Source organism: Cibotium barometz, chromosome 9, assembly GCF_041138505.1.
Source record: "Cibotium barometz isolate CiBa-2024 chromosome 9, ASM4113850v1, whole genome shotgun sequence".
NCBI classification, from domain to species: domain Eukaryota; kingdom Viridiplantae; phylum Streptophyta; class Polypodiopsida; order Cyatheales; family Cibotiaceae; genus Cibotium; species Cibotium barometz.
Genome location: NC_141054.1, coordinates 51,859,242 through 51,931,330, shown reverse-complemented (window position 1 = coordinate 51,931,330; position 72,089 = coordinate 51,859,242). Strand labels below are relative to the sequence as shown.

Below are 72,089 nucleotides of genomic sequence, written 5' to 3'. Positions count from 1 at the left end.
AGGAGCAAGGCTCCGCAATATTATAGTTGATTTTCAAGCTATTACGCTATTACCTAATGTATATGGAGCGATTGATGGTACTCTTATAAAATTTTCTAGGAGACCAAGGTAAGAAGATACTTCAGCGGAGTTTTGGTGCTACCATCGTTTCTACTCTATATTGTTATAAGCTATTTGTGACGCCCAAAAAGCGGCTATGGGACATTTGTGTGATTGTCCCTAGTGGTACCAAAATGATGCTGCTCATTGGAAAGCATCTAGTATATACCACAAGATGCGAAGACGCCAAGTGCTCACATCCCCTATTATAAGGTTAGAAGGAACACGCATATCCCCATATCTTCTTGTTGATAAAGGATATGGATCATTAACACTCCTTTGTCACTCCATATAAGGAGGTTTATTGTCCAAATGGAGGAGACTGGCACACCTTTGATCGTCACTTGTCTCGAGGAAGAGACAATTGAAAATACATTTGGCATGATGGAAAATAGGTCGCGCATTTTGCAAGACATGTCGGTCGACCTGTATCACGCACCTACTTACGTCATTGCATGTTGTGTCCTGCATAATTTCCTACTTGAACATGTGGGTGACGATAAAGGGGAGGAACATATTTATCCCCATCCCAACAACTTACAGCTCCGTCGTACAAGAAGACAAGAGCATATACGCGGGCAGCGGATGTGCAACATTTTGTTCTGAGAGTAGCGCACAAGATATGGAGTGCTTCAAAGGGAGAGGTGAAGAAGAGGAGTTCAAGTGTATAAATTGTGAAAGACATAGAAGAAATGTGCTGTTTATCTCTTCCAAAGGCCTAAGCATGTATTTCAAAATTCTCACACCAATTTTTTGAGATAAAAGCATTTTAAAAAACCTTGAGAAAGAATGTAAATAGAAATCCGTACACTTAATTAGCTTAACACTCTAGTTGCCTCCATTCCTAGCCAAAAGTTGGCCAATTTGCAATTACGTTTCCATAGCCTTTTTAGCTCGCATTGTTTCAACAGCAATTCATTGAAGCGAACCATGCCTTCCTTGAGTTCCGCCAGCAAGAGATGAGCAAGCCGAAATCCTTCTCTTCTTCTTGTTCTGTTGGCCTCGTACTTGCTCTCCATCTATACCTATGTTAGGACTAGGACCATTCATGGGAGATGGTCCAGTCTTGTCTTGGCTTTGAGTTTGTGTTATTTGAGCTTGGGGGCTTGGGCTTTTTTCTTGGTCCTTTGCATCTTGTTCTTGGTTGTCTTTGTCATCCGCTATTGGCACCTCGACCACACCAATGAAGTCATCACCTGTAAAGTCACCAATAAGCCCTCACACCTTCGATGTTGTAGCCAAGATAGTGGCACACCGATCAAAGAAATCCCAGTTGGATTTAAAAGCTTGAGACTCCAGACTCATGAAAACTCTAAAGGATGCTATGTCCTATAAAAAACTCTCCAGCTCAGACCAAGCGTGTTAATTTTGATCCAAAAACTTGAAATCTTCCTTATCTTCTGGAACTTGCTATCCACACATGGGTGTTCTACACATGTAAAGTATAATCCTCATGTTGCCAAAATGGTTAAAACTCGTGCTCCTCCTCTTCTAGAACTTTTCTTGAGTTGTTCCTCCTCAAAAGACTCCCAAAAAAGGGGCAAGAAAGAAGAGCCTCCTAATATTTATCCTTCTTGCTAAAACCTCCTCCATAAAGGGAAAAAAAGAAGCACCTCCTAATATTTCTCGTTCTTGCTAAAACCACCTCCATGATTCTAGAAACATGTCTACATAGCACTTGACTTGGCATCTGATGTGGATTCTTACTTGTACAGCTCATATCCTATGTGTACAACATATGCCAACTCAAGCCAACATTTCAGGCTCACTTGCAAGTAAGTAAAACATATGATTTTCTGAAATACATGGAAACATTTTTCCTTCATTTTCACTAAACCAAAGCTTAGGTTGATAATGCTGATGAAGATCCACACCCTAAATTTAGTTGAAACCTTTGAGTGAGTTTAATTTTAAAACTGTCGACTACCATGTCTTGAAACCCTGATTTGGGCTTTTGATAACCAAGACGAAATCCAATGCATTGTTGGAAATAGGGTTGTAAGAATGCATAAACACACACACACACACACACACACACACACACACACACACACACATAATGGAGAAGCTCAAGAGAGCACACAATGAGACGATAGATAGATAATGAATGTGTGCTGTACAAAGAAGATAAGTATACCCCAAGATGGGTGTATACTAGCACGGGGAAGCTCAAGAGAGCACACAATGAGACGATAGATAGATAATGAATGTGTGATGTACAAAGAAGATAAGTATACCCCAAGATGGGTGTATACTAGCATGGGGGAAAAAATCTCCTAAAGAGGGAATAAGTGTCCTCGACTGGGTCCTAGTGTGTTCACACACATCACTACCAAATATGGCTACAAATCCCCCCTGGGAGTGATGATGTGAACAAGAGGTGAAGTACAAAGATGTGCCAAGCTCTTTGGATTGTGATAGGAAGCCCAGACTAGTCCCCAAAGGGAAGTATGTTTAAAGCTTTGCAAACTATTCTCGTGGGGGAGAGCCTTTATGAACAAATCTACCAATTTGTCATGTGTTGGCACATAAGCCAAGTTAATTTCCCTTGCAGAGAGCATCTCTACCTGACATAATGATAGTGCACCTCAATGTACTCTGTGTGAGCATGAAAAACTAGATTCCTTGCAACTACCATAGTGCTTTGACTGTTAGTGAAGATGAGAGTGGTTGAGGACTTGCCAATACCCAAATCAACAAATAAGGTGCTTGAGCCAAACACACTTAATTGTAGCTTTAAATGATGCCCTGTACTCAGCTTCACAGCTAAGAGTGGTTGAGGACTTGCCAATACCCAAATCAACAAATAAGGTGCTTGAGCCAAACACACTTAATTGTAGCTTTAAATGATGCCCTGTACTCAGCTTCACAGCTAGGAGTGGCCACCCACTGTGTCAAAGAATTGCTAAGTATCTCCACAGGCGATGGTTTTTTTTAAAGGCCCTTTATTGATAGATTTTTAGCCACAAGGTTCCATCCCCATGGAAATCAAGGCTACGATCTCAAGGCTCCATCACTAAGAGCCAAAAGTCCTATACCAAGATCGCACATGGTAAGGGTTATCTTCTTGTGGGTTTTTTTGTTTGTTGTTGTTGTTGTTTTTTGGATAGCCATCAATGGTTTTGTAACCTTTATGTGATGTAGATGCTTCACCATCAATCACCATGTCTTGTGTGATAGGGTTTCTCTTTGGGATCCAGACCTCTTTGGGTGTTGGTGGTGGTGAAGGTCCTATTAAAATAGCTTTTCCTTTGTTGGTATTTAAGATATTGAAGCCTTTATTCATCATTGATGATGAGGTCCTATTACAATAGCTTTTCCTTTGTTGGTATTTACGCTATTGAAGCCTTTATTCATCATTGATGATGAGGTTTGGGAATTGGTAAGTGGCGGTAGTGAGACTAGGGGTATACTTTTATGTTTTGGTATCCAAATACAATTGTTACCCTCATATTAGCCTTGAGCTTTTAATAAATGGTTTGGGGATCCATTTGGGTGTAACTTGTAATTTGGACTTCTTGTGTTGAGGTCCTCCTTTCTTAGTGGGTTGAGGTGGTATCGATTGAGAATCCTTGGGAACCCATTTCCAGGTAGATTTGGGTTGCCACTTTGTAGCTTGTCAAATCTATTCGTTCTTTTCATATGCAGGTGTCTGCTATGTGGAGGTAGAAGGATTGAGAGTTTTTTGAATATTGGACACTGAACTAGAGGGGGTTAAAGCTTCCATAGATTTTGTGGATGTTGAATCTTCCTCCTCTTTGCAACCCTCGATAATAGTGAGAGGTGACAAGGGTTTATGAGTAGATTGTTCAGTTGTGGTGTCACCCATAGAGGTCCTCCCTGTTGACCAGTCAATCATACATCCTGAAGCCTTCATCCATGTACGACCAAGTATTATTGGTTTAGGTAATATTTTGGGTAGGCATAGCCAGGAAGTTTGCCACTAGTTTCTTGTTGCCATCACAGTATATCTCTGTTTGTAATATCCCAAGACACTTGGAATTTCTACCATGTGGATACCTTTCACCTTTAAGGAGGTATCTATACGAGTTGGGGATACCTTTCAACTTTAAGGAGGTATCTACGAGTTGGGGTTTTCCCAAATGGTTCCATGCATAAGGAAATTAGATTGTGACTAGCCCTCGTATCAAGTAATACATTATAATGGCTTTTACCATAAGGTCTAGGCAATTGAATGGATGTTTGTAGAGGCGCTATGTGCTCCTCTGTGTCCCCTTCAACTTCTCCCACAAATGCTTGTGCAGCAAGTCTAAGGTTCCCTTTTTGTCATTATTGCAGTTTGGCTCGTCTTTGCCTCCTCTAAGGCTTAGATCTTCTTTTGAGCAGTCCTTTCCTTGGCTCCTTTCTTGTCACGTGAAGCACATAAGGATTCTTCGGTAAGAGGTTCATAGTATTTTTTAAACTTACTTCCATTAAGGAAACCAACAGTTTCAACTCCGTCAAGAGTCTCAATATGTATAGTACATTGTGGACTAACTTCACAAACCCTGAATGGTCTCTTTTTGGTATATTTAAGCTTTTTCTTTTCACTGTGCGAACCCCATAGATAAGTACAAGATCTCCTACCTCAATCTCCTTGTCCTTTTGAGATTTCTGTCAAACCACTTCTTTATTCGGTCCTTTTCTATGAGCATGTTTTGCACTGCAATTTGTCTCTTCAGTGAGTTGTTCTAGAACAAATATCCAGTTAGTCAATTAATTACCATCAAGCTTTTTTACTTACGACTACCTTTAAGGTAGGAATCATGAACTCTCACGATATTACTGCCTCAAGTCCATACACCATCTTAAAAGGCGTGCAATTAATTACAACTTTGTATGATGTGTGATAGGCCCATAAAGCTGTTGTAAGCTTAGACTCCCAGTCAGTGCATCGCGCTTCAAAAGTCTTTGTCATTATTAAAATAAGAGCCAAAAATAAGAGCCTTGTTGGTGCTCTCTGCTTAGCCATCTACCTCTGGGTAATATGGTGTGGACTTACGCGATGAGTGATCATGAGAATGTGCTAGTGAGATTTTTGATTACATCATTGATAAAATTCTTACCTTGATCTCTCACTAGCTCAAATGGACATTTAAAGCATGTAATGATGTTCTCATAGAGAAACTTAGCAGTCACCATGGCATCTACTTTTCGTGAAGCTCTTACATCAGCCCATTTGGTTACATAATCTGTGGCAACAATGTGAAGTGTGCTTGTGTGCCACGTGCAACAGGACTAATAGGACCAATGAAATCTAAGCCCCATTTTTCGAAAGGTTGGTTGACTCTAACAAGATGCAGTGGCATCATGTCCTTCTTCTATGGCTTTGCACATCGTTGGCACACTGGTCACATCCCTTGACAAATAGTGCATAATCTTTGAAGACCGTAGGTTACCAATACCCCGATTGGAGTATTTTTCTCAATGTAACGTCGCCTGTGCGAAGTGTCCACCCCTTGGTGTGCTTGTTCGATGATGTATAAGTATTAATCCTCCCTGGGTAGCATCTTAGTATGTCATCCTTACCTCTTCTATAAAGAGTTACGGCAATAAGTTGGTAATGTGCACTCTCTTTTAGCAACTTTCTTGCTAAATTTTTCCTTAGTTCCTTTCTTTCTGGAAAACCATTAGCCAAAAAGTTAACGATTTTCTCACTCCATTCTCGAATAGCCTCAACCTTGAATAGTGTAGGATCTAGTAACTCATCATCAACCCCCCCTCCCCGATTGGTGCTTCACCATTAGGTATACGAGATCGATGATCCACCATGACATGTTTCTTGCCAGTCCTCACAACTACTATGAAATCAAGCTCGAGAAGAATCAACAACCACCTTGTGATCCTTCTTGTGGAGCATGGTTTGTTTACTAGATACAACAAGGCTTGATGGTCACATAGAAAACAAATTTGTTAAGCAAGAAGGTAATGCCAAAATTTCTTTATAGCATAAACCATTGCTAACCCTTCATGCTTAGTGGTTGTGTAGTTGATTTTAGCCTCATCTAGTTGCCGACTTACAAAACTAATAGGATAGTCCAATTTGTGTAGGGGGTTGTGCTGGGACATATCCAATTACGAAGTTAGAGGCATCAATGTGCACATGAAAGATGAGATCCTAGTTAGGTGTTTACAAGATTGAAGCATTGTCCAAAGCTTGCTTCAGCACATCATAAGCTTGTTGAAACTCCTCGGTCCATATAAATACAATCAATAGCTTGTATAAAGGATGAGCTATTTCGACATAAAAAAGAATAAACCGATGGTAGTAGCCGACATGGCCCATGAATCTTTGGACTCCCTTGTAGTTTGTGGGAGGGGGTAATTCCAAGATGACCTTGATTTTTATCTCATCAGTGTAAATCCCATTTTTGGACACTATATGCCCAAGAATAACTGTGTGTTTCACCCAAAACTGACGTTTGTAAGGGTTTAAGGATATGCGATAAAATCAACACCTTTCAAACACCTTTTTCAGGCACTCTAGGTGCTCTTTCCAAGACAAATGAATGCACAAATCATCCAAGAAAGCTTCAAGAAACTTTCTTAAAAAGTACTTAAAAGCGGCATTCATAAGTCTTTGGAACGTGGCTGGTGCATTGGTTAGACTAAATGACATAACTCTATAAGCATATACACCATGCTCAGTGACAAAGGCTATTTTGGTTTGGTCCTCAAGGGCAATCAAAATATGATTATAGCCTGAGTATCCATCCAAAAAGCTATAGGTCTCCTTGCCTGTAACTTGTTTGAGCACATGTTCTACATATGGCAAGAGGTAGTAATCCCTGCACGTGGCAGCATTTGTTTTCTTGAGATCAACACACACTCTAAGTTTTCCATTCTTCTTGGGCACAACTACAATGGGTGAGACCCATTCTAAGTGTTCAATCACATAGACGAATCCACACTTAATGAGTTTATCGATATCTTCCTTGATGATGCTTGCATATGTGGGATTCATTGGATAGGGCCGTTGGACTGTTTTAACCTCGGGTACCATGGGTTTGGTGTGTTGAACCACTTTTGCAGGAATTCCCTTCATATCATGGTATGTCCACGCAAAGAAATCCCTATTCTCCTTGAGGAGAGCTGTAAGTTCAGCCTCCTCGGCCTTATTTAAGTCTTTGGCTATGTAGATAGGCTTAGGATCTTCCCCTAGTTCAGCCAAGTCTACTTCCTTGACCTCTGTAGACCCATCATAGACTCCTCTACCTTCACTTCTAGGGTTACGTTTGGCATTATCAAACACTAACTTACGTTCCCATGTGGTGTATGACTTGTAATGCTCAAGTGCTGGGTGCAAATTAGGCTCTCCTTCCTTTCCTTTAGCTGATTTAGTTGTAGCTTTAGCCTCTCGTTCCTTTTGTGTGAGTTCATAATTTTGTTTCCTTCTAGCAGAACGGCTTGGTTTTAGCTACAGCTTTAGCCTCTCATTCCTTTTGTGTGAGTTCACGATTTTGTTTCCTTCTAGCGGGGCGGCTTGGTTTTGGTTCATCGGAGACTTCCACCTTAGCTATATCAATTGGGGGTGGTCTACAATACTGGACCTTTTGTAACTCTTCTCCCCAAATGTCTATAAACTTTTGATGTAAGTCAACTGCACCCATGTACTAGAGCCATTGGGTGGTAGCGGTTCTTTCTTGCACCCTTTTATGATGATTTGCCACATAGCGTTTATGTCTTTGCCATCTCCGAAGATGCGCCTTAGCATCTTGATGAAATTCATCCCTTTCTTCAGATTGGGAATCTGTATCAGATTTAGAGCTACTCCCTCTAGTTTCTTTGGATGTTGTGGGCTCTATTTTTCTTCTGGTGTCTAAGGAGGTGGTGTCGCTTTCAAAACCCCTCAATCACTATTTGTGCTTAAGCTTGTGGACTCAAGTTCACTATAACCTATCCACTTGGTATCGGAAGGTAGAGCACAAATAATTCATAGGGGAATGACCTTCGGGAGCTCCTCACCACCATCAGGTGTAACCCATGTAGATCCTCTAGCTCCCCAACTATCATTTGTAGCCATCATATGTATCCAGTTTAGATCATCTTCAGGCTCAATAGCTTGTTTTTCAACATCCTTGTGGGTTGGATCCTTTCCTCCCTCAGTCTCCTCTCTACCTGTATAGCAATATTGTAATGGGCCACATCTGAACGGTTTTTAAAAAGTCTTCCACTACCCATGGGATGTACGCAGCCAATCACAAGATTAACCATGATGATGGAATCATCGAATTGGAGGTAAACATGGTTTTTAGACCAGTTATCTTTGCTTCTCTCATGATGATGGAATCATCGAATTGGAGGTAAACATGGTTTTTAGACCAGTTATGTATTATCTTTGCTTCTCTCATGAATGGGCATCTTAAGATCATTTCATATGATTCTTGTTGTTTGGAAAAGTCCATAACAATGAAGGTATGTTTGACCTGATGTTTAAGAACCTTGATCTTCAAATCTCATAGCACCCCAATAGGTTTGGCAATAGTCCCGTCAACCACCTTGACAATGATGTCCGAGACTTCTAGACATTGCTTGGCCATCTTCTCCCAACATTTCTTGGTGATTATGCTCACTCCTGCACCACCATCTAGGACTTCGATTACTATGATGCCCTTGGCCGTAATTGGTAGTAGTGTGTTAGTTTCATCACCTTTGAAATATTGTTATTAAGTGGAATTTTAACCATGGATTTGGTATTTTCTTCTTCCACTGGGACTATCAATTCAGGTACAACCCAGGCTTCTCCATTGTATATTGGGGACGTGCCTTATGCATGTCAGCAAACAGTGGTAATCTGACATTGAGTTCTCCATTAAGGAGAGCTTTCATTGCTTCAAACAATTCAAGATCTCCACTCAATCGGGTTGTTATAGTTGTACTGGTTTGTGAGGCCATAAAGTCTAACAATTTGGGGATATTGAGAGGTGCGTTCATGACCTCCTTTCCATAACTAAGTGTCATTGAGACTGGACAATCCATTTTCGAGATGGGCTCAGGGCTTCTATATGGTAGTTGTCCCTTGAGAAGGAATGAGGAAGAGCTTCATGAGGGATCATGTGTTTATCTAGAGGAATTATGGTAGATCTAATGAGAGAGAGGGGGGCCTTCATATAGTTTTACAACTATCTAATTATAGCCTAACAAATATCACTTTCAATATGGACCTTTCCTTTCTGTTGCATGCAAAAAGTACTTATTAAAGAAACACCACTCCTTTTTTTTGTTTGGCCATGCAAGGATTACCTCTCATTGACTGGGTGCATATAGAAAGGAACACCATTCCTTTGAATGGTTTGGCCATGTAAGGATTGCCTCTCATTTTTTAGGTGCATGCAAAAATAAACACCACTCCTTTCTTGGGTGCGCATAAAGTGTCTCTTGTTATTTGCAAAAGAAAAAGTGATTTCCCTTTTTAATATTAAATTAATTAAAGCTCATTACTGCCACAGTCCACTCATTAGTTGAAAACGAATAATGGAATTCCCTTTATTTTTTATTTTATTAGTAGTTCTTTGTTGCCACTCTATTCACTCGTTTTCGACAAAGTAAATTGAATTCTATTCTATTCAATAATTCAATAAAAGTTAACTATCACCAAACAGTTCATAATGTTGTTTGAAAGAAACAAAATCGCCAATCATAATCTTCATTAACATCATAAAAAACTTTTATTTTCCTCCTTGAAAAAGATGGTTGCAAGACATGGATTTCACGAAATGAACAACTTTTATGAAACTATTCATCATAAATAGGATTACAAAAAAACCATCTGAAGGCATGTGATTAGGCCATTTTCAAGGAGAGATACATGTAATTGATCCCTCGGTACAGTATGCTTACAATGGCATTGACCTTCTTGCACTCAAAATCCAAGCAAGGTCTTCCTTCTTCAGATGTGGCTACTGTATGAACATATTATTGTTTGCATAATCGAGCCCAAATACACGCAGGTAGACAAAATACATGTGCTTACATGCAACAAATGGACAAATACACGCAGGTAGACAAATACACGCAGGTAGACAAAATACATGTGCTTACATGCAACAAATGGACATCCACCACCTGCTCTCATCTGAAAATTTGGACATGTATAGTACGGTAGCTTTGCAATTGTCACATCATACCTCTCACCTTATATCCTTGAAGAGTTAGTCTCTATTACAAACACCTCATGTTCCATTTTCTTCACAACCCTTTCTGTAATTACTGAAGTGACAAAGTGAGGGCACTTTGAAGGTATTTGCAACACTCATGTTCTGTATCTCAGGGTTCTGCTTGGTGTTGTGTTCTCTTCTGGAAAAATCTCCTTTTACAGAACAAATACCGCTCCTTCTAGAGCTTGCACCTCATTTGTCGAAAGGTTTGTGCCATTTTGAACTGGCCAGACGTTGGGAGGCTTCACGGGTGCATTTGTGCCCTTTTGAACTGGCCAGACGAAGGGAGGCTTCACGGGTCCATTTGTGATTGCGGAGCATATGGAGCATGTGTGTTCCACACTTGTATTACAGAACCACATGAACTGTCTCCACTCTCGACCTATCCACTCATGCATAACATTAAATCTTGGCGTCAGGACCCCTCTTCCTAACTGCTTGATTTGTTTTCTACATTTCCCTGCTTGGCCACCTAGCCGTGTGCTTGACAAGTGACTTTGCTATTAATTTTTGGTATGAAAAATTACCCACATTGTATCATGAATACTTGATTCCCATACTCTTTGCACTCCCTCCTCTCCTCTATTTGCACACCTCCATTTGTTTGCTCTTGTGCAAATTCAAAATTTTTCCCTTTACCCTTTCGAGGTTGATTCTCAATAACATATTTAGGCCTATGGGAGCTATTTCCATCTTGATCCTATAATGATAGTTTGTGGACGCCGCTTATGGTGCACTGTCTTGTTGTTGCTCACCATGACATTGGGAACGTGAAACATGGGAGTTTCTTTAATTGTTTCTCCCACCACCAACCTACTTGTTATGGTTGGGCTTGGTGATAATCCATTCCTATTAGCACACCTCTCTAATAAATTTATGATGCTTGGACCAAACCCTAAGTGCTTCCCTTGTTTGGAATGCTTGCCTTGTTGCACTTTGAAGCAGTGTGTTTACTAGGTCTATCACACTATTGTATTGTAAAGAGAGATGGTCCCCTTGAACCCCTTCGCTAGAAATCTAACTTACGTGCTTGGATTCCACCAATTTCATCCACGGAATGTACATTGATGTTGAGTCATCTACAACCTGTTAACGAGGAAGGAAATCAAATACAAATATAACTACCATCAACTAATAAACAATTATCCCACCCCGACAAGTTGTTTTCTCCAATGAGGGTATCGAACATTCCACCAACTCAGCTAACAATCCATAGCAGGAATGTTTCCATCTGTCACTATGCCATTACCCCACCATGCTCTTATATATCTAGATTTAGCTAAGGCATCCTCCTCGCTTTTAGCACACCTCCATTTCCTACACAAAATTTGATACTCGTCCTGGTACTTCTTCACCACGTACTATTGTGTGTGTATGTGGAGACTTTGTTCCCAATGGAACAAGCATGGTCTTTCTCTACCCTCCATTTTGTTGTTTGGCTCGCCATTGTAAATAGACCTCACAACACTTCGATTCACCCTAGCCTCATCTGCCATGAAGCTAGCAAAGTCCAATTTTGGTAGCCCCTTTTGCTCCACTACCTTGTTAAGCTTTTACTAAAACATGGCTTGTGCATCGGTGTCTTGTCATAAGCTCCTGTACACCAAAGCATGATCTTTTTTAATGTAAAGTCTTAACAGACATGGACTTTGCATAAGTACAATCGCAAAGTATACATGGGGTCATAAACATGTGCCGCCATTGTAGTCCACCCTACAACCCTACGCACATGGTCAAAGAAAAACCAAGCGTGTCTCAGATCTCCATCCCCAGAGCAATGCGTCTGACTCCCCAGGTTGACACCCGAAGATGGTCCAATAGTAGACCTCATAAAGACAGCAATGCTCATGGTCCTTTGTCCCATGAAAGAATTTATATGCATATTATTTCTTTAGCTCTAGTATGCTAGATCTGCTCCACTAGAGCGTCTAGCATGCTTTGAAGCCTTAACCATTCTCTTGAACCTAAGTAGTACAAATGAAATATGGCATTAATTAAAAAAAACTATTTAATTGAACTTTGATTGAAATATATACATTATAAAACCCTGCACTTGTGTGCTTAAATGAGAGGTTGCATTTCCTATAAAAGAATCCCAAGCTCCACTGGGCCTATTTGATTATCAATTGCACTTTTGGGCCTCACCACCACTGTATCCATGACAAGGTACTTCATGATTGTCATTTGAATCTTGTGTGGTCCCCAGAGGACAATAACTTAGATATTGCCTCCTTCACTAGCTCCTTAGTCCTATTGATGGTAGCATGACAAGTCCCTTTCTAGACTACATGTTCATTCACACCTTGGTGTCCTTGAATGAGCAAGGTCATGCATATAGTAATATATAGAGGCCCCACACTTTGCAATGCAAATAGGCATGCTTTTACAGTAAAAACAAGATAATAATCCAATACCATGGGTTGAAATCCCCACTTAGGGTACTTTCTCTGATAATTTACGTAAAATTCAAGATATTAGTTAGTTGCATCATATTGTGTGAGTATTGAATTAAATATATACAAACACCACACCATAACATCTGTTTACTTGGCCATTGATTATGAAGCTCCCACATAGACTATTGGTGCATTCAAAAGCCCCTCGACAATATCTCTTCCTCACAACGCTTGAGAAATTCATAGTAGTCTTCACTGTTTTGGTCCAGCAATGGCCATCATACATTTATTCCATTCCATGCATGGGAGAAAGAGAAGAATCACTTGTGCATGGGAGATTAAAAGCAATGTTGCCATTATATATTTCGGGAACTTCATAGACTTTAGATACACGAACATGCAAACAACATTTTCTTCAAAATACCACCATGAGAGTAGGAGCCTCCCCCTTTGTTGAAGATCAATAGTGTTTTGCACTGTTACCCTGCCTCTCCCAAGTGCCAAAAACAATGAATTTTACTCATAATTCATTAGTTTTTGACCTTCCCTCTTCCAAAAGATTGGTGGCCACTCTTGTTTCCAAACAAGAGTAGAACCCTCAAACCATCAAGCTAAAGGAAAGCTCTCAAATTATCAATGTAAGTTGGAGATTCTTCTCTTTTATATTCTTTTTATGGTTTTTTATGATTTTTATCTTCTCTACATTGCAAATGATGTTATGCCTCATTGTGCAAAAGGCATTCCCCTCTCTTCTCTAGTAAATCCAACCATTCTTTATCCTAGGTGAATAATTAATGAATAAAATCAAGTTTTTCATAATGTTTCTCTTAAATAAGTAAAAAAATGTTACTTTAGAATGATTTAAATACTCTTGATACATTTCTAAATAATTTTAGTAGAGACTTAAAATTAAAAAATGGTCAGCCATACAAAGGAGGTGTTTTTAAAAATTTAGAAATAAGTATTATCTTTCATTATTCTAAAAGAGTAATCCTTATGATTTCTATATTCTAAAGTGTCATTTTCATGCATAGAAGATGCATTTAGATTATTTGTATGAAAGAAATTTAGTTTTATTATAAAAGTATTACTTTCATTATTATTGATTTTTATGCATAAAAGTATGCATAAAAGATTGCTTTTTTATTATAAAAGTGTTACTTTTATCATAATTGATTTTCATGCATAAAAGTATGCATAAAAGATTATTTTTTTAATTACAAAAGAGTTACTTTTATCATATTGATTTTTATGCATAAAAGAATATTATTTTTATTATAAAAGTGTTAGTTTTATCATTATTGATTTCTATGCATAAAGGTATGCATAAAAGAATATTTTTTTTATTTTAAAAGATATTTTTTTATATTAAAAGTGTGATTTTTATCATAAATAATTTTATGCACATAAATTAGATGCATAAAATAAATTCTTTTATATTAAAAGTGTGATTTTCATCATAAATGATTTTTATGCATAAACATATGCATAGAAGATATTTTTTAATATTAAAAGTGTGATTTTCATCATAAAAGATTTTTATGCATAAACATATGCATAGAAGATATTTTTTTATATTAAAAGTGTGATTTTTATCATAAAAGATTTTTATGCATAAACATATGCATAGAAGATATTTTTTAATATTAAAAGTGTGATTTTCATCATAAAAGATTTTTATGCATAAACATATGCATAGAAGATATTTTTTATATTAAAAGTGTGATTTTCATCATAAAGGTTAAGTACACACCCCAAAATGAGTAGATAAGAGGGTGAACATACGCACAGGGGAAAAAACCTCCTAGCGAGGGAAAAAGTTCCCCCGAAGGTCCTAAGTGTGTTCACACACATCAATACCATATAATGATATAGAAAGCCACTGTATAGTGATAATAAAGTTGGTTTACTCGTTGGTCAATCTGGGCATCGATGTAAGGCAAATTCTAGTTGTTGGGGACTCATCTGGTTCACCCTTTGTTGGTGGGCCGAGAGTTAGGATCTCCTTCAAGTGGGTTGGAATACTTCTTTAACTTAATAAGTTCTCAACCTCAAACAACCTCTTAGGAAGATTACCAAATTAGGAGTGAAAAATTCAAGAGTACCTTGGCTAGCCAAAGATGTATGAGTAAAGACTTGGCAGTTAGGCACCATTTGATCAAAAGTATTTAACTAGTATGCCAAGAAGAAGCCATAAGAAACATAGTCTTGCTGGATCCCCACTAAGAAGTTAGAAGCTCAAGGCTTCAATGATGGGAATACTTCTATTTGGGTCCCAAAAACCAAGCTATCAGCTCCATAATCTCTCAGAAGAAAGTCAAGCAATGGCCCCTAACCTCAATTTCTTTCCAACAACCAACACCTGGTAAACATATGCATAGAAGATATTTTTTTATATTAAAAGTGTGATTTTCATCATAAAAGATTTTTATACATAGAAGATATTTTTTTATATTAAAAGTGTGATTTTCATCATAAATGATTTTTATGCATAAATGGGTGCATAGAAGATATATTTTTTTATATTAAAAGTGTGATTTTCATCATAAATGGATTTTATGCATAAATTAGATGCATAAGAGAAATTCTTTTATTCTAAAAGTGTAATTCCTACTAAATTGGATTTATGCATGGAAAGATGCATAAAGAATTTATTTTAATCCAAAAGTGTCATTCTCATTTAAAATGAATTTATCCATAGGAAGATGCATAAAAGATTGATTTTTATTTCGAAAGTGTTATTCTCCTTAAAATGGAATTTATGCATAAATAGATGCGTAAAGAAATCTTATATCAAAAATAAGAATTCTCTTGTATTCTATAAATAGATATGAGGATGTGAAACGAATCAGATAGATGAAAATGAACGAGGAATAGATGGAGATGTATGAATGTGGAATGTGGATATGGATGTATGGATGTGGATGTATGAATGTGAACGCGGATATGAATGTATGATATAGATGTATGGATGTGAATGTGGATGTGGATGTATGGATGTGGATGTATGAATGTGAACGCAGATGTGAATGTGAATGTGGATGTGGATGTGGATGTATGAATGTGAATGCGGATGTGAATGTATGATATAGATGTATGGATGTAAATGTGGATGTGGATGTGGATGTATGGATGTAGATGCGGATGTGGATGTATGAATGAAGATGTGAAAATGGATGTATGAATGTGAATGTGGATGTGGATGTATGAATGTGAAATGTGGATATAGATGTATGAATGTGAATGTGGATGTGGATGTGTGAATGTGGAATGTGGATATGGATGTATGAATGTGGAATGTGGATATGGATATATGGGTGTGTGTGAAAATGGATGTATGGATGTAGATGTGAATGTGGATGTGTGTGTGGAATAATGAATGCAAATATGAATGTGAATGGATATGAAGTCGATATGAGCGAATGGATGAGATGAGATGTCATGTGAATCAGAATGTGAATGAATAATATAAGATCTGAACGAATGAGATATAATGAGAAATGGATGTGATGAGACGTAATGTAAATTAAGAAAGATAGGAATGGATGTTATGTGAAGTGAATGAATCTGATGTGATGGGATGGAAAATGATGTATCTGGTCAAGAATGGATACACATGAATTGGAATTGGATTAAGTAATATGGATTGATGTGGAACAATCTGGAAAGATGTGAGTTCATTATAGAAACTGTATTTGTGAATTGTTTGTAAATGACTGTTTTATGTCAAGAATGCTGGGGAAGCATTTTGACTATCTTGAGAATGTGGTCGTGAAGACCTACCTAATAAAGTTGCAAACAACTGCTGACGGAGAGTCAATGGAGGATGTCTCGCGTAGCAAGGTCGGCCGAGGTCTTGACCAGCCTTAGTCCGATTTAAATGGTGAGCTTCCGGTACGGTGGATGAGGGACCAAGGAAGCAGCCTATGAGTGAAGCGCTAGGTGACCTGCGAAGGATCCTAAAGGGCGCTAACTATACAGTGCTTGGGCTCTGGGTCGTCGAAGATACCCACACGTGCATCGTGGAAGATATTGGAACAAGAAGTAAGAGTTGTTTTCTGAATCCGAGCATGGATCTAGTTGATTGATCTTGCTGGTCCTCAACGGATGAGTCCATGGCTCTTTTATATGGATTTGTTGGTTGGTCTTGCTGATCTTCAACGGAGATTCCATCTTGATTTTTATAAGTGATTATATTGCCGGGTACTATGAGCTAGGAACTATTGAAAAGGCCCCTGAGTGGACAGGTGGTGAGCGTTCTGGTTACCAATGATGCCATAGATACTCCAATGAAGGAATGATTGGAAATAAGGACTCAACCAAAGATTTTGAGGATTGTGATCAGTGACACAATGGTTTCATTAAAGGATTGTTTTAAAGATAGCTGATGCTGAGAAAAAGGCAATTTCATATTGGGTGTGTAAGTGGTGTGACTAGTTTATGTTTGCATGAACATCCGGCTATAAACATCCGGCTAGGGGGCCTGGGAACTCTTTTCCCTAGTACCCGGGACAAAACATAACCAAATTCCTAATTGGATCCCATCACTACAGTGGTTGAGCGGTTGGCTAACCCATGGGACTGGATGGGGTTAGGCTGGACTGATGGATCCGTAAATCGAGACTCAAATTCTGTTTAGTTCGATAGATGAAGTAAATCCCGGACAAAAATTGTTCTATGGAAAAGAATCAACGGCTGTGCCTCTCAATGAGGAAAAAAGCATTGGTCTCTATGATCCAAGTACAGTGTTTTTCCCTGATCTGTTGACTATGGGACTTACGGGTTTGGTCAGATGAGCTCAGTTAGTTAAGGCTTTTAACTACGTTAGGGAAAAGTTATCCTGGTGGAATCGCCTGTGCCTTCCGGGCGGCAAGAGAAGTTTTTCCGAGTTCGGTTTGGAAGAATCGAGGAATTAGTCACCTGTCCGAATATCCGTGGGCGAGGCCCCGAGTGTGGGACCCTGCCCGCGCAAGATGTGCTACTTCCATTGCTAGCACCCCGAATCCATTGCGCGGTGGGGACAGGGATGTTACAATCATTCTCTACCAATACATTGATAGACCCAAGGGATTCAACAAATCCCTTGATCTTTAAAGCATACTCATTGATAGACATGCTTTTCTTTTCCACTATATGCAACTCTTGTTTTATAGTTGCAGCTTCCTTGCTTGTGTATTAGTTTGGAACATCTGCACTAGGTTTTGCCATGAAACTAGTGGAGTGTTACCATCCTATATGTGTCCTATCATTATATCCGTGAACACTGATCGAAAGACACAATACATGACTTTCCTTGTATCCTGATTCCAATCCTTGAATGCCTTTATATATGCTAGAGTGGCATTCTCTTTAGAAAACTTTGGAGGCTCCTCATTGTCTCCTTTGACATAGTCCCAAAATCCTTTACCTATCAAGAAATTGGTCATTCTAAACTTCTAGGCATGGAAGTTATCCTTGTCTAGCTTCTCACTGACAATCTAATTGATTTTTTGTCAGACATGTTTTCCTACAACAATGAGAAACTTGAAAATAGACACCTCCAAGCCTACGAAGAAAACTCCTCGATCGGAGATGTGTAGCTCCTCCCAAAGCTACTCCGAGGGGTGTTGTACCTAAACCAAGAAGGGAAAGAGATGATGTGCTCTTACCCATGTGCCGCTTCCTTTCTTGCTTGTCCTTGCCTCTTACTTGCCTCCTTAGCTCTCACATGAACCGGAGCTCTGATACCATAAAGAAAATGTGGGGGAGAGGGAGAACACACATACACAAGAGAGTGCAAGACACAATAGAGAGATGGATGGCTGAATTTGTTTCTATCTTCTTCTCTTCTCTACAATCATATAACTAAAGAATAAGAGTACATACATAAATGGAAAGTACTCTCCTACAACAACATACAATATGGTCGGTCTATAGTGTAAACCCAACTATATGAGTTGGCACTACAACTATGCCATAACTCTAGTACTCAAAAGTGACTATCACATAGCCTGTCATCCACTGGTGGCATATGAGCCATAATCTCACTAACCATGCTAGTGGCATAAGTGCAAAAGCTATCACCTATGCGGGTCATTAATGTCTATTGTAGAACTAATTAAGCTTGATATCTTAACAATTCTTAGACTTCTATGGGAAGAAGCATTATAGGCAAACTCTAAATGAATAAAACTCATCCACCATTTATAAGATTCTTGGCTACAATAAGCTTTGGGAATATCTTCAATGACTTGATTCACTCTTTAGTTCATTCACATCAGTCTCAAGATGGTAAGTTGTACTCATATCTAAGTGAGTTCCTATGGAGTCAAATAAAGCAATCCAAATTCTAGAACTAAATTTAGAGACTTTGTCATTAACTATTCTATTATGAGGAAGTAGTCCACGTAGTCAGGCTATCTCTTAAAGAAAATTTCTTGCCATATTCGTAGCTATGAATATCTTTTTGATTGGAATTAGATGTGTTACTTTGGTAAATCAATGAACTACTGCCATTATGGCCACATAGCCACTTTGAACTTTGGGGATTCCTCTGACAAAATTCATAGTAATACATTCCCATTTCATTGCGGTAGATCTAACGGTTACAGAGGTCCTATAGTTTGATTCTTTTCTGCTTTAATTCTCTGGAAAACCAAAAAATTCTTAACATAATTCAAAACATCCTTAAAGTTTTTCATACCTGGCCAAAAAAGGCAAGGAAGATCTAGTTGAAATAAAAGATACATGGTAGGAGTGTGGATGATTATGTACAGTATAACACACAAAAAGTAGGAGTGTGCATGATTATGTGTAGGAGATCAAAGCATGTGCACATAAATTGGTATCTATCAATGCACCAATGGATGATGATGATTCGGTTGCTATTACATTGAAAGGTTTGGGTAAGGAGTACAACTCATTAACACTTCTATCATTGTGAAGTGGTGATCCCCCCAAATTTTGAAGAGTTTTTTTCACTGCTTATTGTGGAAGAGTTAAAGCTTGGATTAGTTACATAATGAGAATGCAAGTTACAAGCATTCTATACACAAAGGGGGAGATTCTAATTTAGAGGACGTACAGGTAGATGTGGTTGGCAAGAAAAACATAAATTTTCAGCCCTCGTATGGTGCATAAGGAGGTAGAGAGTCATAATCCTGAGGTAAGGTGAGATTGAATTCTAGAGGAAAAGGTAGATGGCAACCTCAACAGCAATATGGAGAGGATGCAACTTGGGAAGATGAAGCTACACCCTTAAAGGATTACCCACAATTCATGACGAGATGAGGACATCTCGATTTCTATAAAGGGAGGAAGGGTGTAACATGCCCATCTTCATTAATAAAAAAATTATCCTTATAATAGATGAATTTATGAGTTTTTATGGTGTAAAAATCAATGATTTTATTAAACTAGTCATTTTCACTTAGAATCTTCAAATTCTGAGTCCAAATTTGGAATCTGCACATGATTTTATCCTAATATAGTATTTTAAAGCATCCAAAACGGACACCGGATCAAGCTTATACGCGCATTTTAGTTAGTTTTAGTTTAAAAAATGATGACCTTTGGAGTCTATGCACAATTTTACCCTAATATAGGATTTTAAAGCATCCAAAACAGACACCAGATCAAGCTTATATGCAAATTTTAGTTATTTTTTAGTTTTAAAAATGACGACCTTTAAACATTAATAAATGCACGACCGGGCTTCCGATTGACGAGTGGTCTACACCCCAATGACCAGGGGAACATGCCTGTGAGACCCCCGCCCCCTCTGTGGTGCCCCCCCTCCGAGGGCGCTGGCGGCAGAAGCGCGCGCCAGTCTCTTGCGCGGGCAGGGATCCACACTCCGGGCCTCGCCCCATGGATGTCCAGACAAGAGACTAGTCCGGCGGTTGGACCCGAAAAAACTTCCCTCGCCCGGAAGGCACGGTGATTCCTCCAGGGAAAATCTTCGAACGGGAGAATTAATCTAACAGCTCAAAGTCTTAACTATTCAAACTGATTTGACCGAACCTGAAGTCACATGGTTAGATCAAAGAAGAGACTTGCACTTGCTCCATAGAATCACTGCTTTTTTCCTCCTTTAACGAGGCACAGCCAACCCGCTGATTCCCTCCCACAGAACAAGGGTCTTCTCAGGACTTAATCTAACTAATGTAATTAATCGTAACTGCCTGGGTACCAAGGAATAGAGTTCCTAGGCCCCCTAGCCAGCGTTTCATGCAAAAATTAAGGTAGGCATACTACATACACACCCAACATGAAATTGCCATTATAGTAGAATCGGCTGTCTTTAAAACAATCCTTCAATGAAAATCATAATGTTACTGATCATCATCCTCCAAAATTATGAGTCCATTGTACTACAAAATATGTCATCTGGACTCTCTGCAAACTGGCTAACCAAATGAGATCTAATATCAAAATTTGATTCACAAAAGTCATTCTTTTTAGTCCATCCAAATCTTCCTTGATGCACGCATGGGTGTCCTAGCAACTGCAAGCCCGTGCATAACCTGGTCAGAACCCTCTAGGATCCTACTTAGGTGTCCTAGCACTTCACTCAGGGACCGCTTCGTCGATCCTTGCCCATCGTACTATCGGAAGCGCACCATTTTAATCGTACCGAGGCTGGTCAAGACCTCCGCAGGCTTTGCCGCGAGTGACGTCCCTCTCGAGACGACTCCCCGCGCTAGCTGTTGCAATGAGCCTCTTCTTGGATTAAACACATACCTAATGCTTCCTCTAGCATTCTGGCGTAAAACAGTCCTTTAAAAGAAAACAGAGTTTATATGCAAGTAAAAATCCAAGTTTAAGATTAGTTCCACAAAACCCTCTTTACTTAATCCCCAATTTCATAATGAGAATCCTTGACTGACTGTCCAACTAGATTCTTGGTGATTTCGGTCAAGGAAAAACTAGTTAATTCAATGGTAGTCTACTCTTTGGATTAATAACTGGAATCCGTCCCATCACGAGAGAGATGGACAAGTAGTTTGCTGACTGTCCCTCTCATAGTCATGGTCTAACCAAAATCAGTCGGTTTAGTTCTAGCTTTGATTCTAAGGATTTTCTTCAGATAAGCATCTACCAAACTTCTAACTGTAAGGAAATTCCAACTTTGTGAATTTCTTCCTTCTTAACTATAATAGATTAAGAATTGGTTTTATATGAGAGTATCAAATTTTAATGAAAATACTCTTCTTCCATTTAATCTAATTTTGAGTGAATACCAATTTAGTGATTTAACCACATAAAATATCTAAAGATATTCTTTCTACCACTTAATTTATCAACCCTAATTCTCTAGGTGAAAATTCCTCTTTTGTCACCAAAAATTAATTCAATTCTTTCTCTACTTAAATAACATAAAAATTCTTCTTTTAACTAAATACCAATATCCATTTTTTTGAATAAGCTTAAAATTATCTTTTTCTCATTTAATGATTGGATTCGAATTGTCATGGGAATTCCTCTTTTATCATAAAATAAATTTATCTAAAATTTCTTTTTAAATTAAATAAAAATATCCATTTATTCAAATATGCCAAGAATTTCACTTTTACCATTTAAATGATTGAATTCCAAATGTCATGGGAATTCCTCTTTTATCATTTAAATTTTATCATGCATAAAAATAAATTTAACTAAAATTTCTCTTAAATTTTTAAAAAAAGTATCCATTAATTTAAATATGATAAGAATTTCACTTTTACCATTTAAATGATTGAATTCCAAATATGATGGGAATTCCTCTTTCATCATTTAAATTTATTCATGCATAATTTATCTAAAATTTCTCTTTAATTTTAAATTAAATTATTCATTATTTTAATATACCAAATTTTCTCTTTCTCCATTGAAATACATGGATCTCCATTATCATGGGAATTCCTCTTTTTGCATAAAAATGAAATTACTAAAAATTTATCTTTTTTTCTAATTAATTATTTAAATAAAAACACTAAAAATTAGTTTGAATTAGAAAAGAGAAGTATCTCTAACTTACAAGGAGAATTTGAGAGCTTTCCTTTGGCTTGATGGTTTGAGGGATCTACTCTTGTTTGAAACAAGAGTGGCCACCAATCTTTAGAAGAGGGAAGGTCAAAAACTAATGAATTATGAGTAAATTCACATTTTTTGGCTCTTGGGAGAAGTAGGGTAACATTGCAAAAACACTATTGAGCTTCAACAAAAGGGGAAGGCTTCTATTTATAGGAAAAAGTGAGCTTCTAACCAAGCCAACTGATTCTAGAATTTTCTAGATCAGTTTGGTCAATTTTTGACCATTTTTGGGTTAGTTTAGTCCACTTTTGCACTTCAAGACCCAAAGAAGAGTTGGTTGACCATCCTGGTATAATTGCCCGCTTGGTGTACTCTCACGACAAACAGTATTCCACGTGCCCGCTTGGTGTACTCTCACAAATAGTATTCCAGGTAACCACAATATAATTGCCCACTTGGTGTACTCCCACAAATAGGATTCCAAGTAACCACAATATAATCGTAAAACTCCACCACATTTTCAATGGTTTGATTTATATATATAAACTCATGCATGCATATAGCTTGTCATGTTCCAGGATGAGTACTTTTTGGCAGCAAACAATAAGAGAAGTTGAGATATTGAAAGATGAGCTCCCTCAAAACAAATTCGAGGAACAGTGGAGGGCTGCATATTATAAGCTTGATCCAAAGTTGAGGAAAGCTACCTAGAGATATGCGGTGATCGCTAGTCCTGATGAATAAGGAGAAGAGTTCTTCAAGTATAATGTATTATAAAGCTTTGTAGCTTTTAGTCCCATAAATACACCCTAAATTTTAATTTCTTTCTTTTTTTATGAAGATTATCTATCTCAAGTGAGCTAGGATGAGAAGCCTTCTTGCTTGAATGAGGAGAGGTTGTACAGCTTAGCTTCTTCGACCTTGCCACCTTTTGAGAAGACAAATGTGTTATGCGCAATGATTTCAGGAGACACAAACAAGCTTGTGTCTTTCAGAGTACTTAAGTGAAAGTTATTATTATTGAATGTGAGGTCAATATGAATAATTCATAATTGTTATTGAATTGCATTTAATGACTGACATCTAGAACAATGCAATTCCGTGTGGCTACGGAGGGAGGTGATGTGGCATCAAATAGTGAAGTACGGATGTCTTTTAGTCAGACATATAGAAGACACGTACATAGTAGTCATGCCAACCACCTTTTCTATGGAGACCTTCGAGTTGAAATGCCAATATAGAGAGAATTTTTTTAAGGAGTGCATAATGAAGATTAGACCAAACCAGAGCGGTGACTCACATCCGGATGTTAAGCTTGTAGAGCGACAAGATGTGTTTAGAGGTGCAATGCCTAGTAGCTTAACTCAGTTCGCATTAAATTGATTATGTTATGGTTAGATGAATAATGCTCTTAAACTATTCTTTCATAGATGGATACAAAGCTACATTGCAACAAGTACACTCGCCCCACCACTACCAATTTTAAAGGAACGGTATGACACTGAGCATGCAAACACCATGTACTCACAAGCACAAAGGTGATATGTGGGGTCGTCTATAATATATAAAAGTTGTCCACTCTTCGTTGACTTCTATAAAGATCAATTTTCGAAAGAGGAGGAGAAGTTATATGCTTATGCATTGAGGATAAGAAAAGGATGAAACTGGTAAAAAGTTTAATGTAGTTTGCTTATAGAAGTGTTCTTCATAAACAAGGCTTGTCGACCACTAATACAGCATGGCATTGATGTTTAGGGAGCAAGTCTTTGATAAGGGAAAAGATAAGGAAATACCTATATTCAAACTGAAGTGTAAGTCTTCTCTGAATTTTGTCTCAACAGGTCATCGTTGCCTGAGAGGTGCTGCACGAGAGGCTAGGTCTTCTTGAGGCTCCTTAAAAATAGGGTCTCGAGGTGGCATACCCTCCCCCATTCCATACTTAATCTCTCTAGTATTACCTCATGTAGCCAAATCCTCTTCATGTCTCAATTCATTGAAGAAGAACCTTCTTCATGCATTGTCGTATCGAAAGCATGTCTCTCAACTAGCTCCATGCAGATATCTAAGCTGATCTTCTCTTTTTCAAGCCTTCTAAGTTGGGCTTTTGCTTCTCTCATTCTTTCCTCGATCTATAGTTCTCTAGAAGTGGGGAAGTAAACGGCCCCCATTCTTTAGGATCCCTTCATATTTTCACAGTATGCTGTTAAGGAGGGTTGAGGATTGCTCACCCGTAATGGTTCCTCCCTTAGTTGTTGCCTTGTACTTCCAAGTCTTTCTGTGCTCTCGATGGTTATCCCTTAGTAGCCTATAGATCTTCCCTTTGAGGCATACATCATCTCATAATAAGATGCACATGGCTCACCCGTTCATGATATCAACTAAATCCTCCCATGCAACCTCAAGGGGGAAATGGAAAAACACCCCACCAATCCTCGCACCACCTAAGTATGTGCATGAAACACATGGCATGGGACTGTTCGCATAGTGGTGGCGGCCGGCAAGATGATGTTGAGAACATGTACTATAGGATGTGCCATGATCCAAAAAGATACACATGGAGTAAATCAAGGCACGAATATACATAAAAAGCTAGGGGAAAAAATAATCCTTGCTTTGCTTTGGTTTTTTTTTCCTACTTTTTTGCTTTCTCTTTTTCTTTTTCTTTTTTTCTTTTTTAGATATTTTTATGGAAAATAAATTAAAACAAAAGAGGGAGGGAGGATAGTGAGACGGAGGAGAATATAAACAATTTGTAAAAGTATTAGCAGGGAGAGAGAAAGAGGGAGATGGGGAAAAAAAGAGAAATATTAGTTTGAAAAAGTTGGGGAGGGGAAGGAAGGTTAGTTGGAAAATAGAAAGGGTCTAAATAAATGATGCCCATTTGATATCTCTATCTGAGATTAGGGGATGAGAGAGCAAGTGCTTAATACTCTTCTACCCTTATGTATGATTTGTCTTAATTATAAATCATGATCCCATCAAATAGTGCTTCCAAAACTTTAAAGCATACACTAGAACAATTAACTCTTTATCATTTATACTATGATTGTTCTCTATTGTCTATAGCTTGTGACTCTCATCATCTGAGGGTGCTTGTCCTAGATAAGAATTGTCCCAATGCCATGACCACTAGCATCGGTTATAACTAGAAAGAAGGGTCTATTAAAGTTAGGTAGTTATAACACAAGTGCATTTGTGGGAGCTTCTTTCAAAGCTTAAAAAGATTTCTCTTGTCACTCAGACCAATGAAAGGTTTTAGTTTTTGTCAGGATTTTGACAAGTGGATATCCAAAGGGCACAACCAAGAACTCACACAATGACTGGTCTGTGTCCTTTGAAAGCAATCTTGTACACATCTTCCTCAGCCATTCTTACTTGACGATACCCAGATTTAAGGGTCAATTTTACTAAATACCCTAGATCCCCTCAATTTGTCTAATAAATCATCGACTCTAGGGATAAGATATTTATTTTTCACCATAATTTTGTTTAATGCATGATAGTCAATGCACATACAATATGTACCATTCTTCTTTTTCACCAAAAGCACAGGTGGCCCGTATGGTGAACTACTAGGTTGTATATATCAAGAAGAAGTGGAGTTTGCAGAGTCTTCATCAGCTTTCAACGTTGCAAGCCTCTTTCGACACTCTTTGATGTAGTGCCCTGGCTTGTGACAATACTAACACTTTCCTTTCTTCTTCTTGGTGTCACCCTATGACAAGTCCACATTCCCTTTATCCCTAGAGAAGTAGGCTTGGTCTCCTTTGCTTGCACCACCCTTGGATCTGTTCTTCCTTGTTTGCTCCTCATGGAGAAGTAATCCAACTAGCTCCTCAAAGGATGTAGGATTACCTCCTGCTCTCATAGAGAGATTCAGAGAAGTATAGAAACTCTAATAGGACTCAAGTAAGCAGTTAAGAATGGTGGTTATCAACTACCTCATCTATATTGAGCAACTGTTTTTTAAGGTATGTTACATTGGTAAGATGATTTGAAATGGAATCACCTCGTTCATGGTCAAGTTATCCAGCTCCTGCATCAGGTACATGACTCGTGCTTCATTATGGGACTGGAACATGGTCTCGAGGACTACCCAAGCAGCCCTTGCATAGTTGTAGGATTAGATGTGAGGTACAATTAAGTGCTTGACCTGAAGAGCAATCACGGCCATTGGTTAAGCATCATGGGCATCCCACTGTCTTTGATTTTCAATGGGTCCAAGAGGTGGTGCTACAATGCCTGACTCAACTTGTGCCACATTTTTAGTCGTCCTTGATGCTGAGGAGGTGCCAAGAGTTGGTGCTGCAGGACAAGGCTCTTTCCCCACCATGACAATCTCTCATATCCCCTTGGAAATTAATACTCTTCACATGAAGATCCATAATGAGTAGTTGGGACCGTCACGTCGATCTTCAATTTTCATAATGGCACTAGACCCACAAAGTTTAGTGGAAGGAGCTCTTTGCGACATCCTCATAGTAGTACAAAATATCCTAAAGCTCGAGAGAAATTAAGAATAGGAAAGCTCCCCCTTGATGTGAGCTCTTGGAAAAATATGAAAAAAAGAGAGTTATGGGAATGTGCACACAAGGCCCTGGGATATGACGGGATTGAAGGTGCGATCACCGAAGTATACCAAAAATAGGGTGTATACTTAAATGAGCTAACACAAAACTCCAGGAGTATTGGACATGAACATGAGTGCCATGGATGCTTCCACTTTACAAAACTTCCCCTTATGAACAAGAATCCCCAAATATGTAGCACAAAGGCCTTGACTTTGACAAAAAGTGTGTGAAAAGAAAGCCCTAAAATGTGTGTACCTCTGTGGAAAGGATGCTAATGTGAGTTAGAGCTACTTCTTCCCGCTTTCACCCAAGGGACAACAAAGCTGAGAAATGAACTGACCTGGATGAGAAGTCGTGGGTGAGGTATCGCATATAGTGGGCTAAGCTAGTCTCAGAGCTAGTTGAGGCGGGGTGAAGCAACATGGGTTGGAGTGTCAAGAAGAGTGGCGGGATGCCGGTTGAGGTGGTGCGGGTGCTACAGTCATGCCGACTGGCTGGCTGGCGGGTGCGGGCTGACCACCAGTGCGACAGTTGCATGCACAGTAGCGCCGCTCGACTAACTAGCAACGACGGCGGGCATTGGTGGACCGCGGCAACGTCGGGCCCTCGGTGGCGGCGGGTGATGGGTACAGCTCTAAGATGGCAAGATGGTGGGCTACATATTCTAAAGCATATGCCAAATATGATGCCACCACATATGCCAAATATGATGCCACCATATATGCCTTTTAAGAGGCTATTCCCACACAAGAGACTTATACATATTAGCGGTTGTTCACACACATTGGAACCACTTTATTTAAGGCCTACATTTAGTGCTAGTTTACTCAAACCACCTAGCACTTTTGTTTATTCTTGCATTAATCACACTTCACCAAATGAGGTTTGTGAGGCTCATTGTAAGTCTTTGTAGATGTATCTACGTTATTCCCCTTTGTAGATGTATTTGACTTATTGATGTTTACCTAATGGCTCCTTGGTGCTACCATTACCAAATTTGGGTCTTTCAAATGGTTTAGGGAAGGGTCGGATTCTAGGGTTTCTTGATGTAGATGGAACTAATGCTTTAAACTCCTTGGCAATACAACTTTTCTTCTCCTAATTGATAGCTAAAGATATGGAAGAGCTAAGGGAATGAGAGCAAAACATATTCACTTCTGGCTTAATGTGGTTCAAGCTTGCTACAAACTTTCTTCTTTGCTCTTTTTCCCACACTTTCTCCGAATCTTGAAGCTACAACAAGGTTTGCTAAAATCTATCTACATAAGTATATATATATCTCCTTCACTTGCTGCTTAAAGATATCCCACTATTTCTTGGCTTTGCTTTTATAAGATGGTTGTAGAAAATCTATCTTGATTAATCTCTAAAAAGCTCTCTAAGACTTAAGTTTACGCCTACTCTGTCTAGTGACATTCCACCAAAGGGCTGCATTAACTTTATTCTTCTCCAAGAATTTCTCCCCATAAAATTAAAATTGTAACCTTGCTTATGATTGCCAAAAAGGACAAAAATACACAAAGACATAGAAAAACCTCACAAAATCATAAAATAACGCAATCATTCATAGAGTTTCCCCACCTTGTTTAGGTATTTTTGCTTATCACTAACTTTTTTACTCCCCACAACAAAGTCTTCCACATGATCACGAGGACATGATCAACATTAGGAAGGAGGGAATTTTTACCCATTTCCAAGGTTGGCATACAATGCATTATGCCACTAATATTCTAGACTAAAGAGAAAACATGAGCATGCCAAAAGGTTGTATGACCAAGAGATCGCGCTATGAAATAATGGTGTCTAGATCTACAACTTGAATGGGCATCCATAATAGTTTTATGCGATACTTATGGGTGATTCCCACTCCAAGAGCATGTGGCAACACTCTAGGATAAATTCCCAAATGATGTGTATGTCTATGTTATGAGATTAAGCATTATATAAGCAATTACAAGCCATGGTGTGCTTGGTTGGCCACACTTTCAGTGTGTGTGAATTTACAGAAGGACTTATATAAGTTAACTTTTCTAATAATGTAATTAAGCTCTCTCCCATTATTGTGTGATTGAGTCTTGCTCTTACTTCTCTACTCTATCATTATGCTTGTGTAACTACAATAGATCGAGAGTGGGGTGTATGTAGAGATTTGTAATCACGTCAAAGATTTTTCTGTCTTCCTGAAAAGTAGAATTAATTTAATATTTTTATAAAAAAATCACTTAAAAATATTACAGCTTATTTTCACATAAGGGAAAAGAGTACCAAATTAACATCAAGTTTGAAACTTAAATGCCTCATAGACTAAAGCAATAAACTCTTTTCCCTTATTTTCACATAAGGGAAAAGAGTACCAAATTAACATCAAGTTTGAAACTTAAATGCCTCATAGACTAAAGCAATAAACTCTTCTACTAAGTTTGGAAGAGACCTAAGCATGCTTGTAAGCTACATGATAGTAATGGTCACCAAAAACTTTGGTAAGAAGGTCATGTCTATAGCCCCCAATCACCTTCATAGAAAATTATTTTTAAAATCAATTCAATGCTACAAAGTGATTGCTCCAAAATGCCTGGTAAAGTGTACTGAGTTTGCACTTTACCACCATGTTCTCACTTGATACACTATCAACCCCATACTACAATATATATTTCATCTCCACTCTAGATTCTTTCACATGGTTCTCAACATAACTTTATTCAATGCTTTCTCTCCCTTAGGTGTAAAGTTGGTACAAGTGCTTACTATTCACATCACTAAGATTTGTTGTGGTGCATCTACTTCTAACATTTCATGGCAATATCAAGTAAAGTTTGCACCATAACTACTCCCACTCTTCAACGTTTTGGACCCTTCCTTGACTGAAGGCTTACAAAAGTCACTTTGAGTGTGCATGATGGAAATTAGAAATATAATTTGGAATTTCATGTCAATATCATGTAAAGTTTGCACCACAACTACTCCCACTCTTTAACTTTTTGGACCCTTCCTTAATTGAAGGCTTACAAGAGCCACTTTGGGTGTGCATGATGGAAATTAGAAATATGATTCCCTTGTGCAACACAAATAACAACGAATGTTGTGTAGATGTATCTTGCTCTAATTTTAACTAGAAGCCCTTGATGTATTATGAGCCACTTAAATCTCCTTACTTTTGGTGCATATTCAAGATTACTAAGGACAAGACATAAGTGCTATTGAAACTCCCCATTTGGCAATAAATCTTTTTGTAAGCCACAAAGGAAACACATATTTTTTAGTATTGGGAGAGTTAGACAATTGCATTGGGGTTGTCGTCTTGCATCCACAAATCCTCATTGGAGATTAAAGGCAAGCATCCCGTCCTTCAACCCAAGCATGAAGTTTACCAAGGACATGCCAAAGATGACATGCATATCAAAACTTCCTACAAAATTAGTATAGGCTCTTGTGTCTCGATACAATAAACCACTCTATTCATGCATGCCTCTCTTATCTGAACTCCTTCCCTGTTTTATATCAAATTGGTTATTCTAAATGCAAGCTAAGAACCATATAGTGTCTTGATTCAGGGAGTAGCCTAGAGCTTAAATCCATTTTTCCATCCATTCCAAGCTATTGGGATTTCCCTATGAAATGGATAAAAGAGGGAAGGTCTAAAGTGTACAAGTAAATAGTTACTAAAAAACCTATTAGGGTGATAATGAGAAAAATAATGTGCAATTTTCTTCATGCCCACTTGGAATTTGTATATGAATAGTCCTTATAATCAAAGTATCATGTGAATTTTACCAAAACTAATGCTAAGTCTCTCCCATTTAAAGACTTCAAATACCACTAATATCTTTCATGTTAAATATCACTCTCATCAACATCAATATATAAGATCTATGGAATTCTTTTAAAAAGGAGGCAAGAAAAAGGATCCTAAAGAATTGAGAGAAGGAAACAAGGGGTACGAGAGAAATATAACATAGGTTACAAATTATTAAATATGGTACTACTGACCATGCATGACTTATATTGTCAAAACTATAATTATTTTCTTAATTTTCATGAGAAGTTCTATTCATTCCCTTGAAAAAAGGTGTGAGTACACCATGATCCTTACTATAGAATACATTAAATGAATTTATTACATGTAATGCATTGAAGGCATACTTCACAATTAAGGGTTTTATTCTCCTTGTACACCAAAGAGCATCATTCAACACCATCCCTATAAAAAATAATATCAAAGCCTTGTAAAAGATATTCTTTTCAACTCTCCCATCTACTTAAATTTATAGGTCCTTAAGTTAATTTGTTTTATCGATTCATCAAGATTATATAATTATTTTAATAGCTATTAACATCTTCATAGTAGATGCAAAACGTTTAAATTGACTAACATTTATATATTAGCTCAAGTAGGTCTTTGTATTTGATCAAAACATCTAGAGAGAAGTATAAGAGTAATCACTCTTTCTATATAGATTTAGATGCCAGCTAATCACTCTTTCTATATAGATTTAGATGCCAGCTAAATTGACTAACATTTAGATGTTAGCTCAAGTAGGTCTTTGTATTTGATCACAACATCTAGAGAGGAGTAAAGAGTGATCACTCTTTCTATATATATATTTATAATACATTAGAGATATTGTTTTTTGCTAGTAAATAATGTCATTGAGACCTTTTTTATTTTGATATAAATGGTTTGAGTTCATTTGCTCTATCAACAACTATTTTTCACATCGTTTGGCTCATTTAGACTTGATCTTTGGAGTGGAAGAATAATGAACCTATTAAGAAGAATTTCTTATACATTATATTTTGAATGTTCTTTAACCATCTTAGCAACTTGATGCTACCTTCTATGGCACCCTATCAAATCAAAGAGATTAGACTTTTGGGGATTTCATATTCATCATGTTTGGCTTTACTACACCCACTTAAATTGGAGATTTCATAGAAGATGATCATGAATTATGGCAAAAAAATTTCTTTAAAAAGAATAAAAATGTTTTGCCAAATGTTCACCAAACGTATGTTTATTGATTTCATCCTTTAGTAAAAAATGCATCATAGTCAAATTAAAACAGTGCAATTAAATGAGTTAATAAAAATTCGCATCATAGTCAAATTAAAAGAGTACACTTGAATGAGTTAAAGAAAATAATTGAGTGTGCTAATACATCTTTTCCAAAGAGAAAACCATAATGTTAGATTTCTATGTAAATGTTCTAAAGTGTTTAATTTTTCCAAAGAGAAAAAACCATGATGTTAGAATTTTATGTTAATGTTCTAAAGTGCTTATTTTACATGCTAGCATGTGAGGTAGTATGGGGATCTACCTTCATTTTATAATAAAAAAGCTACTTTAAGTGAGTGCATCTTTTTAATTGAATAAATAGAGTAGGGTGTAGTATGGGGATCTTATATAATAAAAAGCTACTTTAATTGAGTGTAAATTTTTATTTAAATAAATAGAATAGGTCAATGCTCTTTCTAAAGGACCTAAGTACTTAAAGGCAAACACGCACAAAGAAATAACCCTTGGCTTCACAAACCTTGACTTTTATTGTTCCTTGTGTTACTTCCAATAACCCTCTCTTTTAATAATCTTATTGATGTTTTTTATGCTTCTATTTTTATTCCATGGACTATGTTCTTGTAATTCTTGAGCTTTAAACAACAAATTTGTGGACATGCAAATTGTTTAATATACTTTATTCCGATTGCTTCAAGTTTTGATTTCACTACTCTTTATATCCAAGTCAAATCTAAAAAGTCAAGTATCCTAAAAAGCTTAAAATCTATATCTTTGCATATTAAGTAAAATTCTTAAAAGATAGATGCAAAGCTAGTGTAAGGGTTGAAAACATCTTTACAAATTACTTTGTTGTCTTAAAATAAGAACTCAAATTTGACTTTACACATTGAAAATTCTTATGGCGTAGCCTATTTTCCTAATATTGCATTAGCAAACGTGGTTTTTATACCAATTGATTGTTTATCTTTTAAAGAAACTTCTCTATCCACATATAACCACAAATCAATAGTGTACATGCTTGTTTTCAATTTAGTTTTTTCACTATTAGCTATAGATTCAAGTTATAAATACATGTTTGTGTCATAGAAAAATCATGTCTAGAAGTCGGGTTAAGTGAGATCAACAAGGCATTGATGTTGTGATTGAAGTAGAAGATGGTCTTGCATGTTTTTAAATCAAAGGACATTTTCTGTTAAGCATTCATATGTCTTTGAGCAAGCACATATGCTTAGTTCTTGATTACTTAATGTAGATTTTGATCTTTTTACCTTACTTTTTTTTTTTTCAAATAGACATTATGTTGAATGTTGACCATTATGCAAACTTACATGGCTTTGCAGTGTAGGAGAGAAAAATGAGAATATGGATGACAAAAGGCTCACCATCACATACAAGGAAGAACCTCATAGAGTACATTCTTGTAAGTTTTCATTTATTGAATGCTAAGCTTATTCTTTGTTGTTGTCATTAGCCTAAACACTCTATCACTCATCATAATTCACTTCCACGTGTCCATTGATATATGAGTTAGAGTTATATTACTCTTAGTTGCACATTGAAAAGTAATTGAGTACTTTTATGACCATACAATCTTGAAGATAGAAAATAGTTAAAGAAATGATAGCATTAATATGCAGGGTCACTAGTTACATGCTCAATATTGATTTAAGAAAAGTGTCCTTTTACTTTTGCATTTCATCTTTACGAAGGAGAGAACGATATTTGGGAAAGACAATGGCAAGGGCATGACACAATTGGTGGATATAATCCCTAGTTGGAGGAAAGATTTTTAGCATTAGTAACGATGGCTTTACACTTGGCAAGTCTCTCTTAACTTTGGTACCAAGTGTTACATTCTTACTTCTTGTTGTAGTTTAGATCTACCTTGAAAGTTAGAAGTTGGAGAGTCAACATGTGGCCACAACACTTAAGAGTTCCATGTGTAAGGTTTTGGAGAGAATTGGCATTATGGTGCCGCTTCAAGTTGAGCGTGCAAATGTGACACTTGTAAAATTAAGTGGCAAGAAGAGGTTTACCCACCTTAAGGATAATGATTCTTAGGTGTGTAATACCCTTAACATTACTTGTACAAATGCATTGTGGAGTAATGACATTTGGCTAACAGACATGGAGAAGAAAGGGAAGATTTCCATGCGAGATCCTCAATTTGAGCACACATGTTTTACATACTTGAGGGATGTATTTTTTGTGTTGAGCTCTGCATTTTGCCACATCATGCTCGCATAAAAGCTTTTCTTTGTTGTAGGGTTAAGGTTTGAAATTCCTCACTTATGATAATATGTAAACACCCTATGACTTGATATACACCTATGATTTGTTGGATCCTATGACTTGCTAAAGTATGGGTGTTTATAGACTTGAAGTGCCCACGATGTCATGAATGCACCTCTACCAGCCACATTGGGGCAATCTTGCCCGTTCAAGATGCATTTCCACCCATTAATTAATCCCAACTTTATACAGTAGAACCTATTCCCCCAAACCAGATGAACTATTTTGTCTTCTGGGAAGATTCACTCTATAAAGCAGAACATGGACAATGTTAGGGAAAAAAAAGAGCATCACAATGTATATTTACTAATTGAAATTAGCAAATATCAGCTAGGGCTTTTTGTAGCCTTTATTTTCATTGATTTAAGGAGTTGTCCTTTTTTTTATTGGTTAAAAAAAGGGTTTCTATTGAGCAATTGTACATGGGGTTATAGCCTATCATCATTCAAATATTCATCGATTTTGTTTTAGAGAATCTATTTGAGAAGCTCCACATGGAAATTTTTTTTGCTCTCCTCTGTGTTTTGATTTATTTGAAACTCTTTCAAGGACCCAGTTTTGCTGTGATTGTTGGACGATCTTGGAGACAGAGCAGGCTATGATATTCGCATGATGCGAAGATCTTCGTGTACTTAGCATATTCGGGGCAGCCTGCATCCTAGCCATCGTCAAATGGCAGAACAGCTCAACGGTAGGCCTTCAAAACCCTAAATCAGCTATAAAGAGACTAGTTTATCCATGCCGCGGAGATTTTCAAAGGTAAATATTCATATTCTGATGGAAATCCATGTTTTGTTGGTCTCTGGATCTCTCATTGCATGTGCTTTTCTGAATCTTTGATGCTTAATTTCTCCAGTCAGCTGGGTCCGCCATGACCATGGGTTTTGATTTACCATTGCATGCTGCCATGCATGAGATAATTGTATGAGCCATTGTGAAAGAAGCCTAGGGTTTTGATTTGCCATATGATGATGCGGTGGATGAGATATTGGTTATGAGCCAACCAATCTGATCAATCTGCTCAAAATTGTGGGTTTGATATGCCATGTATGAGATAATGCTATGGAAGCGCCTAGGGTTTTGATTTGCCATGTGATGCTGCCATGGAGGAGATACTACTACGAGGCAACCAATCTACCAAGAAACCTAGGGCTTTGATTTCCATGGGATGCTGCCACGCAATTTACTGAAAATCTAGGGTTTTTTTTCTATGGGATGGTGCTATGGATGAGTTAATGTTCCGAAGTGAAAACCCAGGATTTAGATTCGCTAGATGATACCGACATGGATGAGTTAATGCTTTGAGCCAACCAGTCTGGTGGAAATCCAGGGTTTTGATACTCCATATGATGCTGCCAATGTGAAAACTTAGGGCTTGATTTTTTCCTTATGATGATCACACAATTAGTCTATTATGTCCCAACTATTGTAGCGGAAAGAGTGAACTTCTAATGTCTGTAGCTGATGTGATATTCACAGGTGATGTTTTGGGTTGGAAACATTGGATGCCACACCCCTTTGTATTTATGTATGTTTGCATGTGCATGAAAATATTTTGCATACAATATCCATCTGCATTAATTGCATCCATTTAATTCAACTCATAGACTTGTTGCTTGTACTTCACGGTGCATTAGGATATCTTAGCAAGTAATGTGATCTGAGGCACGGACCGCCTTTGATACTGATCATGGAGAGGAAGATGCCATCGGAAAAAACTACTTTTTAGACATATTATGCCATTGAAGAGTCATGGATTGTAAGGATCTCATTGACATCTTGGTGGGACGATGTTTTGCAGATGATGAGCGGTTTGATGCTTCACAATATGCTTTTTTTGGTGGAGAAGTAAACCAAGAGGTTGAGCTTGGTGGTCTCGGTGAAGAGGATGATATTTTACTAGGTGGTGCTTTTGAGGAGGAGGATGAAAGGCTTGTGGCCTTCAGTGAGAAGGAAGAGGTAGCTAGTCCGTCATGCTATACCCTTAGCCTTGTGGTTCAATTTGATTAGTTGATTGCTTTCTTAGCCTTCTGGTTCAATATGGTAATGTCATTGTGTCTATACAGGTTGAGGCTCTGGATGTGGTATCACAGTCAGATGATGCTTCAGTGGACATTTCCGAAGTCAGCAAGTCCTATATGGTAAACTTGTGTTTTTACTGTGTTGAGATAGTTGAAGTGACACAAGAAGGCGAACACGTTCGTTCCATGGGACTTGTCTGTATAAACACTCTCAATCATTTGCTTTGAGTTTTGATTACCTGCAGTTTGAGTTTGTGCACATGATAGTTATGGAAAGCGGCCGAAATGCAGGGCCTCCAAGCCGAAACATCTAATCCAGGGGAACCCTGGGGTGAAATGCGTTTCAGCTGTTTTAATTGTGTCGCAATCTTTAGAAATGGTGTGTTTCGACCGTCACCCCTCTGCCATTTTGTCTGTCCCCTGATGACACCTGACTTTTTACATCTGCACCCTCCATTTCAAGCCATGTATTGGTCAAATGGCTTATATATTTCACCCACCTGCCCTTTTTTTTTTCTCCTCTCCTTTCCTCCTCCTTTTATTTCTCTCATATCCCTTCCTACCCCCCTCTCTCTCGCCTCTTCTCCTTTCTTCTCCCCAACTCCTATCTCACAATTTCCCTCATTCTGGCCCCCTGAAAAATTTCATCTCCATTTTCATTTCACATAATTATAGTGCACACAATTTGATTCCATTACAAATAATTCATAAAAGCAATTTTTGCAAAAATGCCCCCACAAAGACAAGAATAGATATTTTTTATCCTTGTGATTGAGAGGTTTGATGCCAGAGTACAAATTTAGCTAGAGGTTGATCTAGCAACATCTACTCTTGTTTGAAAGAAGTTCTATGTGCTAAAGCCTTTCATGTGAATGCGAAGTCGTCAGAGGCTAAAATAGAGCTAATCGATCAGCAAAGATGTTCAATTTATATGGAGAACTTTATATCAACAGGCTTTTTATTAAATTAGTGTACAAGAAGGAAAAAATGATTTTCTGAATGTATCAGACTTTGAGAGAGGTCTCCTCTAGGTAACGTGGAGGGGAAGTGCCTAACAAGGATGAAGGCCTTTGAGACAAGCACAATGCTCAAGCAAGCTTTGTGGAGTTGCAATGGCACCCTTTTATGAGCATGCGTGAATTTTGAAGCAACTTTTTGCAACAAAGAATATGGTGTTTATTTGACATGGTGCATGGCTATGATTGGAACTAGGAGAAGACCGAGATCTAATCAGCATTGTTATGCAATGCTAGCCAACACTGCTGCAGGGTGGTCCTTTTCAAGAAAAAACTGTGCTAAGCACTATCGTACATATGTGTGTGCATGCGTGCGTGTCGTGCAAGCCCGTGCCATGGCTAATCCTGTGCAGGAACTGTCTTAATCCCTGGCTAATCATTAGTTCAGTCATTCATCAGTCATCAATGTAGCAGCATTATCATCAGTAGAATAAGCATCGGCATCAGCCGTCACATCATCTTAGTACAGACCAGCAAGAAAGATTGGGTGGAGGTGGTGAAGAAGCACAAACACCCACACAGCATCATACATGAGACTCTCGAGGAGGAAAAACACAGGAAGGATATGGCCCTCCATGTGCGAGTGCGGGGGCTCCAGGTGTGGGCTTCCCCCAAGGTAGATGCCACGATGCTTTGCCAGATGGTAGGAGCAGACGGGATCCCTCCCCCCCCCCCCTCCCCACAAAAAAAAAAAAACTACCTCTTTGTAGATACATGGAGGGAAGGCAAGGATATGACATGAGAGTGGCCCCTCATCATCAGATTCCTTGATCCCACCAGCAGACAGGCTTTCTTAGACAGACGGGCTGCCCTCAAGGGCATACATGTGTACATGGGGTATGATCTCGTAACTTCTTGTATCCCTACAAAAATGGAGAATTTACCACAGGTTGAAACTCAGCAGGAGGGAATTTCCAAGATACCAGTGGAGGGAGTCTTCCCCGTGTTTTTTCAGGCTTTTATATCTCACTACATACAAAGAATGCATGACATCTTGCATTGGGATTCGGGAATGCCCTCCCCCCCCCCCCCCCCCCAAAAAAAAAAAACCGTGGAAAGCTTCTAGGACTGAAAGTGGACTAGGAGATAGTTTCCCGAAGTAAGGAGTGTAAACCGGTGGAAGATCCTAAGGAGGTGCCGATGTCGGTCGCACAAGTACTAGAATTCATCTCAAATGACCAACCGATACCCGAGGAGGCAGTATGCCAACCATTCAGGTATGTGTCTTGGAATTTATTAGGGAGGAGGAAGAGACCAATGCCCAGGCATTAGCAAGGAGAGGAGTATCCCATGTTGTAAGAGCATCCATTGGCAAAGGAGCCAGAAGAAGAGCCAATAGTTGCAGAGGAGGTAGTATTGGCAGAGGAGCCAACGAGGTCAGAAAAGGAGCAAAGATGCATGGTTTATCCTAGTGCTCCAAGTTAATCAAGAGGGCATGTCACGTGCACACTGTAATTGGGTGCCACACAGACATGATTATTTCTTGCAGCTGCCTAAAGGGTAAATTTAGAGCCGGAATTGGGACTATTTGGTGCAGATTTGGTAGCCCTGTAGGCTCTTGGAGGTGTCAAGGACATCACCAATGGTTGGGACATATTTTGGGCACAATATGAACACACTGACATTTTTGATGACTTCTGTGACCTGAAAAGGCCTAGCTGAATTGAATACAACTTGCTATCAAAATCTCTACATGAAGGAGGTCTAGGTTCATTCTTCATTCATTCAGAGACAGAGATTGCAGAGCCACAACCAAGGGCAAGAGAGCTGAGACCAAGGGCATGCAACCACAACATCTTCATCTGCATCTGCAGAGTACACCCTCCTTATCATTGTTTTCCATTAACGCACAGAGGAGGGCAGTAAGTTTATGAATAGCATGAGTTCATGCACATCATTGAAGATTTTTGCAATCATTGTAAATACTTGTTCATTCAGTGGAGTAGGTTAGGTAAAGAGTCTCACTTCTCCGTTTCTCTACTTCTCTGCATCAGTTTTATGCATGTGATTAGCGTTACTTTATGTAGCTTACCGTTAATCATCATTAATCATGCTTCTGCATAGTAGTCATGTTACAGGCCAAGCTTGCCTGACATGCTGCAGACCTGTGCAACCATTATGCTTGGTGCGAATCTGGCCCTACTGTTCGGCTTGGCAGCCCATGCTACTGCTCACACGAGCCTTAGCTGTTGCCCACCTTGAACGTGAGGTGGGTCACAGGAATCATTAGAGACAATTGTGCATCTTATGTCAAAGTACTCATGCATGATCACACATTGCAAATTTTTTTGCTTTGTCATATGCTTTGTCCTGACAGAATGTTTGTATTATTATGTGGTATGCGGGTGCCTTGCAATTGGCACCATATTGTCCACTACATTGCTCTGCTTGCTAAATATCTTTAGCATCCACCAAACTGAGTGCCAAACTGAGTGCTGGATAATTGCCCCGCTGGAGTTTGCTTCTTGAGCGTTTTGTGGTGTGAACATAATTTCATACAGTGTCCCTTGTTTTGCAAAGGCAGGCCAAAAAGTACTCTGCTTAGGTATAATAGTATGAATGAAATAACCATTTTACAATTCATAGCAGCCTCATGTAGAATGTGAAACTCTGGCAAAATGTAAGAATGTATGAAACAAGCGTTCTACGGTTGGTACATCTGAGCCATGGGGTGTGCCTACAAGTGGGTACATAAGTCTTCACCTTTGAAGGTCTGGTGAATCTTGGGCTCTTTTCCCTTTTTGCATGCATCGAACGTTTTTTCCTCCTTTGGGATGGGTCAGAGCTGCACAAGGTAGACCATTTTACAGACGCTGTAAATGGGCACTATCTTCTTATTTCCCTGTTTAAGGGGGGTGCTCTGATAAGTCAGCAGGTTATGTTACAAGCTTGGTTTTAGAAACTGGATATCACCTAGACTTTCCTTGTTTAGCATCCAGTTTGGGACCTTGTAGAATCTTTGGTGCACAGTTCTTGTCACGTGCAACTCGCACTTGGGTGCCACATGTGGACATACTATGTGCCAACTTGGGTTAGTGACGAGCACTGCACCCGGTTGTGGAGTCCAGGGACTTGTCAGGAGAGTCACCATCAATTCTGTGTGTGTGAACCCCACACAAATTTGGAACCCACTTAGAGTTGAGGTGTGAACCACTGCCTGGTTGCTTATTACGCCAAGTTCTGGGCACCAATACATCAATCTAGATCAGTAAGGAGGCAAAATGCCCAAATCAGGCAGCCTAGCAGCTCATCTGGACAGCGAACATTCCTGGACAGGTTGGGTAGGTGGGGAAGGTGGCTGGGCAGGCATGGGTAGAGGCCAGGCAAGTCCGGGCTGCAGGTTGGGCAGTTCACAGAGGGTCAGAAAGCCCTAAAAAAAGGCCCTGTTCCTCCCATTCCAGTCTTTTGATATCAGATCAGGTCAGCAGAGCATCACAGAGGCTCAAAGTCCAAGACAACAGACAATTGCATAACAGGATATTCTGGGGAGTCACCCACTACGCAATTGTTCTGGCAAGGGACCATTTGGAGCAGCCAGAAAGGCTTATTGGACAGTCTGGGTACCATAGTCCAGTGCTCACCAAAGAAAGTACAGAGATATCGTTAGGTCAGGGACAAGGATCTGCATTTACTAATCTCAACTTCATAATAAATCAAATACACTGAAAGGTGGGGGACCTTCAGTGGTTTTTGGGACCCAATTAGGTGTCCGATCTCTCTCTCTCTCTCTTTCTCTCTCTCTCTCTCTCTCTCAAGTTAATGCACCACAATAATTGCACAGTTTACTCAGTAATCTAGGTAAAAGGCTTCCACATGTGACATTTCTACTTGTAACTATCTTGTTTTCTTGATGTTAGAATCTTGGACTCGATTCCGCGCATGACCCTGAAGTGGACCCCGATTTGCGCAGCGGGTTTGGTAATCATCAGCTACAGCTCATGCAGGAAGCCCATGGAATGCTGGCGCCTAATTTTCTCTCACAGCGGCAATGGACAGGAGGAGAATCAGGATTCCCTGCGACTCCATTTCCCATGGCTGGGCTTTATCCACCTGCACGGTTGCATGCGCCACCAACAATTCATGTCGGCCAGCAGCAGGCTGCAGCATCTCATGGGAATGTGCCCCCTAATTACAGGCCCCAGGTTCCAGGTCCTCGGTCTCTCCCTGTGGGAGGGGCTCTTCCACCATTTATACAGTATGGAGGAAGTCATGTTTTCAATCCTCCAGCTCCACAAGGGAAATGGATGGCACCACCGAGCATGCAGCCTGGGGTTTCTGGAGGGTTTATTCATGGCTTTATGCAACCGCATATGGCCCAGCAACACACATCATTGCCGCCTCAGGCCCTGATCCATAGGCAGTCTGGGCATTCCAGGATTCCCTCTGCAAATTTGCAACAAGCATCGTTCAATCCTTTACCATCAGCCCCACCTTTGATGGCTAAATCTAATGATCATTTCACTACAGGTGATGGAAGGGATTACGGCCATGAATTTCAACAGCGAACCAGACAGACAGTGAGGCCTTACCAACAAGGCACATATGATTCAAATAACCTCTCTAACAGGACCATTTCTCGTCAGTACTTCAGATCCAAGTACATGACTGCAGAGGAAATAGAAAGTATTGCGAGGATACAGCTTGCTGCGACACACAGTACAGACTCCTACATCGATGATTATTACCATCAAGCCGTTCAAGCAAAGCTTGCAGGTGGGACATTTCATGGAAGGCGTCATTTTTCTCCTTCTCATCTTCGGGATTTTTCCTCTCGCAGACGTGCTCCAGCCATGCAGCCTACTTTTGTTCCAGTGGATGGACTGGGGAGGGTTCCTTTCTCCTCTATCCGAAGACCACGGCCATTATTGGAAGTTGATGATTCCTGTGTCCAAACAGGAGGACCTAGCGAGAGTCTTAACATGAAGCTGTCGGAAAGGCCTTTGGAACAGGAGCCAATGCTAGCAGCTAGAATTGCTATAGAGGATGGATTGTGTCTTCTTTTAGATGTGGATGATATTGACCGATTTTTATCAGCAGCACAGCTTCCTGATGGTGGAGCTCAACTGAGGCGGCAAAGGCAGATGATGCTAGACGGTTTGGCTGCCTCATTGCAGCTGGGGGACCCCTTGAACTCAAGAGGGAACAGTGAGTCAGGTTTGAGAGAGAGAAATGAACAGGAGGACTTCGTGTTTCTACGCCTTGTCTCACTACCCAAAGGGTGCAAGCTTGTGTATCGATACCTTCAACTTCTGCCACAAGGAAGTCAGGTGGTTCAGATGGTCTGCATGGCTGTGTTTCGTCACCTCCGCTTTCTGTTTGGTGTTCCTCATACAGACTCAGGTGCAGCAGCAGCCACTTCAGAACTTGCAAATACAGTAGCTAATTGTACTGCCCGAATGGATTTAAATACAATAAGTGCTTGTTTGGCAGCTGTTTTACTGTCTTCTGAGCAACCTCCACTTAGACCTTTCGGTAGTGCATCTGGTGATGGGGCCAGTTTGATACTGAGATCTGCTCTTGACAGGGCCACAAGTCTCTTAACTGATCCTAGCTTTATGTTCCCTCTGGAAGATAGAAAATTTTGGCAAGCAACCTTTGACAGTTTCTTTCTTTTACTGTACAAATACTGTACAAACAAGTTTGATAGCATCCTACACTCTGTGGCAATGTCCTCACCACCAGGAAGGTCTATGGCTATTAATGCAGCTGCTGCAGGAACAATGAGCAAAGAGATGCCCGTAGAGCTTCTACGGGCTAGCCTACCGCATATGAATGAACACCAAAGGAAATCACTCTTAGATTTCACTCAAAGGTCAATGGCCTTGGGGGCTTTGGGTGGACACAATGCACGAGACATCCACTCCAGCAGCACTGCTGCAGTTCCGGGCTAATTTTTTGGAAAGGTTTGTTCCTCAAGCTTTGATTTGTGCCGTCTCGACTTCTGAGTGCTGGGCTGTATGGGGGGCTAGCATGGTGCACCCCGCAAGGCAATTGCCATGACCCTCGGAATTTACCCCATGGCAAACTTTATCTTTCTTGTGTTGACCTGGCTGGGACATGATAGCAAACATTGCAGTTGTATTCAACCACGCGCACATATTCTCCCTTTGCTTCTGTTGCATGCTTTTGATAGGATGCTAAACCGGTGGCTGCAAGCTTCAAAGTAGCGGACAAAATGCAATTTCATCTCTTTTATCAATTCTGTACAATTTTGTGTCTTTGGTGGTGAAGCCAGTGGTAGGTACGCTTTTCAAGCCTTCTTTTTGCAGGACAGGTTTCATGGCGTGTTTCTTGGCATACCCGCTTTTGTTTGACGAAAGCCATCTTCTTATGCAAGCAAGAGAAGGAATAAATAGATGGTTCGGTGATAATAGAATGGGCGCCTTTGTGGAAGACAGATGGTGAATTGCCATTAGTTTTTAACTTAGAAAACTTGTGAATGATATGGTTGTCTTTTGTTAGGCTTTTATTACATGAAGTACATTTGTGCAGTGTTTGATGGTCTCACTGTCTATGTATCCTTCTGTGTTGATCTATGAGACCTTCCCTGCCACTCCATGTTATTCCTTGCTCTGGCACAGAAATGCAGTGATTTACAGGAGTGGGGCATGGGATTTAGCTTAAAGTGTAACTATGATTTTATCAATTTATCCATTAGCTCTTATGTTAATTTAATACTCCGGCAATTGTCCACCTTGCAAGTTGGTATTCACAACGCTCGCAGTCATGATTTTCTCCTCTCAGTTGGTGCTTGCTGGCCATGCTCTTTACTGCTATCCAAGTAGCAAGGTACCATCAAAGAAACTATAACTAATTTAATGAGCCATTCATGATTGTTCTTTTAAAGAATTCCTATGTACGTGCTTGATGCTACCCTATGAGATTGGTTGGTGATCATCTAGTGCTCTTTTTGAGGATTTTTTAGTCCATCTTGGCAGAAAAGTCTTGATAGCAACACTAAGTTTTGTCAAAATGACCTTATCACCAATCAAAATGTATGATGAAGAGTGAAGATATTTTTGGTTTGTTTAAACATATTTGTTAAACAGGACTTCAAGTTGCCCTATTTGGATTGGAAATTTGAGATACTTTTGCTAGAAATAATTGAACTAGTGATTTGACCAACATAAATAGTTAGAATGATCCTCCATCCTTGTCAACAATGTCTTTCTTGATGGATAGTTTTCTCATAGGTGGTGTTGGCTTAATCAAGCCGTGCTTTCTTTCCTCATCGTGCCTTGTTCCTTTGTCTTTTTCGATTGTCAAACTATGTTTTCATCCCTTTGTCCGGAGCTTTTAAGTTTGATTGCTCTGTCCACCACCTCCTCTTCAGGCGGTCATATTCCCAGATCTTTGTATCCTTCGGTCCATTCATGAGCCAGGACCTCTTTTCCTTGTTCTCTACGAACTTAGCACATAAGAGTTTTAAACTTTTCTATAAACTCCATCACTTTTTCACCTCTTTGTTTTAATTGTCCTAGTTCATTCAGAAGATACTTTGTCTTGATAGAATAAAATCTCTACACGAAAGCCATCTTTGCATGCAAGTACCTTGGTATCCTTGTTGGGGGGATATTAAAAATACCATTTTTAGGCCTTATCTCTCACGAATAGTGAGAAGTAACTTTGCTTGCTCTTCCTCGCTCAACTTGTGAAGTTGTGCCGAGGCTTCAAATGCCTTCAAAAGGATTAAGGGTTTACTTTTCCTTCATTGAAGTTGGTAATTCTAGCTTCACTATGGGAGCTTGTCTTGAGATAAAAACGAAAGCTTCTTGGGTTGTAGGTACAATTTTGGTCCAAAACAATGTGTGCCTTTGGAAGTTTTCCCCGGAAATGTCCTGTGCAGATGGGGATTTCTTCAGTACCAATGTGTGCTTTGTTTGCCTACTCTTCTTGGTATGTCCTACTTATACCTCTTGATTTCCTCTTATACCTCTTGATTTCCTCTTCTTTAGTTTTTCTTTCATTTGTTGGCGTGCTTACTTTTCTTGCTTATTTTCTATTCATTCTTCCATTCCACTGCTCTTCCTCCTAAAAGATTGCTACTAATTTCCTCTATTGACGGCATTCTAATTTCTAACTTCCATCCTATTGGCTATTTTAGAATGATCTACTATTGTCTACACTATCCTAAGCATGTTGACTAACTCTTACTTTTAATCTCCTACTTGCAAGTATGCCTAGTAAAAGCAGAGAGTTAACTGGAGTATCCTTTGGTACTATGTAGTTCTATTCTCCCTGATGATGTAAAGTTGACTTCGACTCTATAGTTGACAACCTCCTTTGCCATACAAGCAATATCATAATCAAGGGATCCTCCTATTATCTCTTATTGGTTTGATTGGTTTGCCACTCCAATCCTTGGAGGGGTTTTCCTTGCTTTCCCAGTGTTCTCTATGGGTTCTGACAATTGATTCTCCAGATGTGTAAGGGTGAAAAGTTGTTTCCTAGAAAAGGTAAGTAATCAAGGATTGCTAATCTTGGAGTCAACTTTCAAGATTAGTTACTTCTTGCCTATCATCTTTCTGTCAGTCTTATCAAAAGATAGCATGAAAAGGGCCAGGTTGTAGCAAGTTGTGGCAAACTACTAATAGTTTGAAAGTAATTTACAAAGGGCAGGCTCAGTCACTATGCAGTACTTTTACTGCTTACTGCCCAGGTTCGCTGTTAGTGAACTAGAACAATTAGGATTAGACACGAATAATGTTTACTAGAAAGAATGTTTGTATAAATATTAAAGAGTGTCCAGTTTGCTCTCTGATTTGTGACAGTATAAACTCACAAGATTGGACACTGAAATGCCATTAAAATAGCGATGCTCAACTGATTACACACTGAAATGCCATTACATAGCGATGCTCAACTGATTACAGGCTTGACTTTATACAGGCAGAAGCTTTGTGATGGAGAAGTAGTAGAAGGGGCACATAAGGTTAGTGCCACAGAAGTATATGATGACCTTATCACTTCATTGAATACACAAAATAGGGAGAGTTCACTGATATGCTTTTAGAGGAAGAGATAAGAGATGGTGGGAATGTATGTAGCAACCATTGCTAGCACAAAGAACGGCAAGGGTAAAGACTCTTTGAATAATGGAAAAGAAGAAGGGGAAGATATAATGTTTTCATTGCAACTAACCTACTTATGTACAAAATAATAAATGCAAGAAGAGGCAAGCAGATGAGATAAATAACACTTTGAAGGAAACCAAGGAGTCTAATAAGAGTGGCCACGTTAATTTGGAGCTCCTTGTGGTAGTTAAAAAAATATGTATAAATAGTAGTCATTTAAATACACCAAATAGATCTTATATTATCAATCCTGGAGCATCTAACACAAGACCAATAGAAGGACTTGTATACATTGCTACAACTAGTAGGAGAAGATGACATCCTAGCAGGGGTTGTCAATGATTCCAAATGTGTAGCCAAAGGTACTATCTCTTTTCTTTCAAGTAATATTGCCTCTAAAAAGCTTTTAAATGTCCTTTTTATGTATGAGGTATTAAGAGAAACTTGCTTTCCGTATTGGTGTACTCATCTTAGATGCCAGTGCTAATGTTGTTGGAAAAGGACCTAGATGCACAACCTCTATAAAATTTTAACTTTCATTGTCCCAGATATTGTGGGCATAAGTAAGTTGTGGTGGTATGAGAGATTTGGGTACATAGAGCTTTGTAGTCTTGAAAGAGATGCAAAAAGTGGGATTGTGGGAGCACCTATTAAGTGAGTGCATAGATCCAAGTATAACTAAGATGGCTTATTGAACCAAGCTAATGGCGAAGGGATTTGCAAGGATTGAGGGATTCAACTTCCAAAAGTGGGATTGTGGAGCACCTATTAAGTGAGTGCATAGATCCAAGTATAACTAAGATGGCTTATTGAACCAAGCTAATGGCGAAGGGATTTGCAAGGATTGAGGGATTCAACTTCCAATAGACATTTGATGACATAGCCATATTAATTATAATTTGCACAATCTTGGCCTTACTTGTAGAGTTGGAGTGGTCAATCATGGCTAATCATGCAGATGGAGATGAAATTAGATTTTCTGAATAAATATATATTAACACTCCATAGGTTAACATGGTTTAATCTCCCTCCCTGACCTCCTACAATAAAGCACTTTGCCATCTTACTCACTTGAACGTGCACTTAACTTTTGTATGACGAGACTATAATATATAAAGCGGCCTTACCTTGTGCTTAATGTTAAGTGGGAAAAGTCTAAGGACTTTGTAAGCATACGTGCTTAAGACTAGCAATAGAGATTGGGCCATTTTTAAGTTTGGCTGGCCTCATGTGAAAACTAGTTTCAAAATGCACGGGTACAAGATTTGCCTCGGCAGATAGGCAAGAAATCACATTCCTCTATAGACGTGAGCCTGGAGATGTGAGCTTAAACATACAACCCTATGCCCTGTAAGAAGTGCCAACTCAGCTTAGAGAGAGAAAATAAAAAGGTTTGAAACATATCCAAATTTGCAATTCGGCTCATTTTTTTACTATTATAATAATTAGTTTAAATATATTAAAATATACATATTCGTTCAATAAGGTTTTATCATGAGGCGGCATTCTTTGTTGGATGCACGTAAAACTTATCAGAACCAAGATTTCATAGATTTGAGGTAGTTATGCATTTAATAGATTCGAGGAAAGCTTTAATCATCATCTCGATCGTGGGGGTTTTCCTGCTGAAACTAAAAAAAAACGTCCTTAATAATCGAGTTAATTCTTGTTTCAATTCTTTAATATGTTTTATGATGACAGAAAATACTAGCTTTGCAAATGAGAACATTAATCCAAATTTGAGGATTCCAATTAATCCACCTTCAACAACACATGGAGACACTCAAATTCTCAGTAACAGTAGTAGAAATGGTGCATGTAAAAGAACATATGATACTTACCATCTTCATGTGGACTTACAATCTGAGTATCAGCCTTTGAAGAAACTAAATAAGAGATTTTTTTAATGTTATGAGCAAAAAGAGCAAAGGAGGAATAATGGAGAGCGTCATTTGGACTTGTGGACCAATGGGTCAATGTATCCCAAGGATCCATTTACAAATGCGCCACCTCCATTTTACAACATTACAAACCTATTACATTTTACGGGTGATGGTAGACAATGTTTGCTGGGTTATGCCCAACACTTGGAAACAAAAGCGATGGTTGCAAAACAACAGTGGGATTTTCTACAGATAGAGAACACTGAAATAAAAAAACTAACTGGGTTGTATGAAGAGAAGCTTATGGCAAACAAAGAAACAATTCAAGACTTGGAGAAAAAGATTGATGCTTTAAGGAGAAAGGACACAATACTAGAGCCACGTAAAAGAAGAAGACAACTTTGCAATAGGGATGAAGAAGCGAGTACAGGCTGTAAGGTAATGTTAACTCTTGTTTCATATATATTTCTCTTTTTAGATTAGGTTCTTTGTTTGAAAATAGACACAAGTAATCAGATTTGATGTTATTCTATTTTTAGATCTTTACTTCATCCAGAGTCCAAGGTACATTCCGAAGGCTGGAGTGCATTACAGTCATTTGGTGTATTAAAAAGGAATAGTGGAAGAGATGCTGTATCAAAAGAAGTTTCAAAAAATCAATGAGAAGCATGTGTCTTCTTTTATGAACAAGAACCAGCTCGATGCAACTCAGGCGGCGCAAGCAATGCTGGATGAGACTGGCATCTCTCAGAAAGCATATAGTATACTGTTTAAGGCACTAGCAGAGAAATGTCAAAGTAAGAAGCATAAAGGTTTGTTACTTCCAAAACCAATACAAGTAAAGTGTGCACGCCAACATGTGAACTCAGAGGTGTTTGAGAAGCTTGGTTCACCAGTACATATTGAAGCAACATTTGTTGCTAAAGACAGAGAGGTACTCTTTAACCAGCACAATAATATTTTCTTTGATCTTGAAGCTTTGTAAAGGTACGGAGTTCAGTTCTTTGAGATTAGTTAAGAAGAATGTGAAGGAGTTCTAAAATTTGTTTTGAAACTGGATGAGTGTGAGATTTTAAAGAAAGGAAAAATGGAGAGGGTTACTATCACTCTAATGAACAGGGCCTTAGACACATCAATTACAAAAGATGATGCAAGATATTGCAGTGTTCAATCGAAGAATAACATATTACCACTTGGATCTTTTGAGGTGTATCTTCTTTATCATTGAATATGACTGTGTATTACGTTGAAATAATTTAAACAGGAGCTTCTTCCTAATGACACAGGTGGATAAAGAAGACTTTGAAATTTTGCATTGGGTGTTTCATTATTAAACTGCAATTCCATCACTGAGATTAGTGAGCAAAGAAATGGAAGGACCCTTCATGTGCCTGGGTTCGGTGACTATAAAGTGGAATGGCACATGGCAGGTGATTTGAAGACTCTAAAATGCATGCATAACATAAGCAAAGGTGCAAATGCAAAGAGTCCATGTCTATATTGCATGTCAAGTGCCAAGACTTTAGATCGTGTACTATGGAACAAAGCTCCTGACATGCATTTAAAAGATAAAGATTTCAAAGCAGTGCTTGATATTCCTCTATCCAGAGTGCACATATGCACATTGCATGCACTATGTAGAATTGTAGAGAAGCTGGTGTATTTGTACATATGCTTTGCATGGACGCTAAAGCCTAAAAAAGAATCTTTAAAAGCAATCAAAGCAATAGAAAAAGTGCTATCAGACGTTGGCTTACATGGGGGACATGTTAAAATTGAGGAGGACGACAAGCGATCACAAGGGGGCAACAAAGTACCAAAAAAACTATCAATAGGTGGTGTGAAAGCTAAAAGATTTTTGTCATACTGCCTCAAAGACTGTGGGATCCCGGTCTCCACCGCGCAATGGATTCGGGGTACTAGCAGCGGAAGTAGCACATCGTGCGCGGGCAGGGGTCCTACACTCGAGGCCTCGCCCACCACGGAAATCCGGACAAGAGACTAATCCGTCGGTTTATCCAAAACCGAAACCGGAAAAACTTCCTTTACTCGGAAAGCACGGGCGATTCCACCAGGATAACTCTTTACTCTAACGTAGTCAAGATCATTATTGATCAAACTGATCCGACTGCACCTCTAATGGTACTTGGTCAGATCAAGGAAGAAACTTGCACGTGGATCATTGGGATCAACGGTTTTTTCCCCACCATCAAGAGGCACAGCCGTTGATTCCTATCCATAGAACAATTACTATCCGGGATTTACTTCATCTATCGTAATAATAGAAATTAAATCTCGATTTACAGATCCATCAGTCCAGCCTAACCCCATCCATTCCCATGGGTTAGCCAACCTCCCAACCACTGTAGTGATGGGATCCAATTAGGAATTTGGTTAGGTTTTGTCCCGGGTACCAGGGAAAAGAGTTTCTAGGCCCCCTAGCTGGAAGTTCATGCAACATAAAACTAGTCACACCACTTACACACCCAATATGAAATTTCCTTTTTCACAGCATCAACTAACTTTCAAAACAATCCTTTAATGAAACCATTATGTCACTGATGACAATCCTCAAAGTCTCTGGTTGAATCCTTATTTCCCGTCATTCATTCATCGGTGTACTTATGGCATCATTGGCAACCAGAACGCTCACCACCTGTTCACTCAGGGGCCTTTTCCATAGTTCCTAGCTCATAGTAGTAACCGGCAATATATTCATATAACAGAATGGAATCTCCGTGGAAGATCAGCAAGATCAACCCACAGATCCATATAAAAGAGCCATGGACTCATCTGTGAGGACCAGCAAGGTCAATCAACCAGATCCATGCTCGGTTTCTGAAAACAACTCGTACTCCTTGTTCCAATATCTTCCACGACGCACATGTGCGACGACCCAAAGCCCGAGCACCGTATGGTCAGCACCCTCTAGGATCCTCACAGGTGACCTAGCGCTTCACTCATAGGTCGCTTCCTTGGTCCCTAATCCACCGTACCGGAAGCTCACCATTTAAATCGAACTGGGGCTGGTCAAGACCTCGGCCGACCTTGCTACGCGAGACGTCCTCCATTGACTCTCCGTCAGCAGTTGCAACTTTATCAGTTAGATCTCCATGACCTTAATCCACAAGACGATCAAAATGCTTCCCCAGCATTCTTGACATAAAACAGTCATTTACAAACAGTTCACAAAATACAGTTTCTATATCGAACTCTCGTCTTTCCATTTTATCCTCCTTAGTCCACATTACTTATTCCACATTCCATTCATATGTATTCATCATCATCCATTCACTCATATCGACGACACATTATTTCCCATACACATTCACATACACATCCATGCATATATCCATTTTCATATCCTCATTCATACATCCACTTTCACATTCATACATCCACATCCGTATCTACAATCATACATCCACATCCACATCCACATTCATATCCATACATCCACATCCACATCCACATCCACATCCACATTCACATTCATACATACACATCCACATCCACATTCACATCCACATCCACATTCACATTCATACATACACATCCATTCATATTCATACATACACATCCACATCCACATTCACATTCATACATACATATCCGTATCTACATCCATACATCCATATTACATCCATTCTCGTCCTAACACATTCCATATACATCTTATCATATCCTATCACATCTCATACACATCTTATCACATCTTATCACCTCTCATACACCTCTTATCACATCCTATCACTTCCCATACGCATCTTATCACATATTATCACATCTCATACACCTCTTATCACGTCTTATCACATTTCATATCTTTTTTATAGAATACAAGAGAATTCTTATATTTGATAAAAGATTTCTCTACATTTTTATTTATGCATAAATTCCATTTAAGGAGACTAACATTTTCGAATTAAAAATCAATCTTTTATGCATCTTCCTATGCATAATTTCATTTTAAATGAAAATGACACTTTTGAATTAAAATTCAATCTTTTATACATCTTCCTATGCATAAATTCAATTTGGATGAGAATTGACATTTTTGAATTAAAAATCCATCTTTTATGCATCTTCCTATGCATAAATTCAATTTGGATGAGAATAATGCTTTTGAATTGAAATTTTATTCTTTTATGCATCTTCCTATGCATAAATTTAATTTAGATGAGAATGACACTTTGAATTAAAAATCAAACTTTTATGCATCTTCTTATGCATAAATTCAATTTGGTAGGAATTACACTTTTAGAATAAAAGAATTTCTCTTATGCATCTAAGTTATGCATAAAATCCATTTATGATGAAAATCACACTTTTAGTAGAAAAAGAATATCTTTTATGCATACCTCTATGCATGAAATCCAATATGATAAAAGTAACACTTTTACAATAAAATAACCAACTTTTATGCATACCTCTATGCATGAAATTCAATTATGATAAAAGTCACACTTTTATAATAAAATAATCAACTTTTATGCATACCTTTATGCATGAAATTCAATTATGATAAAAGTCACACTTTTATAATAAAATAATCAACTTTTATGCATACCTTTATGTATGAAATTCAATTATATTTAAAGTCACACTTTTATAATAAAATAATCAACTTTTATGCATACCTTTATGCATGAAATTCAAATATGATAAAAGTAACACTTTTGATATAAAAATTTATCCATTATGCATACTTCTATGCATGAAAATAAAAATGATAAAAGTAACACTTTTGATATAAAAATTTATCCTTTATGCATACTTCTATGCATGAAAATAAAAATTGATAAAAGTAACACTTTTGATATAAAAATTTATCCTTTATGCATACTTCTATGCATGAAAATAAAAATTGATAAAAGTAACACTTTTGATATAAAAATTTATCTTTTATGCATAATATAAAAATTCAATTTCTCCATGATTACAATGAATTTCTTTCAATTAATCTAGGATGATAATTCCTAGAATATGGTAGAAATTCCTCTTTTCATGCTTTGAATGAAATTATTTTATGTGTAAATTTTTACAAAATTATTTTATGTGTAAATTTTTACAAAATTTTGCCATAGCTCCGCTGCTATGAGACTGATAAATCTCAATTATTTTAAAAGATAAAGCTTATCTTTAAGGGAATGATTAGAATGATCCCTAATTGGATCATTAACCCATAATGGATTGAATCAAAAATAATCATGAAATACATAAACTAAAAGCATAGAAAAAAAACCATTAATTTGGTCTCAAGCATAGATTAATCTTGGATTAAGAAAAAGCTTTATGAAAAGCTTCATTTGGATTGAGAATGGGTCATGAGTATGACCATTTCTTGAGTGAGAGAGAGAAATTACATAAAAACCATTAGAATTAAGCATAAATGAAAATTTATATAATTCTTTACTATCATTAATCAATTAACTTCAATAGCATTCATCAAATTATGTAACTCTTCACTACTATTCATCAATTAACTTCAATAGCATTCAAAAACCATTCCAATTAAGCTTCTCAAGCTTGAGAGGGGTTGAGAAGAGAGAAACATTGAGAAATTATAGAAAAGATCAAAATTCACCATTTAGCTTACAAATTGCTTGATTCTTTGTTCACGGTAGAGGCCCCCAACCAATCAATTGGTTTAGTATGTTGATGGAGCCACCAATGGGGATTGAAGAAAGAGGGAAGTGTCAAAAACTAGTGAATTATTAATGAATTCACAGTTCTTGGCTTAGGTGGAGTAGAGTAACAGTGCATAAAACACTATATTTTTTCAACAAGGGAGAGGCTTCTATTTATAAGAAAAATTGAGCTCCTAACCAAACAAACTGATTCTAGAATTTTCCAAATCAATTTGGTCAATATTTGACCATTTTTAGGTCAGTTAAGTTAACTTTTTGGAACTAGACTTGAATGAGGAGAGAGGAGAGATGAAATATCTTAATTTTTATGAGTTTAAAACTCATTCAAGCATGTGAATTAGGCGCCTCATTGAAGGCCCTCCTCTTCCTTACAGATGTGTCAAAAATGGAATCATTACACCCAAAATATCTCATATTTTTATATTACTCATAGTTTCTTACTAATAAACCTTGTACATTTTCAACTCTTCAACTTATGTGAACATTGAAGGGACTCACCTTCCTTACCTAGGTGTCAAACTGGAATCATTATACCCAAAATATCTCATATTTTTAATATTGCTCATAGTTTCTTACTACCTTGTACATAGCCAACTCTTCATCTTATGTGAGCATTTACTCATTTTTGGATATCTTCTTTTACAAAATGGGATTTATCTCCTCCCCACACATGGATTGATCCTATTGGCCCACAGAGACCTTAATTGGACCATAATCCAAAAATTTCTGAAAATCTAGACCCTTAGGCTAAGGTCCTTCATACCCATTTCCAATTAATTCCTATTGCACATTGGAAAGCTTTTTGAATTTCTGTTTCAGGGGAACTTATTTTAATAAGATGAGTTATTTTTCTATCCAAAAAGATTCATAATCTGAATATTCTCTCTCTAGAATATTTTCTCTCTCTATGTCAAAACAGGCAGAGATGAGATCTCTTATATTTCTGAAGAGGGAATTGATTACAGGGGGAAGTTACTAGAGGGCATAGTTATAGTGCCATCTCATTTAGTTGGGTTCACACTATAGAGAACCCTAGTATGTATTTGGTTGAGTACCTTTCATATTGTGTGTACTCTTATCTTTGTATATGGCGTGTTGAGTGTTGAGTGAAGAAGAAGAAGATTTGCAGTCTCTCACCTTGTGTGTTCTCTTTTAGGGTTTTGTGAGTGTGTGTGTGCTTGCAAGAGCTCAAGCTCTCTTCTCCCCTGCATCTTTTCATGGTATCAGAGCCTGGTTCATGCTAAGGGCTGAGCTGCAAGCAAGAGAAGCACAGGAAGCGGTACGAGGGTAAGCATGGGTTCCCACCTCTCCATCTACAACAACACCAACGACACGTACATAGTGAAGCAAGGGGTTGATGAGGCGGCCGTCAAAGTGTTAAACCATCCTGGGAATTGTCGTTGCAAGCGTATCGGCTATAATCGCCACGGCAGGCGTGGCTGCTCCAGCCCTTTCTGTGGTGACGGCTAATGGTACGCTAACGTTGGTTGGCCTCACCACCGCACACCTGGTCGCATTCACGGGAATCGCCTCCTCGGTGGCTGGTGTGACCCTTGCAGCCGACCTGCGTGATAGTATCATTTTGTAAGACTCTGAACTACTCACCAATAAATTCATTTTTTATGAATCTGAGTACCCTTACGAGATTAAGCTTTTGCTTGAATTATCTGAAATGGTTCCATAAAAATCTTGAGAAATATGTTGACATATACAGTTAAGCTTTAAGATATCTGAATGCATAATTATATGATGTTTAAGATACTTGACTTCAACTTTCTATTTTAGCCATTATATAATGTTAAATGTAAAGTATGTTACTAGCCTAGAAATGTGACTAAATTTATCTAGATGTGCACGGAAAAACTCTATATGAAAGGTTTCTAAAGTTCAATGAAAGTTGTAAGTACATCTCTATAAATTTAATGCAAAACTCTCTGACACAATAATTTCTTGACATCCTGATCAATCTTTGGTCAATCCTCAAAACTATTCACATCTCTTTCTACATGTGTCATCCTTTTGAAAATTGATTTTCAAAAAATTAGTTCTTGTGTATTAGCTTCAATCGTAAGCATAATTAGTTGATCTATGATGAATGTTGCTAGGGTTATCAAATATTATGATTAATCTATTATGCCTAGATTAATAATTATTGCGTTAATAATGTAAGAGTATAGTTTTGGATTAGCACAATAATATAAGTGGGTTGTGCTTGTGTTGAATATATATATATATATAGTCTTTCTAGGTGCTAATTTTTTATACCTCTAAAAGAAAAATAATGACCTTTGAAACACATGAAATATTCACATGTGAAGTAGGTTTGAGGGATAATAAATATTATTAGGTGTGAAATTCATATTGAATAATTACCATGGTACATGTGAAATATTGCTAAGTCAAGCACTATTGCTAGGGTTGCGGTGGTACACTGAGATGAAGCAAGCCCTGTGTTAAAATCCCATAAAGATCTCTCTTTAATCACTATGCATAAACATGCATAAACTAGGCATGTACTCATCCACATGACTACCCCCAAGCCCAAGGATGCACACATGAATACAATGAAGTATCACATACCTAACCTTGATATCCCATACCACCATGAGGTATGTCGTCAATCCAGCAGCACATAGCTCTAGTATGAAATGGTAGAAGAGTAGATACCATGCTCTACATAAGATAACATCCCTTGAGAGTGTCCCATGTCCCTATTATATAGGAGAGCTCTTAAGTGACTCTTGACTCTCCATTTCTTCCAAAGTGACTCTTGACCTTCCATTTCTATAGTGACTCTTGACCTTCCATTTCCAGAGTGACTCTTGGCCTTCCATTTCCATGTGTGACCCTTGTTGGTTGCCTGATCCTAACCTCAACCCAAGGTTAGGTCTAATCCTTGCCCCACTAGATCATGTTCCCATGCTCCCACGCTCACATGCCTAGGGTGGGTTAGTCTCCTAGTATATGCATGTATAATGTGCACGTAACATACTTCCCCTCTCTCAAAGCATTGCACTCTTGCAATGAAAAGAAGGAAATCTACGCTGAATGTTCTCAACTGACTTCTAAGTCGAATCCTTGATTTCCCTATCTTTCCACCCAATTTTAACCTCAGGGATTAAGTGATTACGAAGTTTTCTTTCCTTGAATTCAAGTACCTTTTCAAGTTCATGTGGAACATAAAATAAATCCTTGACCTCAATGAGTTCTTGAGGAGTAACTATGTTATCCTCACCTCCCAGCTTCTCTTTCAGTCCATTGACCTGAAAGACTGGATGAACTCTGACATGTGGAGGTAGTTTTAATTCATACGCAATCGTGCCGATCCGACGTATAACTCGGAATGGACCACAATATCTAGGAGATAATTTTGAGCACTTTCCTGTTGACAAAGTCTAAGAATCTTTAGGAACTTTCAAATAAACCAACACTCCTGGCTCAAAAGACCAAGCCGTGCGTCCCCTATCAGCATAAAACCGTGCCCTATCCTGAGCACTCCTGATAGAATCTTGAGCTTGGGTCAGCATTTCCTACATATCACACAAGAAATCCCTTGACTCATAAGCTCAATGTCCTTAAAACTGACATCAACAGGTGCCCTAGGTTGATACCCATACATAAGCATGAACGGACTATAACCAGTAGTCGTATGCTTAGAGCTGTTATAGGCAAATTCCATCATTGGAAGATACTTTTTCCAACTCGATGGTTTTCCAGAGATATACGCACAAAGCACATCCTCTAAAATCTAATTCACATGCTCTATTTGCCCATCAAATTGCAGGTGATCAGAGGAACTCATACTCAAAGTAGTTTCTAATTTCTTGAAAACTTGTTGTAAACCATTGGGAATAAAGTAGGAAGACATGGCATTATAACGGTAGGAACCGGGGATCCATCGATGACTCGACGTACCCACATCTGCACAGGGAATTATCGGCATCCCGAGTTAACATAGGGAATCAATAACGTCTTGATGAGTCACATATGCACATTCGTAAACCATCAGGTGGACTGTATAAATCACCTAAAGGACGGAACTAGAGAAAGAAATGCCAACAAAGGAAGAATCCAAAATTCCTTAATCCGAACACAACAATACAAACTTGTTGAACTTTAAAGAAAGAGATTTCAACAAGTGAAAATGTTGACGAGATTACACTCATCAAAACATGGAGGGTATAGATAAAAGAAGTTTATCTAAAGAACGCCTACACTACTGTTACACGTATATATTTTATCATATTTTTTATGAATTAATAATCGTACAAAAATATGTTTAATTTAATTTATGCAGGATTTATCTTAATGGAATGTGCAAGTGAGCACAAGATTAATATCTGTGTAAATGAGCACAAAGTTATTTTATGTAACAAGGCCCATTAGCAATTATATTTGGGCAAAGGTTTTTATATGTACAAACCTTAGGGATTTTGATATGATTAAAAATATGTAAAGCTATACCCCAAAAGTGAAAAAATCAAACCCAATTTGTATGTTCATCTATTCTTAGCTCCTTGGGCTATTTTTATGAATAAAATTCTCTAAATACTCAAGTCGTGGAAGTGGAGCTCAAGCTTGAGGGGGGAGATTGCACCCAATCTGGTTTACTATGTGGTATTCTCTATCCTTTACTTTTGATGGTGATGTTATTCTATTTCTTTTGCTTTGTGTTATGCTAAGTTATTTAATTATCAATTTCAATTCAAGTCTTTATTTCAATTATGATGTAATTTATGAGATTTTTCATTAATTCTTCAAGAAGTAAAAAAGAGTCCCGTGAGAATGGTATCAAAGCTTTGGTTTAATTTAATCTTCTTGAAGCATCAAAGACTTGTGGAGTAAGAGGTGAAAGAGACAAAGGCATAGGTGATTTTGGTAAATTTTTTGAATTTGAATTGAAGAAGAACATGTTTATGGATTTATGTTTATGTATGGTTAAAAGAAGGCTTGTTTTTAACCATTGGACAACAAATCCCCATCAATATATTGCCCAAAGGGTAAAGCAAGATGGAAAACCATTAGTGGGTTTCTTAAAACCACAAAACCGCCTTCCTCAACACTAATCCTCTTCATACTCCATCCATACGGATTGAATCAGCAGGGAAGGAGCATAGAGGGCCATAGCAAGATTGCTAAAGCAAGTGGAGGTGTCTGAAATCTATAATGGAATGTGTTTGTGTCTCCATAAATCAATTTATGAGAATATGCAGACTGGATTTATTTTAGAAAATAGAAGAAAGCTAGATTCATTGGATTGAATCCAAGCTTGAAAAAGAGACCAAGGGAACAATTAATATTATTTTCTCTCTCTTTTTCTCTCCCTCACAACCGGCGACATCGTCAAAATTCCTTGAAGAACATTTCTTCTCTCCATAGCGCGCAGCCAACGAATGGAAGAGAGAAAGGCATTGCTATTATTATTTGCTTATTATTTAATCAAGATTTTAAAAAGCTTAATATAATAAGCTAAATAATAATAATAATAATAATAACAAAAGCTTTGTAAAGCTCTGTTAAATAAGCCTTATAAGCTTACTAAACACCACACGGGCTGCGTTGATAGTTTTTCCAGAGAGAAGAGAAGAAGGAGCCGACCAAAGCATCGCAAAGCTTTTTATAATAAAGTTTTAATAAGCTTTATAAAATAAGCTTGATAAGACTTGGATAATGTTATTGAATTTTTTTTCCCCACTATTGTTGTGCACTGTTTTCAATGGTAAAAGCCTTTAGATAAGCTTTAATTAAAGCTTAATGTTTATTTATAAATATTTGGGGGTTTTATGTCCCTTATGCGTTAGATGTTATAAAACCTTACTAAATCTTTGATTAAAACAAGTTTTATTTTCATTTGATGACTGCGCCATTTTGTCATGCTGTGGGGAGGCTTATTTTAATAATATTTGTTATAAGCTTTGAATTTTGGAGATTAAAATATCCCAAATATATATATGTGTGTGTGTGTGTGTGTGTGCACGTGTGTGTATTTATATATATATATGTATATGTATATATGTATATATATGTATATATATATATATATATATGTATATATATATATGTATATATATATATGTATATATATATATGTATATATATATATGTATATATATATATGTATATATATATATGTATATATATATATGTATATATATATATGTATATATATATATATATATATATATATATATATATATATATGTATGTATGTATGTATATATTTACTATATCAAGTGCTATCGGTGGCTTACTTGGATTTTCTTCTTCCCTTTGTTGATGCGCTATATGTTGTCAAGCACTATGGTAGTAAGCTTAATGTAAACTAAGCTTTGATTTATTTATATTTAGTTTTATTAAAAAAAGGGGGGGGGGTTATTAGAGCTTTTGAACTCAAAGAATTCACCTTTAAAGTTTTTTCTTAAAGATTAAAGCTTTTATATTAAAAGCCTTAGACCTTGAAAGCTTTTAACAAAAACTTTTTATTAAGCTTCCACCTCCTCTTTTCATTGTTTAAAATATATATGTATGTATTTATAACCAGAGTTTTAAAGCCTTAAAGTTTTATATTATGGTCCCTTTAAACTAAATTCAAAGACTTTCAAATGTTTTTATTTCCTATCTTTTATCTAACTTAAATATCCCATGACTATATTATTATTATTTCTTTCACGAAATGCTAAAGTTGCTCCAAGGCTTTCCTTCAAGGCTTAGAAGACACCTTAATTTCTTTGTTCCAGTCTAATTATTTTTGTGGCACAAAGATTACAATATTTTCAAGCTATCGAGACAACAATGTGTATATATTTGAACACCACTTTTATTATTTTATCTCGACTCATCATACCTTGAGGTAAATTTTCTTATCTGTGAATATTAGTTGCATCAGTCATATCTACATTTGTTTATCTAACACTTTACCATGTAGATGTGCTTTCCAGTACATATTCAACCCATTCATTAATTGCATTATGTGTTTAATATTGAAACTAATTGATTCAACCATTTTAATCGAACCGAGGCTGGTCAAGACCTCGGCCGACTTTGCCACGCGAGACCTCCTCCATTGACTCTCCGTCAGCCGTTGAAACTTTCACTTAGGTCGTCACATGACCATAATCGACAAGATAGTCAAAATGCTTCCTAGCATTCTTGACATAAAAATAGTCTTTTAAAAACAAGTTTCATAAATACAATTTCTAACGAACTCTCATCTTTCCAAATTGTTCCACATCATTTCTCGTTATTCCACATTCTTCTACATCAATTCACATTGCTTTTTCCACATCCATTCATATCTATTCTTATCGTCCTTCATCCATTCTCATCTATTCACATCATATTACATCTTATCACATCTCATCACATCCATTTACATCTATTCAGATCCACATCAAATCTCATCACATCTCATCCATTCACATCTATCCAGGTCCACATCACATCACATCACATCTATCCACATCACATCTCATCCATTCACATCTACCCAGATCCACATCACATCACATCACATCCATTCTCATCACATCACCCTCTCATATGCAAATAAACTACTCAATTCATAATCATCATGTGCTAATAAGAAAAGATTTGTGGCAAAACAAGTATTTCTATTCACTAATTTGATGCATACATAGTAATCAAGGGAATGGTTATGCACGCATTAGATGGTTACCATTCAAAAACAGAACTAATAGACATAAAAACATGCTCCCTTTGCATGAATGCATAGATCTTGCTCTTACCTCGAAATTGGGACCCTATTCTGACACTTGGAGGTCAAGTTATGCCCAAAATATTGAAGGGTTGTCTAGAAAGTGCGATTTCACTTTTTTTGGAAAGTTTCACTTTCCTTCCACCTCCACCAATCCTTCTAAACATAGAGACCACATGGTGTTCATGAAAAAGCATCCAATTTATCAACCATCCACTTTCCATCATGATTTTTTATGGAGGTAAAAGAACTAGCTATCTAGAAAATACCTATATGCTTAAGTGCACAGAATAAAGAAAAAAGTGACTATGACATAGTGAAAAAAGAGTGTTGGGGAGCTTGGATGTGTGTGTGCGCCTAGATGCATGAGCCTAGCAAGTGCTTTTTTTTCTTCCCTTGAATGTCCGAACATAGTTTTCCAACCCCCCACCAGCTTGCAAGACATTCATGTCCTAGCAACTACAAGCATGTCTCAATTATCTAGATAACTTGTAGGTCATTACATGTCACATTGAATTAAGCCATGGGATGGCAGTTATTAAGAAGGGGTCTAGTTGGTAGCTTGGATGATTCAAATCCTGGAATGGATCCATGATATTGTAACTTTCAGGTTGGCATTGCATGATAGTTGGCCTCTTCCTATGACGAGCCACCCACCCCCATGGATTATGGTCTCCTTGAGTCGTTAAGGGAGGACTTGGGAGTAGCTAGATTATGGCCTCCTTGAAGGACCTTGAAATACATTGAACAAAAGGATAAACCAAAACAAACAAGGCCAAATTTGTGACAGAGAGGTGGAAGTCTGAGAAGGACTAACAATGATACTACCTTCATCAATGCCCATATTGGAGCACCTTAATATAGACTCTATAACATGGATTTTTTTTTGAAGAGCATGCAGTTGGTATATATCAACCTTACTTACGTGGCTTGATTGTCACATAATCCTCATTCTCGAGCTGTTGGGTGACGAGGATGGAAACTGATGATTAAAGTCCTAGAGCAACTCCACATCATCTTGACTAATTCCAATACCATTGAATTCCTTTAGCTTGACCTTATTGTTTTCAAATACCCAAAAAACCAAAATGTCTAGCGCATCCTACTTCTCTCCATATTTGGTGAATTCAAAACATTCCTTAGGAGAAGCTTTGTAAGCTCTTGACAAGGTGATGTGAGTGGAAATGTGGTTGCACAGAATGCAAGTCAGCAATCACAGTCTTTGAGTGGACCAGGAGAGTCCTCATCTAGTGGTTCAATTGATAAACCAGGAGAGGCCTCATCTAGTGGTCCAATTGATAAACCATGGAGTGGCAGGCTGCATCATAATACCAATCCTGCAAATGTGATTAGTACATCACATAAAGGCAAAGAGAAAGTGGTTGAGCCCCTCAGCATGCCTGACATTTTTGCAGGGCATTCTCATGTTGATGGAGAGTCTAGTGACTCAGAGATGAGCCTTGATGAGGATCTTGGGATACCAACTATGAGAACACCTGGTGTAAAGAAGGCTATGGAAGCCATGAATGCAAAGCTGCGAAGATCTGGGAGAGTGAAGAATCCTGTGCAGAGGTTTACCTATGATGGTTATGTGGCACATCACTATGCATACATGGCAAAAGTTGTATAGGTTGTAGAGCCCACATGCATTGATGAGGCTGTTGGAAATGTGTGTTGGGAGAAAGCTATGGATGAGGAGATGGATGCACTATATGGAAATGAGACTTGGGATTTAGTGCAATTGCATGAAGGAAAGAAAGCCATTGGATGCAAGTGGGTGTACAAAGTAAAACATAACAGTGATGGAAGCATAAGCAGGTACAAGGCTAGATTGGTAGCCAAAGGATATGCGCAGACATATGACATTGATTATGAGAAAACTTTCAGCCTAGTTACCAAGATGGCAACAGTGAGAGTTGTGATAACAGTGGCTGCGTCAAAGCAATGGTCTTTACATCAGATGGATGTAAAGAATGCATTCTTGCATGGGGATTTGCAAGAAGAGGTATATATGTTGCAGCCACCTGGTTATGAGGATGTAAAGAATGCATCAGATGGATGTAAAGAATGCATTCTTGCATGGGGATTTGCAAGAAGAGGTGTATATGTTGCAGCCACCTGGTTATGAGGATGTAAAGAATGCATTCTTTACATCAGATGGATGTAAAGAATGCATTCTTGCATGGGGATTTGCAAGCCTGAGGTGTATATGTTGCAGCCACCTGGTTATGAGGCTGTAAAGAATGTATTCTTTACATCAGATGGATGTAAAGAATGCATTCTTGCATGGGGATTTGCAAGAAGAGGTGTATATGTTGCAGCCACCTGGTTATGAGGATGTGTGTCACCCCGAGCATGTTTGCAAGTAGAAGAAAGCCTTGTATGGCTTAAAACAAGCACCAACAAGAGCATGGCCTGACAAATTTTTTGAATATCTTGTCACTATTGGCTTTCATGTAGCCAATGCAGATTTCTCGTTGTATGTGAGACACACTGATAGAGGGGTTGTGCTTGTTGTCATCTATGTAGATGACCTGATCATTACGGGGGACCATGATGCAGAGATCTTTGATGTAAAGATCTTGCTTAGATAGAAGTTTGAGATGAAGGATCTGGGGGAGCTCAGATATTTCTTGGGCATTGAGGTGATTAGGTCACCACATGGTATTGGATTACTGTAGAGACAGTATGGTTTGGACATGTTGTCCAAGTATGGTATGATAGGCTGTAAGCCTATCTCAGTGCCATTGGATCGATGGCAAGTTGAGTGCAGATTCAAGAGAGATTTTAAAGGATCCTACTATGTACAGGCGCATAGTAGGAAGCTTGATCTACATGATGATCACTAGACTAGATTTGAGCTATAGGTCTACTTTGCATTGTGGACTATTTTATGAAACTAGGACAGAGATCTGTGTACATGGGTACACAGATGCTTATTGGGCTGGTAGTACCTGAGATAGAAGATCTACTAGTGGCTTTATGTTTTCTTTGGGGAGTGCTGCTGTGACTTGGACCAGCAAGAAGCAGCCTACGGTTGGACCAGCAAGAAGCAATCGGTTGCTCTATCTAGTATAGAGGCCGAGTACAGAGGTGCTGCTATGGTAGCATGTGAGGTAGCTTGGTTGAGAAAGCTACTTGCAGATTTGGGTCTATCAATGGATAGACAAGTTGTCATTTTCTGCAACATTAGCAGTATACAGTTGGCCAAGAACACAGTTTTTTCATGCTCGCACGAAGCATATAGAGGTCCACTACCATTTTGTCAGAGAGAAGGTTTTGGCACAGGAGACATTGACCTTGTTTATGTCAGCATACAGGATCAGGTCGCTGACATCTTCACCAAAGCATTGGGCACAGAGAAGCTTCGTAGATTCAGGGATTCGCTTGGTGTATATGACATGGAGTTGAGCTCGAGGAAGAGTGTTGAGATATCGAGCTCATCTAGTGAGGCGGTGGACATTGATGACCCGCCTGGGGGATAGGCCCCAAACTTACACCACTGGCATGGTTGGTGAGATCATGGGTGATATGCGGTCAGTGGGATGACAGGCTGTGTGACAGCCATTCTGGCATAGTTATAGCGCCAGCTCATTTAGTTGGGTTCACACTATAGAGAACCCTAGTATGTATTTGGTTGAGTACCTTTTCATATGGTGTGTACTCTTATCCTTGTATATGGTGTGTTGAGTGTTGAGTGAAGAAGATGAAGATTTTCAGCCTCTCACCTTGTGTGTTCTCTTTTAGGGTTTTGTGAGTGTGTGTGTGTGCTTGCAAGAGCTCAAGCTATCCTCTCCCCTGCATCTTTTCAATGCGCTCCCATCAACTTCAATACCATGGCTTCTTTCTCTGATCTCTTTTAAGATGCTAACCCTACAAAAAATTTAAATTAAAAAGATATTAAGTTTCCCACCGTAGATTTGTTCCACCCAAAAATGAGATATTAAGCCAAGAAAACATTAGGTTCCAATTGGATTTGATGTCTATAGGCACTTGAGAGGACAAAATGTACCTAAAGTGTTTTTGTAACAATATCTACTTTATTCTCAAAAGATGACTTATCTTGACATGCCAATTTTGATCATGCACTCTATAAACATTAAGAAATGTTGTATGTTTATCAAGCATCTTGAATAATATAGACTCCATGGCAGGTAGAGTTCTACAACCTAGAATATCACCTCAAACCTTCTCTCTTCTATGTCAAATTATCTACTTTGCTTGTAGGGCAAAACCCATTAAAAACATGCACAATATGTCTCACGCCATGTAAACAAAGGCCATATACAAAGCTATGTAGTAAACTTAACCATGGGCAATCACTCTACAATGACATTGCCAAGCATGCTTTCATGACCAATTCTTGGGAAATATTTGACTACACTAGTGCTTTTAAGCTTTTCAAAAGCTCTTTGATGGATCTGCACTATTGGGTGGCCCTCTTTGAAAGCAAGAAATAACTCTGCTTGCATATCACGACCAGACATGGATAGGTAAGTTTACAATCAGTTGAAACCTTACATAAACATTAGTCATTAGAACCTTACATAAACATTAGTCATTAGAACCTTACATTAACATTAGTCTCAGGTCTACTACCACTAGCTACCACTTACTTCAACCGGTCATAGTAGTAACTTGACTAAATACCATTAACTACCTGCAATAATAGGTCTCTTGGTCTACTACCACTACCTACCACTTACTTTTAACCAATAGTTATAGGGATCCTAGTTTTCTACTAGTAGCTACCACTAAACAGCATATAAAATAGGCACTATACCTAGATGCTAGTTTCTACTACTAGTAATAGGAGTCTTAGGTCTACTACCACTAGTTACCACTATCTACCACTTACTTATCACTAATAATTATAGGGAGTTTATTTTTCTAGCAATAGCTACCACTAACTACCATAGGATAGAGGTAACATAGGATGTACGTACAAGTAGATACCTACCACTTACTTTTAATCAATAGTTATAGGGATCCTAGTTTGCTACCAGTAGCTACCACTAAACAGCATATAAAATAGGCACTATACCTAGATACTAGTTTCTACTACTAGTAATAGGAGTCTTAGGTCTACTACCACTAGCTACCACTTACTTTTAACCAATAGTTATAGGGATCCTAGTTTTCTACTAGTAGCTTCCACTAAACAGCATATAAAATAGGCACTATACCTAGATACTAGTTTCTACTACTAGTAATAGGAGTCTTAGGTCTACTACCACTAGCTACCACTATCTACCACTTACTTATCACTAATAATTATAGGGAGTTTATTTTTCTAGCAATAGCTACCACTAACTACCATAGAATAGAGGTAACATAGGATGTACGTACAAGTAGATACCACTAATTGTCACTAGCTACCACTTACTTCAACAAAGCATAGTAACTTGAATAAATAGTACCATTAACTACGACCAATAATAGGTATCTTGGTCTACTCCCACTGCCTACCACTAACTACCATAGGATGTACGTACAAGTAGATACCACTAATTGTCACTAGCTACCACTTACTTCAACAAAGCATAGTAACTTGAATAAATAGTACCATTAACTACGACCAATAATAGGTATCTTGGTCTACTCCCACTGCCTACCATTTTCTTATCACCAATAGCTATAGGGAGCCTAGTTATCCACCAATAGCTACCACTAACTACCATATAACATAAATATTATACCTAGCTACTAGTTATCACTACTAATCATACAACTAACTACTATATTTATTCAATAGTAACTACCATTAACACCAATAGCTACCACTAACTAATCATACAACTAACTACTATATTTATTCAATAGTAACTACCATTAACACCAACAGCTACCACTAACTACCATTAGATAGAGGTACTATACCTATATACTAGTTATGGCTACCAGTCATACATAGATACCAGTCATAACTACCACCAATAATAGGTATCTTGGTCTATTCCCATTTCCTACCACTTTCTTATCACCAATAGTTATGTATTAGCCTAGTTATCCACTAGTAGCTACCACTAACTACCATATGATGTAGGTACCAATAGATACTACTAACTATCACTAGGTACCACTTACTTCAAGCAATCATAGTAACTTGACTAGATACAAATACCTACTACCAATAATAGGTATCTTGGTCTACTACCATTCCATACCACTTACTTATCATCACCAATAGCTATAGGGAGGCTAGTATTCCACCATTATCTACCACTAACTACCATTAGATAGAGGTACAAAACCTAGATACGAGTTATCACTACCAGTCATAGTAGTCTTAGGTTCACAACCACTAGATACCACTAGTTACCACGTACTTATCACCAATAGTTATAGGGAGTTTAGTTTTCTAGTAGTAACTTCCAATAGGTTCTTCATCATTCTTGTTCTCATTAATAGCCTCAATGATCTAGATTGGAATTATGCCTTGTCATCAAGCTTGCTACATTGCTACCATTAGCTTTAAACTTCAATTTATAAAGCCATTTAGTCGACTGCCTTTCTGTTTGGAGGCAAATCTGTCAAGTACCATGTGTCATTCTTGACCACTGCATCATATTTAGATTACATTACAGCCATCCAATTTTTTGATTCTTGTGCTTCATTAAATGTGATAGGTTCTTCTTCATTACATAAGCTAGAAACAAGTGCATGACAATCATTTATGTAAGATGCATGATGAGAGCCTTCACATGTGTGATAAGGCAAAGGAGAAGCCAATTTATTGTCACGTATGGTCATGAAAGCCCACTTTGGCCTACCCTTAGATTTCTCAATGGAAGATCTCTCATCAACAATTGCATCATCATGAATAGCCTCATGCAAGGGCTGAAACACATGCTAATTTTGAACTTGTATAGCTTGATCCCCCACATTATAATGAGCCTCATTATGCTATACATATGGATGCCTCCCTTGAAACAAAGGTAATAAAGAATCATACATGTCTTTTGAGCATGAATCATTATGCTCTACATATGTCTTTCCCCCTCAAAGAAAGGTAATAAAGAATCATGCATGTTTTTTTAGCATGGATTGGGCCCCTTAGTACATGAAAACAATGGCTGCATTGGATCCTCCACAAATACATCTTGACTCACCAAGATTTATCTCCTAGTCCCATATCTTTCATGGATTTAAAAAGAAAGTCCCACTCTAGCCTATCATAGGCTTTGTGAAAGTCCACCTTGAAGAACATGTAATCATGTTCAAACTCTTCAAGGACTTTGCCAAGGATTGTATTATTGAGGTTAAAGACCATAAGAAAGAACTTGTGGTGCAGAAAGGTGGAGGGAGTGTTAGTGATACAGGTCCCCAATGTCACTTAGGGAAAGCATGAGGAGGCTAGTAAAAAAGGGGAAACTGTGCAAAAGAGTAAAGAAGGGGAAGCTGGGACCAAACGAGCCATACAGAAGGAACCTGTCAATGATGAGTGGATGGTTAATTACAAGAAGGGTGAGAAGAGTAAGGGAACCACCTTCTTTCATAGGACTCATTTGCAGGATCTTGCCAACATGCAAGGCTCTAGACCAGATCTTAAGAAGGAGGCAAGGAATAAGTAGAAACCTTTTGGAATTCTTACTTGATGATTATGACTAAGACCTTCACGAAGAGAATTAGTGTTGCTTCTTGGAACATAAGAGGCTTATGTTCTCAGAGCATGAAAGTATATGTTAGGTACTTTTTTAGAAGTGAATCAGTAGATGTACTTATGTTGGAGGAAACCAAGTTAGGAGATTAGGAGATGTACTTCAAGGAGTATGCTTGCTTTGTTTGGTAATGCCCCAAGGGGGGGTACTGGAGGTTGCATGTTTTTAGTCAAGAATTAGCTCAAATCGCAGTGATCCATAGGGACACTAAAGGTAGATTGACAGTAGTACTGTACAGTACTGTTAGTATAGGACAACTACACACAAATTACTATAATATAAGGCCAAATATTGTTATTATAGTGTACAATACTGCACATGAATTACTACGGTACTTACTAGGCAAAGTATTGTTAGTATAGTATATCACTGCTCATAAATCTACAAAAGGAAGCATAGTATAATATTGTATAGTACTACAGTCATTGCCTAAGCACCAATTTAACTACCTTTAGTATACTAATTTTTAGTATAGTACAAGTTGATGAAGTTCTCCTTATAGATCTGCCAAGGAGAACTTAGTATAGTACTATCTTGTACTATTGTCACTGCCTAAACACTTAGTATAGTATTGTACAATACTATTGTCATTGCCAAAACACCAAATGAACTGGCCATAGTATGTGGTCTTCAATAGGATACTCACATCTCCTCATAATACATGACTACTTTTTTTGATGTGCTGCTAATATTTTTGATGTGCACTTGGACTGCCTATAGGATTGTGAATTGGCTATATAGTATATGTTGGTTTGTATGTGTTGTTGAACTGGGTTGTCCCATCTTCTCTTAATACATGAGCATGTCAAAGTACTGAACATTTTTTTTTATTTTGTTGGTGCACTACTAGAGATGTGTTTGCAACCGGGCTTGTAAGCATCCATTTCGTGCAAGAAACGCGTCTCCATTGGAAGTGTGGATATGGAGACTCCAAACAAAAAGTAGATTTTTGGTCCACTTGAAGAACCTTAAGAGGGTGAGTTGAAAAAAAGAATACTCAGGATAGATGATGAGAAAAATGACTATAATGAGGATGCTTGTCTTATGGTTGTGGATAAGCAACAAAGGGCAAGTACAACTAAATTGAAGAAGATCGCTCCAATGTGCAAGTCACTGAGACTGGAGAAAAAACAACCTGGGTTTGAAATTGGTGTTGTTATCGTGAATTACAATAGTAAGATTTTTCCTTCTTATCATGTGCATCAAGTGCAAACTTTGTGTGACTTTGTTTATTATGGTGGCAGCATTGAAGATGGCGTATATGCATTCTCCATTGGGTGGCACTAGGGGAAGAAGGGGGGGTGGAGGTACCCTGTGAGAAATACCCCCTTTTTGTATTTATTTATAGAGCTTGAAAATAGAAATGTGAAATTTGGGCAAAAAAGCATTTAGAGCCTTGTAATTTCAAGGGCTCTTATATTTGTCACATCATCATGTAGAACTGTAGCCTTTCAAGGTTTTGTTACTAATATGTTAATATAGTACCACAGCTTTTTAAGGTTTTAGTACTCCTTAGTCAAATCCAAGCATTGAATTTTGGCAGCCTTTTTAGTTTTTCTTATTGAATGGTTAATTTTGGAAACTTCTCTAAGGTATAAAACTATTCAAATTGTACTTTTGTCTTACCGCATAGAAAGATACTTTTGTAGTTTATCCTTCAAAAAATGAAACTTTGGAGCCAAAAAGTTTAAAATTTTCATTTTTTGAATTCAAAATTTGGCGTGTTCAAATCCAAAATTCACTTACATGTGTGAGGTTGGGGCAAGGGAAAATTTCACTTACCTGTGTAGAAACCATGGAGGAAGGAAGATTGAATGTAACTAACACAAACTCTAAAAGATCTATCTATCACCTTCATATAGATATTGAAAGAGTTTGAGCCTGTTGAGAAGAAAAATAAAAGCATATGCTATAGTATGCTTGATAAAGAAAATATGAGAATGAATGGGAAGAAGCATTTGGATATCTGGTGTGATGGTAAGCTCTACCCTAAAAGTTCAGTTACCAATACTACTCCCGACATCTCTAATCCTTCCTCACTACTTAGGTTTGTTGGTAAGCTCTACCCTAAAAATTCAGTTACCAATACTACTCCCAACATCTCTAATCCTTCCTCACTACTTAGGTTTGTTGGTGATGGCTATAGTGGGCTATTGGGATATTATAACAACTTATCCTCTGGCATCAATGTCTTTAAGCATCTTTATGAACTCTTTATCATCAGTTCTCTTCATTAAATTTAAGCACATAAAGTGTCTTCAAGATATAGAAGAAAAGTCAAAAACTTTAATTGACTTAGAGAGAAAGATAAGGAAACTTAGAAGCAAGAAGACCAAATTGGGTTGGAGAGAAAGACACAAGATGGTTAGTAATATTGAGACCGTGAAGATTGGATCAGGGGGACTCACAAGAAAAACTCGTGCAGTCAAGTATAGTTGAATATTTATTAAAATTACTACTTTGTCTAATTTGTCTTTTATAGATAGTATTTAGCCATCCTTACTAAGCTTGTGGTTGTTTCTTGTCAATGCTAGAACTCTTATGCAT

At 38.1% G+C, this 72,089-nt stretch overlaps 1 protein-coding gene across 1 annotated transcript; it reads left to right on the top strand.

The window, feature by feature from the left end:
* Window positions 1-34,033: 34,033 nt before the first annotated feature.
* Window positions 34,034-43,949, top strand: LOC147635689 (protein PAT1 homolog). The gene is made up of 4 exons (XM_086803088.1): window positions 34,034-35,213; window positions 36,324-36,481; window positions 36,589-36,663; window positions 41,417-43,949. Exons 1-4 carry the CDS (start codon window positions 35,195-35,197, stop codon window positions 43,448-43,450), a joined length of 2,286 nt encoding a protein of 761 aa, XP_086659214.1. The 5' UTR covers window positions 34,034-35,194; the 3' UTR covers window positions 43,451-43,949.
* Window positions 43,950-72,089: the final 28,140 nt, after the last annotated feature.

What these genes read in the sequence shown, in the direction of transcription:
- LOC147635689 (XM_086803088.1), top strand. An exon ending in CCTTCAGTGAGAAGGAAGAG is followed by an intron (nt 36,482 to 36,588) that starts GTAGCTAGTCCG and finishes GTGTCTATACAG; the next exon opens with GTTGAGGCTCTGGATGTGGT. An exon ending in AAGTCAGCAAGTCCTATATG is followed by an intron (nt 36,664 to 41,416) that starts GTAAACTTGTGT and finishes TCTTGATGTTAG; the next exon opens with AATCTTGGACTCGATTCCGC.